This window comes from Oncorhynchus mykiss, chromosome 19, assembly GCF_057628025.1.
Source record: "Oncorhynchus mykiss isolate SJ-2025 chromosome 19, ASM5762802v1, whole genome shotgun sequence".
Classification (NCBI taxonomy): Eukaryota; Metazoa; Chordata; class Actinopteri; order Salmoniformes; family Salmonidae; genus Oncorhynchus; species Oncorhynchus mykiss.
Window position 1 is genome coordinate 68,936,646 of NC_143040.1, and position 71,846 is coordinate 69,008,491.

The following is a 71,846-nucleotide window of genomic DNA, read 5'->3' on the forward strand; positions in this document are numbered from 1 at the left end:
TGCATACACTACAGGCAGAAGGAGATTGTCAGAAGACTTCAATTAGAATCGGAAGATTAGAAGAAGTGGGGCTTTGCTGGACAAATCCTACATTTTCAGGGTATTTCGTTGCACTTCAACTTGATGAAGAGTATGTTGATGAATCCCACGGCCTCTTCTTTGCATCAACACCTGTCTTACTAGCTCTGACTTTGCTGATTAGTTACTTGATTGAGAAAAAAATGGACTTCCTATGACTGTGATGTGTGTTGTGTTACCGAGCCATCTTAATTAACATGGATGCACCAACTATAAAGTCGATCTGCATGAGAGTGTCTGCTAAATGATTCAACTGTAAATGTCTCAAATCTGCTGCAGTTTAAAGACAATGATCGAGATGGGTTGTGAGTCAGTGACATTACTCTATAAATGAACTGGTTCATAGGCTTTAAAACATTACAGGTCACATCCTGGTACTTTACATTAACTTTTCTATATACCGTACCCATGTGGGGATTTATTCATATTTTTCTTTACTTTCTTGCTTCCTGGTTTAAGTGCAGAACAAAATCAGGTGCTGTCATTTGTTCACACAACGGAATAAAATATGATACAGCTCACGTAGGTGAGCCCGACTGACAGAAAACTTCTATCCATCAAGAATCAGATTGAACCTAGTGTTTTTCTATGAGGGTCAGACGGTGACATCAGTCTTCCATCCAGCATACATAGCACATGTTCTATTCCACTAGTGGGAAAAGTACCTAAATGTCATACTTGAGTAAAAATATAGATATGTCAAGGGAAAGTTACTGAAGTAGAAGTGAAAGTCAGACAGTAAAATACTTCTTGAGTAAAAGTTTTTGATTTTAAATATACTTAATTATCAAAAGTAAATGTAATTGCTAAAATTTACTTAAGTATCAAAAGTAAAAGTTGAAATCATTTAAAATGTGTTATATTAAGCAAAGCAGAAGGCACCAGTTTTTTGTTATTTTTTTTTCTTCTCCCAGATAGCCAGGGTCACACTCCAACACTCAGACATTATTCACAAAAGATGCATTTGTGTTTAGTGAGTCCGCCAGAACAGAGGCAGTAGGGATGACCACGTAATCTCTTGATAAGTGTGTGAATATGGCTATTTTCCTGTCCTGCTAAGCATTCAAAATGTATCGAGTACTTTTGGTTGTCAGGGAAAATATATATGGAGTAAAAAGTACATTATTTCCATTAGGATTGTATTAAAGTAAAATCAAAAGTTGTCAAAAATATAAACAGTGAAGTACTACTTAAGTAGTAGTTTAAAGTATTTTTTTTACTTAAAAGTACTTTACACCACAGGTGCTATTCCTTCATTCTTCTACTCATCTTCTTTTTCTTCAATACTACCTCTGTTCACTTTTCAGAACGATTCAGAATATACTACTACACTGTCACCATGTGGCTTACCTGAAGTACTGCAAGCAGAACATACTGCGGAACAGTGACGTGTGCTATACAGGAAATGTATTGTGTTTTGTTTTCAACACTTCACTATCCAGTAATGTGAGCTGAGCACCGATGGTATATTTGCATTTTTATTAATTTGAAGAAAAAATATGAATAATGGGCTCTATTTAATCCGTACCACGGAAGTTCGTCATTACAGCGTGATTCAAATTTAAAGGCAACGATCCCATGTTAGCAGAGACTGCATTCGCGGTAAACACTGCATCTTTTTAGCTCAATCAGAATCTACCTTTATATTTCTGTTGGCCAGCGATACTGATTGAATAGAGCCCTAACTTTACATAGGTCATATTTGTGGGTTAAGTACAAGGACAGGTGTACATACTTCATGAATTTTACATTCCTTGACAAAAATATAATTTAAATATATAAACATGTAAATGTGCAATCTTATAAGAACACATATATAGATATAATATATATATATATATATATATATATATATAGACATATACTTGTGATAATTCCGTACAAGAGTGATGCTAAACAAGAATGACAAAAAACAATAAATTATTAAAACGTGATTGGCTAAATAAAATATTTGTAAACTTGGTTATAAGTAGTACAAGACGATTCAACAATTCTAAAAGTAAAACAGGTTGTTGCTGTTCATTTTAGAAGATGCTTGGCCCACACTGTGGTCTCATCATCTCGTCTCACATCATCTGGTCACACTGTGGTCTCATCATCTCGTCTCACATCATCTGCAGGATGACGGTGACCAGTGCCAGACAGAGAGAGAGGGCTCCCAGGTCTTTCTCGGGATGTGCTCCTCCATTACCGACACCATCTGAGAGGTCAAATCATTTTGAGACACTTTAACATACAGTTCACAGCAATGGAATTATCCTATGTAATTTATCCTGTGTATTTATCCTGTGTAATTTATCCTATGTAATTTATCCTGTGTAATTTATCCTGTGTATTTATCCTGTGTAATTTATCCTATGTAATTTATCCTATGTAATTTATCCTATGTAATTTATCCTATGTAATTTATCCTATGTAAATTATCCTGTGTAATTTATCCTGTGTAATTTATCCTGTGTAATTTATCCTGTGTAATTTATCCTGTGTAATTTATCCTGTGTATTTATCCTGTGTAATTTATCCTGTGTAATTTATCCTGTGTAATTTATCCTGTGTATTTATCCTGTGTAATTTATCCTATGTAATTTATCCTGTGTAATTTATCCTGTGTATTTATCCTGTGTAATTTATCCTGTGTAATTTATCCTGTGTAATTTATCCTGTGTAATTTATCCTGTGTAATTTATCCTGTGTAATTTATCCTATGTAGTTTATCCTGTGTAATTTATCCTGTGTAATTATGCTATGTAATTTATCCTATGTAATTATCGTTTGTAATTATCCTGTAACACATTAATACATTATTCAGTTAATGTTAATGTCCACTGTCACTTTTTAATATGTTCTAACAGAAAAGTATTAGCAGGGGACAAGAACGTACAGTATAGTGGACTTGTTAGAAGATAACTCTATCAGTAGATGCATTGGGAAAGGGGAAATCTTTAGTTGAAACAATAACAACAAGACATCCCTCTGTTCTGACATCCCTCATCCCTCTGTTCTGGGATGGGCCCATGAAGAAATGTAACCGCTCTCAAATTCATAGACAGAGCTATGGACACAAGGACTGACCATCCACGATATCAAACGTATTGTTTTAACCATGTTATGAGGCTTTACAGTGATTGTTTACATTTACAATATTTACAAACATTGGAGAAAAACAAGCTTATATTTGAGGTTCTCATAGAGTGTGACAGTTGAACTGAGCTCATGTGGCATTTCTAATTGATATTCTTCAAGAATCAATGCATATATATCACTAATTTAGGAGTATAAAGATAGATATAGGAACTGCAGATCACCCCTTAAGGGTTCATCAGGAATAATGCCTATATGTAATGTAAAGAGTTGGTGCGCGGGTGGTCCATGTTTCCTTACTCTGAGTTGTGGTGATTGGTAGTGGCTTGGCTGTGACAGCGTTGTGTGCCAACGTGGTGTTGGTGTTGTTGAGGGGCACCACCGCTGTCGGCACCACCGCTGTGGACGTTTCTTTGCCTCCGGTCAGACCCAGCCGCAGCAAGTCCAGATCAGATTGAGGCTGCGCGATTAACCACGCATGAACAACCGCGTCGTTCTCAAATGTCTTCAGATCATCCACGTTAGCGCCCAGAAGTCCTTTCACCTCGCTCACGGTCAGACTCTGAGTTAAATAAAATAAATAAATAAATAAACAGATGAAACAGGTTTCCTGTATTTACATTGTAGCAGCAGGTAGAACGGGTCCAGAGATATCTGATACTTACAGGAATTACAGTGCTCTCAAGACCTTTGAATGTAGTTATGTCCATGTTCACATTCTGAGCTGCAAGGCTCCTTATGTCTTCAATGGGAGCACCACCTGGCAAAAAAAGAGGAATGCACACATTCAGCAAGTACTGAATAGAGTACCTCAGATTGTCATACTCCGTTAGCTTTACCCATTTAGTTTTCCGGTGCAATGAAACCCTTGGAATAGTCCCAACAGAACAAACCCTGCCCACCCGTCCCCCCCCTCCCCCGGGCAAGCTAAATCAAGCGCACCAAAAGTAAGTGGGAAAAAAGCAAAGACTCATATCTGGTGTGTGTGTGTGTGTTTACCTAGGTAGGGGCTGATGAGTTGGTAATATGTTGGATTAGAGATACGCTGGGAGCTAAAAGAACTCTTGCTGATGTCGTATACAGCCCTCTTCTGTTCAGTGGAGCAAGAGGTCACGTCCAGGGAATTGGCATTCCTTAGAAGATAAATGAGAAATGCAAAAAACTGTTATTGTTACCCAGGACTACAGTTTAGCTGGCATATTGTCTCATTGTTACCCAGGACTACAGTTTAGCTGACATATTGTCTCATTGTTACCCAGGACTACAGTTTAGCTGACATATTGTCTCATTGTTACCCAGGACTACAGTTTAGCTGGCATATTGTCTCATTGTTACCCAGGACTACAGTTTAGCTGGCATATTGTCTCATTGTTATTTAGGACTACAGTTTAGCTGACATATTGTCTCATTGTTACCCAGGACTACAGTTTAGCTGACATATTGTCTCATTGTTATTTAGGACTACAGTTTAGCTGACATATTGTCTCATTGTTATTTAGGACTACAGTTTAACTGACATATTGTCTCATTGTTACCCAGGACTACAGTTTAGCTGACATATTGTCTCATTGTTATTTAGGACTACAGTTTAGCTGACATATTGTCTCATTGTTACCCAGGACTACAGTTTAGCTGACATATTGTCTCATTGTTACCCAGGACTACAGTTTAGCTGGCATATTGTCTCATTGTTACCCAGGACTACAGTTTAGCTGACATATTGTCTCATTGTTACCCAGGACTACAGTTTAGCTGACATATTGTCTCATTGTTATTTAGGACTACAGTTTAGCTGGCATATTGTCTCATTGTTATTTAGGACTACAGTTTAGCTGGCATATTGTCTCATTGTTACCCAGGACTACAGTTTAGCTGACATATTATCTCACTGTTACCCAGGACTACAGTTTAGCTGACATATTGTCTCATTGTTATTTAGGACTACAGTTTAGCTGGCATATTGTCTCATTGTTACCCATGAGTTGGTTAACAGAACTGTGAAATAATTCATTAGCAGTTTTTTTGCTGAGCAGGTCAGATATACTCACTTCAGACTGCTTGACGTGATGGTCTTCAGTACGCTCACATCCAGAGAACACAGATTAGCACCAACGGCATTTAACTCAGAGCTCCCCAAGGAGTTACCTGACGTGTTCAAGTATGTTGTGATGATTGCCTTACTCTGAATGCATCAACAGAAAGAGACCTGTATTAGAGAAAAGCGACATACAAAAAAAAGGTACAAAGTACAAACATCTCTTTCCTTTAATATACCTTCTCTGTTTCCCATGGACCATCACCAAAGGCCATCAGTGCCGACAGTGTGTCGATTTTGGTGATGCTCCACTTTGTGATGTCATCAAGAGTGGCCACGCGCGACACAGAGCCCAGCACCTTAAGCTGCTCGTCAACAATTCCAGATGGATAAGCCTGTGGAACACAATGTTTGCATTTATTATGATTATGGTCCTCCACTCATTTGATCTAACGATTCAATAAACCGGACTGGTCTTCTGAGAGTAATGACATTCTCGTACCTATCCCTTCTCATATCTATGCCCTGTTATGAATACAATCATTTTTCATTCCGTTCTGGGAGTCAAAGAAACAAAAGTCAGACGGCCATTTTGATGTCATCATTACCTGGTTTAGTTTGACTAAAATGATCTTCTGGAAGTTGTTGTCATCGACTTGTTTAGTGAAAGCGGCCAGATTGTCTTTCAGAACGCTGATGTCCAGACAGAGGTCAAACTGGGTCATGTCATAGCCAAAGGGGAACGAGGTGTCTGCGATGACCGACTGGGTGATGTTGCCAGTGATGCATCCTTTTGAAAAGCAGCCAATGGTGAGAAACACCAGACCCATATGCAAATATGATACCCATGAAAATCTCATAGCAAATGTATCATTCTCTAAGCTGTTTCTCCAATATGTTTTAGCGCATAGTGAGTTTACCTGCTCCCCGCTTGGATCTGCTGTGTGAGTTGATCTGCTTGAACAGTGTCTTCAGCTTCCTCTTCACTGTTTCCTGCTTCCTCAGCTGGGGCATAAAGGACTTGAGGAACTTCCCTTTCACCTCCTGTGAATACCAAACCAAACATTTTTAGATCATTAATTTTCACCCTTTCTACAAAGATAATTTAAAGGCGTAAACACACCAAAAAAATGGTAAAGCATTAACGTACTGTTGTGAACAGGCTCCAGAAGTTTTGGGTCAGATACAGTGGCAGGGTTTCAAGGTCTTCCAACGTTTGTTGATTCCATGTAGTTGTTTTTCTGAAAACCATATTGTAAATTGTATTGTTATTGCATGTACAACTTTTGTGATTTAGTCAAAAATCAAAACAAACTTTGTTCACAAAAGTTCTCATTCACATACCCATACTGTGTTGTCCCTGAAATGAGGAGCGTTTCCATGGCAGCGACTTGAGCTTCGGTGAAGTCCTTGCAGTTCTTCAGTTTCTCCAGAATGAAGGGGTCAGAGTTTAGGATGTAGGAGCCGTTCACAGTGCACACCATGTTTCCCAGCACCTCCACGTGGTTTTTGCTAAGACTCACTTCACTAATTCCCTAGAAATTACGCAACAAAGTGATGTGTTAACGAAATGAATTAGAGGTGATTCATTTGAATCATATGCTTCTATAAAACGTTGTTGACCTCCCAACTTTTCCAACATTCTGTCATTGTAATTGGCTATAACTTTGGCTAAGGAAACCACAACCTTTCCACAATTCCATAGCACAAAAAGTGAACTAAAGGGGTGATAGTTCGTTCTGGTCTTGGGATGATAGTGTCGTTGTTGGTTTTAAGAGAACCAGACTTTTCTGACTCATGCTACTATGGTAACGTAGAAACACTAAGACGCTAATGAGGAAACATGTTTACCGGTTACTGCATTCCAACATTCCATCGTTGTTTTATTAAAGCTGTGGACTGTTATCGAACTTAGCTGAGGGGTCTGGGTATGGTCCTGTTAGGAGTCACATCCTGCGCCACTGCACTTCTTAAAAAGGTCACAGAAGATACACTATAAAAGTATGTGGACACCTCTCTCGTCAAACATTTCATTGTAAAATCATGGGCATTAATGTGGAGTTGGTCCCCCCTCTCCTGCTAAAACAGCCTCCAATCTTCTGGGAAGGCTTTCTACTAGATGTTGGAACATTGCTGCGGGCACAAGATCATTAGTGAGGTCGGGCTCTGATGTTGGGCGATTGGGCCTTGCTCGCAGTCGGCGTGGTTGAGGTCAGGGCTCTGTGAAGGCCAGTCAAGTTCTTCCACACCGATCTTGACAAACCATTTCTGTATGGACCTCACTTTGTGCACGGGGGCATTGTCATGCTGAAACAGGAAAGGGCCTTTCCCAAACTGTTGCCACAAAGTTGGAAGCACAGAATCATCTAGAATGTCATTGTATGTTGTGGCATTAAGATTTCCCTTCACTGGAACTAAGAGGCCATAAAAAACAGCCCCAGACCATTATACCTCCACCAAACTTTACAGTTTGGCACTATGCATTGGGGCAGGTAGCGTTCTCCTGGCCTACACCAAACCCAGATTTGTCTGTCGGACTGCCAGATGGTGAAGCATGATTCATCACTTCAGAGAACATGTTTCCACTGCTCCAGTCCAATGACGGCAAGCTTTACACCACTGCAGCCAACGCTTGGCATTGTGCATGGTGATCTTAGGCTTGTGTGTGGCTGCTCGGCCATGGAAACCCATTTCATGAAGCTCCTGACGAACAGTTCTTGTGCTGACATTGGTTCCAGAGGCAGTTTGGAACTTGGCAGTGAGTGTTGCAACTATGGACAGCACTCTATGGTCCTGTTCTGTGAGCTTGTGTGGCCTACCACTTTGCAGTTGAGCCGTTGTTGCTCCTAGATGTTTCCACTTCATAATAACAGCACTTACAGTTGACCAGGGCAGCTCTAGCATGGCAGAAATTCGACAAACTGACTTGTTGAAAAAGGTGGCATCCTATTACAGTGCCTCGTTGAAAGGCACTGAGCTCTTCAGTACGGGCCATTCTATTGCCAATGTTTGTCTATGGAGATTGCATGTCCGTGTGCTCGATTGTATACGCCAGTTAGCAACGGTTGTGGCTGAAATAGCTGAATCCACTCATTTCGAAGGGGTGTCCACATACTTTTGTATATATAGTGTATCTATAGACAAAGGACACAACTCTGTAGCCACTCACCAAGCAGCTTTTTGCATTGTCCAGTAGCATTTCCTCCTTGTTCAGCACGCTGGAGAGGACAGAGAAGTCTGCAGAACCTGCCGCGTTGAAGTAGGACCTGCAATTGCTTTTTTCAACCTTTGCATAGCTGGAAGGAAATGAACAATTATTACAGATTAATACAAATTAGCTAAGGAAATATTCCCTCAACCCATTGACCCACACGTCACTCATATGAAGCATCAACAGGATTATAAAATCCAATTATATTTCCTGGTAGTTTTTTTCTGAACTAAAATGCTTTCTGAACTACCAGGAAATACTTTCTTTATAGTATTGTCTGGATTATTGTATAGTATTGTCTGGATTATTGTATAGTATTGTCTGGATTATTGTATAGTATTGTCTGGATTATTGTATAGTATTGTCTGGATTATTGTATAGTATTGTCTGGATTATTGTATAGTATTGTCTGGATTATTGTGTAGTATTGTCTGGATTATTGTATAGTATTGTCTGGATTATTGTATAGTATTGTCTGGATTATTGTATAGTATTGTCTGGATTATTGTATAGTATTGTCTGGATTATTGTATAGTATTGTCTGGATTATTGTATAGTATTGTCTGGATTATTGTATAGTATTGAATGTTAAAATCATTAACCATATTAGATCATGAACAGGATTAGATCATGAACAGGATTAGATCATGAACAGGATTAGATCGTGAACAGGATTAGATAATTAACGATGCACTACTCAGAAATCGCTTCGCCATTTCCTTGTTGCTAAAATTAGAATAGTTTTCCTAATTTCAGTTTGTGAGACAACACAAGCATGTATTGGCCAGTGTGTATCACTTGATAGAGCACGGCACTTGCAAAGCCAGTGTTGTGGGTTCGATTCCCACGGGGGACCAGTATGAAAAAAAAGTATGAAAATGTCTGCACTCACTACCGTAAGTCACTCTGGATAAGAGTGTCTGTGTCACGTTCTGACCTCTATTTCTGTTGTTTTGTATTTATTTAGTATGGTCAGGGCGTGAGTTGGGTGGGCAGTCTATGTTTGTTTTTCTATGTTTTGGGGCATTTCTATGTTTTCGGCCTAGTATGGTTCTCAATCAGAGGCAGGTGTCATTAGTTGTCTCTGATTGAGAATCATACTTAGGTAGCCTGGGTTTCACTGTGTGTTGGTGGGTGATTGTTCCTGTCACTGTGTTTGTTGTCACAGGATAGGACTGTTTTGCGTTTTCACATTTCTTGTTTTTGTTAGTTTGTTCATGTGTAGTGATTTATTAAAACATGAATAACCACCACGCTGCGCTTTGGTCCGCTTCTCTTCCTCCTACAGACGAACGCCCTTACAGTCTGCTAAATGACTCAAATGTAAATACAGTGTAGAGAATTATTTTATCATCTAAACCGCTGTGAAATATATTTTCGGATAACCCAAAATATTGTATTTTCAACTGGTGTAGAAAACTGAAAGTAAAAAGACCAAACAAAAAACGACGTTTAAGAACGGAAGCATAGAAATAGCCCACATAGAATATATCGACAGCATCTTAGACTTGCGTTCAACGAGAATGACAGATATATAACAGACAATCCTATGTGAATTTGTTTGGGTTTCCCAAAAGGTTACATATTGCAGCTTTAACAGGATAGATAATTAACAGGTTTAAATAACAAACATGATTAGAGAATTAACACGATAACATAATGATCACGATTAGACTTACTTGTAATATAGTAGCATGTCTGATGGATAGTCTGTAAAACTCTGGTCAAGGTTGTCTTTCAGTAAATTGTACATGCAGGTCAACTGTGGAACAAAAAGATATAAGAGGTAATCCTGTGTGAGATGTATTAGCTATCATCATCGTCATAACTCTGACATCTTCATGTCTCACAGACCTGTGTTTCTTTCAGCGCCACTTTCTCCCTAAGGATCCTCGGTCTGCAGGCATGAACCAGTCTGTGCACCGTTTTGATTGTCATGGACTGTGCTGATGTACATGTGAACCCTTGCAACACGGATGGAGAGAGCCTGTTTGTAAGAGGAGAGAGACTGTTAAGAGGAGAGAGACTGTTAAGAGGAGAGAGACTGTTAAGAGGAGAGAGACTGTTAAGAGGAGAGAGACTAAGAGGAGAAGAGACTGTAAGAAGAGAAGAGACTGTTAAGAGGAGAGAGACTAAGAGGAAAAGAGACTGTAAGAGGAGAGAGACTAAGAGGAGAAGAGACTGTAAGAGGAGAAGAGACTGTAAGAGGAGAGAGACTAAGAGGAGAAGAGACTGTAAGAAGAGAAGAGACTGTTAAGAGGAGAGAGACTAAGAGGAAAAGAGACTGTAAGAGGAGAGAGACTAAGATGAGAAGAGACTGTAAGAGGAGAAGAGACTGTAAGAGGAGAGAGACTAAGAGGAGAAGAGACTGTAAGAGGAGAGAGAATAAGAGGAAAAGAGACTGTAAGAGGAGAGCGACTGTTAAGAGGAGAGAGACTAAGAGGAGAAGAGACTGTAAGAAGAGAAGAGACTGTTAAGAGGAGAGAGACTAAGAGGAAAAGAGACTGTAAGAGGAGAGAGACTAAGAGGAGAAGAGACTGTAAGAGGAGAAGAGACTGTAAGAGGAGAGAGACTAAGAGGAAAAGAGACTGTAAGAGGAGAAGAGACTGTAAGAGGAGAAGAGACTGTAAGAGGAGAGAGACTAAGAGGAAAAGAGACTGTAAGAGGAGAAGAGACTGTAAGAGGAGAGAGACTAAGAGGAAAAGAGACTGTAAGATGACAGAGACTAAGAGGAAAATAGACTGTAGAGGAGAGAGACTGTAGAGCCCCAGGACAGCAACACAATTAGACCCAACCAAATCATGAGAAAACAAAATGATAATTACTTGACACATTGGAAAGAATTAACAAAAAAACAGAGCAAACTAGAATGCTATTTGACACAGTGGCAGAATACCTGACCACTGTGACTGACCCAAACTTAAGGAAAGCTTTGACTATGTACAGACTCAGTGAGCATAGCCTTGCTATTGAGAAAGGCCGCCGTAGGCAGACATGGCTCTCAAGAGAAGACAGGCTATGTGCACACCGCCCACAAAATGTGGTGGAAACTGAGCTGCACTTCCTAACCTCCTGCCCAATGTATGACTATTTTAGAGACACATTTTTCCCTCAGATTACACTGATCCACAAAGAATTTGAAAACAAACCCAATTTTGATAAACTCCCATATATATTGGGTGAAATACCAGTTTGCCATCACAGCAGCAAGATTTGTGACCTGTTGCCACAAGAAAAGGGCAACCAGTGAAGAACAAACACACAGAGAGACTGAGAGGAGAAGAGACTAAGAGGAGAAGAGACTAAGAGGAGAAGAGACTAAGAGGAGAGAGACTAAGAGGAGAGAGACTAAGAGGAGAAGAGACTAAGAGGAGAAGAGACTAAGAGCAGAAGAGACTAAGATGAGAGAGACTAAGAGGCCAGATACTAAGAGGCCAGAGACTAAGGGGAGAAGAGACTAAGAAGAGAGAGAGAGATAACATGACAGGAAGTAGAAGGACAGAAAGACACAATAGGACAGTTGATCTGGGTTTGTTTATATGTCATGTTAACGCATTCTTAACTTACTCCTCCGAGTCGATGCTTGCGTTGCTCGCTACGTCCCCGAAGAATATAACAGCCTACAACACAAAGACAAGGAAAGAGTCTTGATAATGACAGTTATATCTATACACGCCAAATGCATACATTGTTCACGTGAAACCTGCTAGGAATGAATAAACCCAGTGTGCAGAAAGACGATGAAAATATGTTGTTTTACTATGTCTTTTTTTCACCATCTTTTCATGTCTTGTGCTCATCGGGAAGGCCTGTTCATAAATGATGACAAGACACTGACCTGCTCTTGTCTTGTGCTCATCGGGAAGGCCTGTTCATAAATGATGAAAAGACACTACTAACCTGTTCTTGCTTCCATGTCTTTCTGTTAATAGCCTGTACGTCCACAGGTTCCTGAGAGAAGGTCAGGAGAGCCCTGGGGATCAGTGTGGCCATGGCATCAGGTACGTTCACAACCAACGCGTTGGGGCTTTGGTTGATGGTGATTATCTAATAAGGAATGACAATGGAAAGACAACCATTTTGTTAGAACAAACAACATGTTGTAGAATTTAGGGCAAATATAGTATTTTGACAATGTGCATACTTGTTCATTTTTCAGTGTGACCTACAAACTGTACAAAAAATATATATATATATATATCCAATACAACATTGTCAGATACACCTGATACCTTGTTGACGTAGGTTTCCTGTACAATCTGTGGGGCAGCCAGCATGTTGGTGATAAACACAGAGCTCTGGGATGCTGTCAACAGCTCAGTGGTTGGGATGCTCGCTATCGCCGCTGACGGAACGCCCGCAACGAGTGTGCCCAACGACATCAACGAGGAGGCAGTGTCGATCTGTCAATCAAATAGTATTATTACTCTGTTCAGGCTCATTCAAGTATGATTATCCAAGTTCATTAATATATATATATATATATATATATGTGTTATCTTATCAAACAGACTTTGATCCCAACTATGCAGCAGAACAAGGAATTACAAAATAGCAGGCTGTTACGAAAATAAAGTACTCAAAAGGATTATAGAAGCAACTATGTATGATTCTCTGATTCTAGAGAAGATGGCGCCCTCACCGGGAAGCCTCCGGTAATGATGCTCTGGATGACTGCACTAGCTTGGCCCAGGTTCCAGCCGGTCACGGAGCCGAGTGTGGCCAGGGACGACACGAGTGCCGAGGAAGAGATGGAGGATATCTGGGTGGTCGTCAGGCCACTGCTGCTGTTCCCAATGGCTGCTAGGGTGCTCTCCGTGATAGTGTGGAAATTAGCCACCAGTGCAGCAGATACCTGCCGGGGGGGGGGGGGGGGGGGAGTAGTTTAGTCTTTAAACAAAACAGAATGCAAACACAAAGATAACGATTTGGTTAAGCCATAATTACCCATGTCATCCTCATTTGAATCAACATCCACTGTGACCTGGTTGTCACACTGAGTCTACCACTAAATAGGGTTGATGAATTTATGATTACGACAGGCTATCTATCCTGTTTTGCTTATTATTTTGATATTTCACACATCAGTTTGCAAACAATGTAAAACAAAAAAAAAATAATCATTGAGTTATTAAATCCACATACAAACATGGTCTCTTTTTTGCATTCTGGAGAAAGGCAGCTCCAAAAATACTGGTGTATCAGCCTAGTTCACTGGTAGGTAGCCTAGTTCAGTGGTAGGTAGCCTAGTTCAGTGGTAGGTAGCCTAGTTCACTGGTAGGTAGCCTAGTTCAGTGGTAGGTAGCCTAGTTCAGTGGTAGGTAGCCTAGTTCAGTGGTAGGCAGCCTAGTTCAGTGGTAGGCAGCCTAGTTCAGTGGTAGGTAGCCTAGTTCAGTGGTAGGTAGCCTAGTTCAGGGGGTAGGTAGCCTAGTTCAGGGGGTAGGTAGCCTAGTTCAGTGGTAGGTAGCCTAGTTCAGTGGTAGGTAGCCTAGTTCAGTGGTAGGTAGCCTAGTGGTTAGGCCAGGAACCGAAAGGTTGCAAGATCGAAACCCCTAGTTGACAAAGTAAACATCTGTCACTAATCTACTGTTCCCCGGTAGGCTGTCATTGTAAATAATAACTTTTTTATTAACTGATTTTCCTATTTAAATAAATATTAAAAGTGCCAGTCCAAGAAGGCTCAAGGTCATTGGCCACAGATAGAATGACAACAAATCCCGTTTTGCTTTGATTGACATTTTCATTTCAGTCTTAGCTAGCAGTCATTATCGTAAATCAAGTCGACAATCTACTAGCAAATCCTTTTCAATCCGTATCACATTAAGATAAATAATGAAGATAAATTATAGATATCGGTGCTCATCGGGCCATTGCACATAAAGATTACACAACAAGTTTGAAATCGCTAATTCAACAATGAGTCGTTTGGAAGGAATTAGTGGCTAACAGCAGTGTAAAGCCATCAGTAACAGTAACCTGCTATTCAACTGAGTGGTTGTGTGTTTTTTGCAGAGTTCCCACCATAAATCCAGAGAATGCCAGACTTTGATGACAAAGTTTGATTACAAAACTACCGCGCCACCTTCATGTTTAAGGGAGCACATCACAAGTCAAGGTGAGTCCAAAAATGTATTGTATGCTGCTGCATAAATGATGTAATATGCCAGGGAGATATGTATACTGTAGCTGAGAAAGTTATACTAAGTGTATGTTGTGTAGTAAGCTGTTAGTAGCCCATGTGCCTCACCCTAATAATTAGGTCTATTTACACCAACGCGGTATTGTAAACACTTTGTTCGTGGCCGGTGTGGGCTTGTTTGCCTATAACCTGTTTTAGAGATATGTAATCATTGAATATTGTAAAAGCTTTCATTGTCTGTTTATTTGTAAGAACGGCCCATGTTCTGAATTCTGTCGCTGTACATTTCAAAATGGTTGAACAAATAGTTGTGAAGACAACGTGGCGGCAGGTAGCTTAGTGGTTAGCGTGTCGGGCCAGTAATCGAAAGGTTGCTGGTTTGAATCCCGTTTTGACCCTGAGCCCCTGAGCAAGGCACTTAACCCACTTTACCCCGGGCGCCGAAGACGTGGATGTCGATTTAAGGCAGCACCTCTTATTCTGAGTTCAGTTGAATGCATTCAGTTGCACAACTGACTAGGAATCCCCCTTTCGTTTACATCCGTCGTCTCTCGCTCATTAATTAAGGTCTTAATCGAAATTATGGATTTCCTCTTATCCGCTTGTTGTCCCCTTTGCCATAGTTTGTACATCTCAATTGTCAGTAGAAACCACATTTGTTTAAGCAAATCAGCCATAGTCTTTTTTAAGGCAGCAAATGAGGCTGAATGAACTGTAGCTGTGGTAAGGTGTTGGGACTGCTATTGGGACTCTGCTGTTGGGACAGCTTTATGTAGGCCCTAACAGTTTGTGGTTACCGTTTGTCACCGTTATAGTGCAATTAATGTATTGTTTAGTGTTGTGTTGTGGCTTTTCTGGCATGCATCCCACATTTGTTTTGTTTGCCCCACCAAGATTTACATGCTAAAATTGTCACTTGACATAAGCATATCATGTGAAACTCAGAACTATGTCTGTTCTCCTTGTTCCATTTCTAATCATGTACCTGAGGGTCCTCCGTTTTATTTCTAATCGTGTACCTGAGGGTCCTCCGTTTTATTTCTAATCATGTACCTGAGGGTCCTCCGTTTTATTTCTAATCATGAACCTGAGGGTCCTCCATTTTATTTCTAATCGTGTACCTGAGGGTCCTCCGTTTTATTTCTAATCGTGTACCTGAGGGTCCTCCGTTTTATTTGTAATCATGAACCTGAGGGTCCTCCGTTTTATTTCTAATCATGAACCTGAGGGTCCTCCATTTAATTTCTAATCATGTACCTGGGGGTCTTTAGTTCCATTGCAGAACAGCTGCAGACGGTCCAGGATTTCCATACTGGCTGTCTGGCCCAGGGAGTTATAGGCCGTACTTGGGACCTCACACAGGAAGAAGCCAGGCAGTCTGAAGGAAAACAAGATATCCAGACAAACCATTGTTACAGTGTCATTTCAGTTGGGTTCTAACCATTATCGTCATCATGCTATTACTAGAGAAATGCTGCTACAATAGCTTCTGTTATTGCTGCCACTACAGTACATATATTACTACAATCCCTACTTACTTATACAGTTCTACTAACATCCTTACTATGACCATCGTAGTACTACTACTACTACTACTACCACCACTACTACCACTACTACCACCACTACCACCACTACTACTACTACTACTACTACTACCACTACTACTACTACCACTACCACCACGACTACCACTACTACTACCACTACCACTACTACTACCACCACTACCACCACTACTACTACTACCACTACCACCACTACTACCACTACTACTACTACTACTACTACCACTACCACCACTACCACCACTACTACTACTACTACTACTACTACTACTACTACCACTACCACTACTACTACTACCACTACTACCACAATCACCACTACCACCACTACTACTACTACTACCACTACCACTACCACCACTACCACTACCACTACTACCACTACTACTACCACTACTACTACTACTACCACTACCACTACTACTACTACCACTACCACTACTACCACCACTACTACTACTACTACCACCACTACCACCACTACCACCACTACTAGCACTACTACTACTACCACTACTACTACTACTACTACTACCACTACTACTACTACTACTACTACTACCACTACTACTACTACTACCACTACTACTACTACTACCACCACTACTACTACTACTACTACTACTACTACCACTACTACTACCACTACTACTACTACTACCACTACTACTACTACTACCACTACTACTACTACCACTACTACCACTACTACTACTACTACCACCACTACCACTACAACTACTACCACTACCAACATGACGACCACTACTACTACTACCACTACCACCATTACTACCACTACCACTACTACCACTACTACTACTACTACTACTACCACCACTACCACTACCACTACTACCACTACTACTACTACTACCACCACTACCACTACTACAACTACTACCACCACTACCACTACTACCACTACTACAACTACTACCACTACTACCACTACCACCATTACTACCACTACTACCACTACTACTACCACTACTACTACTACTACTACTACTATCACTACCACCATTACTACCACTACCACCATTACTACCACTACTACTACTACCACTACTACCACTACCACTACTACTACCACTACCACTACTACCACTACTACCACTACCACCATTACTACTACTACCACTACTACCACTACCACTACCACCATTACTACCACTACTACTACTACCACTACTACTACTACTACTACCACTACTACTTCCACTACTACAACAACTGCCACTATAAATGGATACTCACTGCAGAGGGTTGAACGTGGGGTTCAGTGTGTATAGCTGTGTGATGTAGTAGGAAGTGACGTTAGCAGGTATAGCCGTGTTGTTGAAGAGCTTGATATTGGCCTGGTTCTCCAAGAATACATTGATCTTCAAACACAAAATAACATTGTTATTCAGGAAATGTCTTACCACAGGATGGTTATCCTGTTTCGTTAAAATGTGTATTGTTGTATTTCCCCTTAGATTACATCTAGCCTAGGGCTGGGCGATATGGTGATTTATATCGTGTGACGATAGAAAAATGTCTAACGTTTCATTTATGCTCTATCGTTTATTTCGTTGTGTCGCAAATCACACTCTTTCCGGCAATATTTTTAGTCAATTAGACGACGCTTTGCGCACGTGTGGAAGGACATTTGCAACACAAACTAACACGGAGGAGAGTGAACGTGACACAGAGCACGGAGACACAGAGCTCGTACTTAAAAGAGGGGCTACTTTGGTCGCATGGACGTGGTTTGGGTATGAAAAGTCTGACACGGACCAGAAAACTGTCTTCTGCTAAATATGCTGCAGGCCGGTCCAGACAACAGGCTCAAACACCACTAACCTCTTTTACCACCTACGCAAGAATCATGTGAAACAGTACGGAGAGTCTACGGATGAGACCCCCCAAAAAGTACAGTTGAGTGCTCAAAACAAACCCTCCGACTCAGACGTTGCAAGAGGCTTTTGCCCGCGGCACAGCATATGGCAACGAATCACGAAGATGGAAGGAGATAACAGCTGCCTTTACAACTTACATCTGCAAAGACATGGCCACAATTTACACGGTGGAGAAAGGGGATTTCGTGAGTTGGTGCTAACACTCCAGGAATACACATATTAATGCCAAAACAACATGCAAAACAGGCAAGCCCCCCCAAAAATATATATTTTAGGCCTATATTTATGTTGTTTGCAACTACAGCTGAAGTGTTTTAATTTTTTTAAATTTAATTTTATACATTAATATGTTATATTTTGTTACATGCGTAATTGAACATTTGCACAAAAGGCTCTAAGTAAAAGGATAAATAATCAAATATGAGTAAGTACCTTTTATTTGATAAGTTTTTAATTCAAAATGTAATAAGAAATAGGCCTTTACATGTGGTCATTTTATAAAAACTATTTATTCATTGAATTTACAGAAAATGTGCTATATCGTGAAATGTATTGTTATCGGGATATGAAATGACCTACATAGGGATATGAGATTTTGGCCAAATCGCCCAGCCCTAATTTAGCCCCTAAATCACATTAAAATCAAATCCTCATGACAGCCAGCCTAAATCAGAGACATACCTGACTCGCGGTAACAAAGGTGTTGAGGTCCTCCAGAGAGAGGTAGGTCACAAAAACACCGATGTAGTTCACAAACCAGGCGGTAGAGTTCAGCTCTGGGTCGTTTGCGCTGTAGCACCTAGGTCCACCTAAGGTTACAGAGACAAAAATAAGAACAAGCCTACGTCAATGCACATGCTACATGATACCATCACATACTGTCACCATCCCCAATAAATGTTAGTCATTAACCTGAAATGGATAAAACACCTTCTATGACTGAATCATCATCTCAGATGAGGAGGATTTTACAGGAGATAATCATATCTACACAGGAATGGTTAGTCGAGTTTTTATCCAGTGTCAAACTTTCCAGTGACACAAAGTCTTACCTGTGCCCAGGTAGGACTTAATGGTGATGTACACATCACTCTGTGCAAAGTCAGAGCTGTTGTAGCTGAAATCGCTTCCAAGGACTGAGACTCTGAAGCAAAACAACGATGTGATCAGAACAAAGGCTATGCATGCTGTTAGTGTTTGACATATTATATCATCCAACGTGCAAAGAAAGGATTCATGATACTTTCAGTCAATTAAAAATGGCATTAAACAAAGAAGCCCTTACAGTTTCTGGAATGCGAGACAGCTGGCGTTTTGCACTTTAGATGAGCTGACGAGGCTCCTGGTAAGGAACCTCAAGTAGTTCTTCAGTCTGAGGTCAAACCAGGCATTCACCTCTGACCTATTGCCGCTGTTCAGAGCTAAAGACCAGACGCAGGGAAGGGTCAGCTGCTTCACAGCCTCGGGGACATCCTCCTGAAGTGAGAAACAAGATGGGTTGGGGTGAAAAGGCCCAATATACACGTTTCTTTTCAATTCAAATTGGGCTGACCACAACGCAAAAGACAAAACGATGTCAAATCGTCAACAAAACCAAGTACGTTCAAAAATACGAATATAATTCAGGAAGTAGAAATGCCGCATACTGTTTCCAGGAAGACAGGCGTCTTGGCGTAGTTGTTGAAGACAGCACATACGTTGGAACCGTTGCCAACCACGTCAGGTTGACTGAGGAACTGACTCAGCTCAGAGGAGGTTATGGAATTCAGGAGCTGCAACACCAGGAGAATGACGGGTTACTGATCAATCGATCATTAAAAACAAAGGGGACAGCCACTTGAACTAGGCCCAAGTTGTTCTAATTGCAATTTTGTATTATTGAAGAAGAAGAAGATGAAGAAGATGAAGAAGAGGTCCTCTGCCATTACCTCAGGTTGGCGTGTGTCTGGCATGAGCGTGAAAAGCATTGACAGGTCGGGGAATCCAAAGCCAAGGAACGTGCTTCTCAAAAACGAGTAGAAGCTTCCGTTTACATAGCATCGCAGTGGCGTTGGCTCTGTCAGACGAGAAAAACGGCAGTTTAGATAAATGTATTTAATTAACATAGCCCCAGCATTTTAAACAAACACCTGAATTACTACACTCTAGGTCCCTAGAACCGGGATCGAAGAACACAGTTTTAGACCCAAATGCGTACCTTTCAGGAGGAGTAAGGTATTGCTGTAGATTTCCCTCTGTGTGTCTTTAGTCAGTGTAGACCGCAGAGTGTCTAATAATGAGATTCTGAGTTTCCAAAAGAAAAACGACGAGAGATATGTGTAAATATCACACTAAAAAGCTATTTTAAATGTTCTATTACATTTGTTAATTTAGATTATCTTGAACTGATGTAGCACATCAGAACACATAAACAGCTATAGCACATCAGAACACATATAGACAGCTATAGCACATCAGAACACATATAGACAGCTATAGCACATCAGAACACATATAGACAGCTATAGCACATCAGAACACATATAAACAGCTATTTGACTTAGTTATCTCTCCTTACGCTTCTTGGCTGCTGTTGCAGCCCCTATCCTTCATGATGCGGAAGAGTGGTGTCACTTGATTGGATGAGAGGTTCAGCAAGAGGGGGTTCAGCCGAACCCTGAGCCAAACGAGGAATTGTGTGTCGTTGATGGTGTTGGAGGACAGGTTCCCGCTGTCCAGCACCACCTGGAGGAAAGCTGATTTCACCTCTTCTGTGTAGTTCTTCGTGTGTTTCTGGAAGAAGTTTCAAACACGTCAATAAGCCATTCAATATTCAATATTTTCAATGTTATAACACAACTGAAAATACATATGTAAAAAAATAATGAGCTAAGTGTCACCAATTTCAAAGGCAAAGGCTTGCTTTAGACAGTTTTCAAACATAGCATTGTGCAATTGACAGCAACATGCTGAATTGTGGATATTACATATAACTAAAACTCAATAAACAACAAACATTACTTATGTTAGTAATGTCTCTCAAAATTATTTTAGTATTGTAGAACAACCTCAATTCTAATCAGAAACATCAATGCTGTGTACCTGAAAGGTTAGTAGACAGACGCTGTACGTACCTGAATGGCAGGTGAGAGTATGTCAAAGAACAATCCAAAGTTAGCCGGACTGATGGCTGCCATGATCTTGTTGACACCCTGTGCCCCTTCAAGTTGGGAGGGAATCGTCGCGAGCTGAGCCAGCTGGATGGGAGTGAGGAGATCTGCTGCTTTCACCTGGAGATCAGAAATCATTTAAACAAGTGTCTGACATTGCACGTCAGGACCTCAAAGACAATGTTTAGGTTATTACCACTTCAATTAAGGAACAGCTAGTACTTAGCTCAATTAATGCAGAATTGAACATCCTATTTCAGTTCCTAAATTGAAATGATCAGACCCCAGAGAAATGACTGCGAGAGGAAAATAGCTTCAGACTCTGTAAGACTGTAATACAAAAAGATGTTTCACTGACATAATGCCTTGTGACTTACTCCATTGAAATCACTCTTCAGGGTCACAAAGTCCACATATGAAGCATAGACCCGGAATTGTCCAAAGTTGCTTCCGAGCCAATCTCTGTCATCTCTCACAGTCTTCACACAGGAAAATCCTTGGGGGAGGGACCGAAATAATTGAACACTAGTTCAGTTTCCAAACGTTATTATTTTAATCTGTTGACAATCGATCTATTCGTCATTTATAGCTTTAGTTATTCTTTCAATCCAATAGATGTGACGTTACTTTGTTATGTGGCGAAGCAACAAATCATGTCCCATAGAGACGTGCAAAATCTGGACCACGTTCTGTAGTCCAACGTTGTTTAACGTTGCAGATATAATGCCATGAATAGAGCATCCTAAGTATTTAATCTATTATTTGTATTTTTCCTATTGCCATTATTTAGTTGTTATTTTTCTTCACATAAATGTTATATCCTGAGATTCTTTTGTATTCTGAAAATATTTTTTTTACCATAGGGGGCATTGAGTTTTCAATATTGGTCAGGGATATCAGCAGATCATCTGTAATACGTTTAGTTTCTATTCATGTTCACCAATACTGATACCTGTTACGTTTGGGTCCTGTGTAATTATTTTTTGCAAGCGGTTCAATTGCCAATGCAAACAGGAGGGGGAGAGGGGACTTCCCTGTCTTGTTGCCTCTTTTTCTAAAGCAATTTCATCAGATAATGTATTATTATTTATTCTTTTAGCTGGACAGTTGAAAGCTTCCAAAAAGTTTTGAATAGAAAAGCCTTTTTCGAGCATCAACAGCCATTATTAATCTGTCTAGATGTTCTTGCGTATTGTATTAAACTGAAACATGTGCTTCTATTTGTTTGATATGTATCAAGTCTTTCTGAAGGCACCGTAGGTACATTGTTGAAGGTTGTTGACGTCTCTCAACTTTCTAAGTTGCTTGTTTAGATCTGGTCCCAGATGTTGTTCCATTCCACAAATCTTTCCATACTGAAGTTGGGCCTCTTTTAATGGCATCAGCTCTATGACATCAGCCTTTATTGTTCTAGCTCTGTTCTGACCAAGGTCAAGAATGTAGCTACCATAATTGTGTAGCTAGCTAGCTGATGAACACAGATTTTTTTCTGATCTATTGTACACGATATATAGGTATGTTAACTCTAACACAGGTATGTCAACTTTTCAAAATAATATGAAATGTCATCACGTATACAGTAGCAATCAGCTAGGCTTTAATACTGTGTAGCTTTCTTTTTTTTTGTCCGATGTAAAATTAGCAAAATGTGTTCAAAAATATAAACTAGCCATTCTACCTAGCGTCTGTAAAAATGATAACTTTTAGACTACATTTGTATTTATTCGATAATGTTTTATGCAAAGTATGGAGTTATTTTGTATTTGTAAGTCAGTTAAATCTTAGCTCTCAAGTGGGGTATAATCCAGTTTACAGCAGGCCCCCCTTGGGTTTTCAGCTGATGGTACTGATCACAGATGACTAAGTCATGAACTACAATCCCAGCGCTCTGTTAAATTGCGACACTGTCTAAATGCAAATATGCCTCGATATGGTTTTGGAAACCTTTGGAGCTCAACTTTCATATAAGTGAGAGAGAATCTTTCAAATACAAAAGATACACTTACTGTATGCAGTTTAGCAAAGTTGCACCCAGCTGTTTTCACAAGCCAGCTCAGCTACGACACATTCTTTCACCTTGCGCTCGCCTTTCCATCTCACCATTCTGTTCCACATTTCTTGTGTTTCTCAAAATACAGCTGGGTGCAACTTTCCTAAACTTCATTCAGTAAGTGTATCTTTAGTAACTGAAAAATAATGTCTTGCTTATATTGCATTTAGAGAGTTTGGGCAGCGTGGGAGTGTCGGTGAAATCGCCTCAGGCGGCAGACAGCTTTGTGAATAGACGATGTAATGTTTATTAACATTTACGGCCAATTTGAATGGGTGCTAGGTAAACTTGATACTGCCGCCATGTTTGATTCAAATAGACTTTTGTGCAGCCAACATAGTAACATGATATTTTGAGTTACAGGACTCATTATGTTACCTTCAATGGATTGGCCTGTCAAATAATCCTTGGTGAACACGAAGACTTGCTGGGACTGGATCAGCGACAACCTAGTGATCACATTATCACACCCCTTGATGCTGTGTAAATAAAAAAACATGTTTTATTAAAAGACAACCTATTAAATGTACTAATGTGCAGTATGTAGAATAGATATTTAGAATACACAGCATCTGGCAATCACATGCCAAATCACAGCCTCAATAATCATTGCAAACACTGAGAGCTGAAACTCACATTGCACTATAGGAGTCACAGCTGATATTCCTTGGGATGACGGAAAAGGTCCCAGGATGAATGCTTGGGAGGAATAACGGGAGATAGACCTGGAACCAAAGCTTGAATCCCAGAGTATCTAGTGTCTGCAATTTGGGGGCGAGTGCCGTCAGTGTCAGGTTTAAGAGGGTGTCTCGCAGTCCTGGCTCAATAGCTGTCAGGTTTCTCTGTAAAAATAAATACAAAAAAACATTCTGTAAGGAGGTGCTTGGTAGATTAACAGCATCAGAGAAAATTAATTGCTAGAAAAACAACAACAGTAGGTAAATCGAGTGGCTGGAGTCTTGCCTTAGCTATTTTGAGAAGTTCACAATCTATTGCATATATGGCAATAGCTTAGGACCACTCCTGGTTTACCATGATGACAATGTTGTTTAGATGTGTTCAAATAAACCAATCATCTCAATACCAAGAAGTAAAATACAAACCTTTGAAGCAACCTCCACAAATGATTGGAAAAATTGACCAATCTCCGCCACACCTGAAGATCCCAGAACCCCTAGGAAAACCTCTTGCACAAGAGATTCATTTGCCAGGTTTGTGGGGTCCAGTATCAGCTCGGCTTTCTGGTTTGGTGAGAGGGAGTCTAGAATTGCCACCTGGGGAGAAGAAAACAACAGAATACAAAATGCATTAGCCATATCTCCACATGAGCAGCGTCAAATTACAAGATTCCAATGTTGCACTCAAATGTTTTTGTAGAAAACTATTGTTTTACCCCTGAGATGTTGAAGACTTTGAGATCAGAATAGGTTGTGTATTCGGAGAATGGCCCCAGGTTGATTGCAAGCCAGTCAGCATCATTGTGGATTTTCTGCCTGCAAGCTAAAAGAAATGCATGGCCATTTTGATTATTAAAATGAGGAAAAGCCTTCATGGATATCTTGTTCATGGAAGCAACATATCAGCAGATGCAACAGAAGAGCCATGAGCATCACAACCTGCTTGTTGAGCCCTACCTGGTCCATTGATGAGGTGAACAGATCTCCTCAGGTATTTCAGCAGGACTCTTGCGATTCCTTCTCTTCTATCCTGAGTCATTTCAGGGAAAGCTCTGTCCATTCCTCTTACACTGTAAATGGGAAAATATATACTCATGACGCTTGCTATAGATACCCACCCCACGTTTGCAATAGATTTTAGTCTTCAAATCCATGGCAAATTTTAGCAGGAAGTTGGTCCCTACTCACATGACTTGGTAGTTGGTGCAGTTGACGTTTGAGGTAGCAATGGTGAGCATGACTTCATTCAAACTGGGGAGGATGGGAATCAGCTTTACTTCGAACCATGCAATCCAGTCCAGCGTTTCGAACTCTGGGAATTGAAGGCTGATGATGTTGAACGTCTGATTCATCATCACATCTCTCACGGCTGGATGGATGTCAGGAATCTGTTGAAACACATGACCAGAGTTCCTCAACACTGCACAACTCATCACGGCATTCCATCGAGCTTTGCCGGTAATAAATGAAAGTAGAAGATTGATAGGTTGCTCGTTGCTCATTTGTTGTCCTTCACTATCCACAAAGGGAGACACAGGAAGACATGGGGATTGATATTTGTCAAGATGAAATCATGCAGTTTGTTTATCTCAAAAGTGCATTACCTCTTCCTTTGCGGTCAGTTGCGTCAGAAACTCGTCAACATTTTTGAAAGCGTCACCTTCCTCCAGCCGCGTAAACACAAGTTTAATGTCATCTGTGTCATTCAATGCCCCAGAGGTCAATGTCAATTGTGCCACTTGGGTTGGGGTAAGCAGCGACAGTGATTCCTTCTACAAATAGAAAAAGCAAAAGAAAGGTGGCACATGTCAGTGAGTGGCACGGTAATGTTATTGAGGGGATAACCATCCAGACAAACACCTAGGCCACTTACGCTGGAGAAGTCGGGATTAAGGACTTGTAACTCCTGCAGTTCTGCAAAAACAGAAAAGATGCCAAAGTTCCTCTGGAGCCAGTCCATGCTTCCACTGGTGTTTGAGACACAGCCGGGATCTGAAACAAAAGCAGAGTTAAACAAATGGACTTTAAGTTCCCCTAAGCAGATGAGTTCAATGGATTGGCCCAGAGAAGTGTGTATGTTTTTGTGCTTTCCAGAACCATTTATTACCTGATGAGTCATTTCTTGAAAGGAATGGATAGATGTAATGAGTGAAGATCACTCGTTGTTGCTCTCTGTCCATGGAGGCTGATTGGTTGCTTAGAGTCTCAATGCTGAAAGAGAACAGAGCCCATGTTACCTATGTTATCTTGACTTCTTATTCAATTGTAGGCATATCACCAGTTGTATTGACGATGGCATTGGGTATCATGGCTTTACATACACAATTTGGTAGGTCTGACAACTGAAGTTCTTTGAGCTGAGACAGGAGAGGAAATTCCTAGATGGAGATGCCAAGAATGGACGGAGCATCTTCTGGAACAACTTGTCAACAAAGCTGGCGTTGTTCAGCTGTGCATTCATGAAGTTGTTGAGTTTGACATCTCCAATGGCATCAAGGACATTTGGCATAGCTGGACTGCTGGTGTTGGGGTTCTGGAAAGGTATAAACAGATGTGTATTGACAAAATCCACACATATTGCCAACATTTTGTTGTAATTCTGGGATTCAACATACCATGCTGGAGTAATCCAGAAGAGCCTGGTCCAGAATTGCAGCATTGTTTTGGAAGAACAGCTTCCACATTTCTGTTGAGTAAGTCTTTTTGCTGGACAATTGGCATTTCAGGATCGTCACCAAGTTGTCCGCTGACAGAATGGTTGTCTTAAAGAAAAGAATGCAGGGACGTGAACCAAATTAGACAACTGTGACATCAACATGAGTAACATCAATAAAGAAGATGAGGACGAGATAAATGTATCTGTTGCTACTGACAACATTTAGTGGTGAATTGAAAAAGCTTACTGAGGAACAGGCATATTCAGAGATGTTGAAATTGCAAAGGGATTCATTGGAATTCCCAATCGACATTTGTTGCTTCAGTTGTGTGCTGTAGGAAACGGTAATGAAAAATACATTATTAGTTTACAAATGATACCTTGTGTGTCTCAATGTCTTACAACCTGCACTGTGCAAGACAGCACTGAACCCACCTGTTAAATCCAGCACAAAGTTGTTTCTCTGCAAAAGAGAACATCAAAACAATAGTTCTTCAGACACAAATCATAAATTGCCAATCTGATTCAAGAAAATGTCAATTGCACAGCTAGCATCAACTTACCATTGACCAATATTTCTTTGCACTATATGGGGGGAAATAATATTGTTACCAGTGTGAAATTAAATGAGAAAACAAAAGAGATGCTTTGGCTTTCTGAACAATGCCACAATGCAGATACCAGATGCATGACCTTTCCCATATCGTAAACAAAAGGTCTATTTAAAATAAGATCCCACTCAGAGAGTACTTACCACAATTAAAGCTGGAGGCCTTGAGCAACCTTTGAGGGGGATAATTTAAATAAGGTCAGTCAATCAACGGGAAGATTTGGGAGCATATGAGTTAGCAAAATAACACAATGCCTTTTTGGAGATGTTTTAAATGTTCTATAAATGCTGGGCTCAGATGATACAGTGTCTGTTGTTGAAAAATAGCAGTTTATCACATACGTTGGAATGTCTTCATCAGTGCATCCAAGCTTGCCTTTACACCCTGTGAGAGGTGAGGCGGAAGAGATTCCAAACTTTGGTCGAGACCCGTAAATCTGAGAGAAAAAGGAAAGAGACATTAGTGCAGTCTTTTGTCAATCTGTACTTTACGAGGCAGTCCCTTGTACGTTTGTTTGGGGTAAAGTAGTCTCTTACATGGCATTGTAGGATTCACAGGTGATGTTTAGGGGGATATCAACCAATCTGCCAGGATGGAAGCTGGCCAGCAGAACAACCAGATTGACTTGGAACCACAGCTGGAAGTCTTTTGGCTCAAAAACGTCGAATTTGGGAGCAAGAGCCATCAAGGTCAGGTCTAGCATTGTGTCTCTTACGGCTGTGTTTGTGATGATAGTGATGTTTTCCTGGAAAATAAATGGTTCATGGTTTAGGAGGACATCCATTCATCCTGATTGTTTTGTCAGATGACTTTGTCGAGAGCCAGGTCTCACTGTACAAGGTCCATTCCAGCCAGAGAGTGATGTACTGACCTGCTTGGTGACTTCAACAAAAGTCACAAAGAACTCATTGAGCTGCTCTTCCCTTGGAGATTCCAGCAAGCTGATGAAAACGTTCTTCACAAGAGTCTCATTCTCCAGAGCGCCAGTGCTTGGGTCCAGTATCAATTCAGCTTTCTGGTTTGGTGAGAGGGAGTCTAGAACTGCCACCTGGGGAGAAGACAACAGAATACAATGCATTAGCCCTCTAAATAGCCATAATTCCACACATGAGCAGTGTCAAACTAGTCAAATCTGGTCATGCAAAGAACACTGGCAAACAATTGTTTTACCCCTGAGATGTTGAAGTCTTTGAGATCCGAATAGGTTGTGTACTCGGAGTATGAACCCAGGTTGATTGCAAGCCAGTCATTGTCATCGTGGATGTCCTGCCTGCAAGCTAAAAGACATGTATGGCCGTTTTGGTTATTAAAAAGTGGAGTACATTGATGTTATATTCAATAGAGAAGGAAGCAACATGCCAACTGTTCACTCCTTTCAAACAAAGCACGCTTCATCCAGCATAGGCGATGAAGAATCAAACAGAAAGCCAATGAGCACAACAACCTGCTTGGTGAGTCCTACCTGGTCCATTGATGAGGTGCACAGATTTCCTCAGGTATTTCAGCAGGACTCTTGCGATTCCTTCTCTTCTATCCTGAGTCATTTCAGGGAAAGCTCTGTCCATTCCATTTACACTGTAAATGGGAAAAGATACACACATGACGCTTCCACCCCACATTTGCAATAGATTTTAGTCATCGAATCCATGGCTAATTTTAGCAGGAAGTTGGCCCCTACTCACATGACTTGGTAGTTGGTGCAGTTGACGTTTGAGGTAGCAATGGTGAGCATGACTTCATTAAAACTGGGGAGGATGGGAATCAGCTTTACTTCGAACCATGCAATCCAGTCCAGCGTTTCGAACTCTGGGAATTGAAGGCTGATGATGTTGAACGTCTGATTCATCATCACATCTCTCACGGCTGGATGGATGTCAGGAATCTGTTGAAACACATGACCAGAGTTCCTCAACACTGCACAACTCATCACGGCATTCCATCGAGCTTTGCCGGTAATAAATGAAAGTAGAAGATTGATAGGTTGCTCGTTGCTCATTTGTTGTCCTTCACTATCCACAAAGGGAGACACAGGAAGACATGGGGATTGATATTTGTCAAGATGAAATCATGCAGTTTGTTTATCTCAAAAGTGCATTACCTCTTCCTTTGCGGTCAGTTGCGTCAGGAACTCGTCAACATTTTTGAAAGCGTCTCCTTCCTCCAGCCGCGTAAACACAAGTTTAATGTCATCTGTGTCATTCAATGCCCCAGAGGTCAATGTCAATTGTGCCACTTGGGTTGGGGTAAGCAGCGACAGTGATTCCTTCTACAAATAGAAAAAGCAAAAGAAAGGTGGCACATGTCAGTGAGTGGCACGGTAATGTTATTGAGGGGATAACCATCCAGACAAACACCTAGGCCACTTACGCTGGAGAAGTCGGGATTAAGGACTTGTAACTCCTGCAGTTCTGCAAAAACAGAAAAGATGCCAAAGTTCCTCTGGAGCCAGTCCATGCTTCCACTGGTGTTTGAGACACAGCCGGGATCTGAAACAAAAGCAGAGTTAAACAAATGGACTTTAAGTTCCCCTAAGCAGATGAGTTCAATGGATTGGCCCAGAGAAGTGTGTATGTTTTTGTGCTTTCCAGAACCATTTATTACCTGATGAGTCATTTCTTGAAAGGAATGGATAGATGTAATGAGTGAAGATCACTCGTTGTTGCTCTCTGTCCATGGAGGCTGATTGGTTGCTTAGAGTCTCAATGCTGAAAGAGAACAGAGCCCATGTTACCTATGTTATCTTGACTTCTTATTCAATTGTAGGCATATCACCAGTTGTATTGACGATGGCATTGGGTATCATGGCTTTACATACACAATTTGGTAGGTCTGACAACTGAAGTTCTTTGAGCTGAGACAGGAGAGGAAATTCCTAGATGGAGATGCCAAGAATGGACGGAGCATCTTCTGGAACAACTTGTCAACGAAGCTGGCGTTGTTCAGCTGTGCATTCATGAAGTTGTTGAGTTTGACATCTCCAATGGCATCAAGGACATTTGGCATAGCTGGACTGCTGGTGTTGGGGTTCTGGAAAGGTATAAACAGATGTGTATTGACAAAATCCACACATATTGCCAACATTTTGTTGTAATTCTGGGATTCAACATACCATGCTGGAGTAATCCAGAAGAGCCTGGTCCAGAATTGCAGCATTGTTTTGGAAGAACAGCTTCCACATTTCTGTTGAGTAAGTCTTTTTGCTGGACAATTGGCATTTCAGGATCGTCACCAAGTTGTCCGCTGACAGAATGGTTGTCTTAAAGAAAAGAATGCAGGGACGTGAACCAAATTAGACAACTGTGACATCAACATGAGTAACATCAATAAAGAAGATGAGGACGAGATAAATGTATCTGTTGCTACTGACAACATTTAGTGGTGAATTGAAAAAGCTTACTGAGGAACAGGCATATTCAGAGATGTTGAAATTGCAAAGGGATTCATTGGAATTCCCAATCGACATTTGTTGCTTCAGTTGTGTGCTGTAGGAAACGGTAATGAAAAATACATTATTAGTTTACAAATGATACCTTGTGTGTCTCAATGTCTTACAACCTGCACTGTGCAAGACAGCACTGAACCCACCTGTTCAATCCAGCACAAAGTTGTTTCTCTGCAAAAGAGAACATCAAAACAATAGTTCTTCAGACACAAATCATAAATTGCCAATCTGATTCAAGAAAATGTCAATTGCACAGCTAGCATCAACTTACCATTGACCAATATTTCTTTGCACTATATGGGGGGAAATAATATTGTTACCAGTGTGAAATTAAATGAGAAAACAAAAGAGATGCTTTGGCTTTCTGAACAATGCCACAATGCAGATACCAGATGCATGACCTTTCCCATATCGTAAACAAAAGGTCTATTTAAAATAAGATCCCACTCAGAGAGTACTTACCACAATTAAAGCTGGAGGCCTTGAGCAACCTTTGAGGGGGATAATTTAAATAAGGTCAGTCAATCAACGGGAAGATTTCGGAGCATATGAGTTAGCAAAATAACACAATGCCTTTTTGGAGATGTTTTAAATGTTCTATAAATCCTGGGCTCAGATGATACAGTGTCTGTTGTTGAAAAATAGCAGTTTATCACATACGTTGGAATGTCTTCATCAGTGCATCCAAGCTTGCCTTTACACCCTGTGAGAGGTGAGGCGGAAGAGATTCCAAACTTTGGTCGAGACCCGTAAATCTGAGAGAAAAAGGAAAGAGACATTAGTGCAGTCTTTTGTCAATCTGTACTTTACGAGGCAGTCCCTTGTACGTTTGTTTGGGGTAAAGTAGTCTCTTACATGGCATTGTAGGATTCACAGGTGATGTTTAGGGGGATATCAACCAATCTGCCAGGATGGAAGCTGGCCAGCAGAACAACCAGATTGACTTGGAACCACAGCTGGAAGTCTTTTGGCTCAAAAACGTCGAATTTGGGAGCAAGAGCCATCAAGGTCAGGTCTAGCATTGTGTCTCTTACGGCTGTGTTTGTGATGATAGTGATGTTTTCCTGGAAAATAAATGGTTCATGGTTTAGGAGGACATCCATTCATCCTGATTGTTTTGTCAGATGACTTTGTCGAGAGCCAGGTCTCACTGTACAAGGTCCATTCCAGCCAGAGAGTGATGTACTGACCTGCTTGGTGACTTCAACAAAAGTCACAAAGAACTCATTGAGCTGCTCTTCCCTTGGAGATTCCAGCAAGCTGATGAAAACGTTCTTCACAAGAGTCTCATTCTCCAGAGCGCCAGTGCTTGGGTCCAGTATCAATTCAGCTTTCTGGTTTGGTGAGAGGGAGTCTAGAACTGCCACCTGGGGAGAAGAAGACAACAGAATACAATGCATTAGCCCTCTAAATAGCCATAATTCCACACATGAGCAGTGTCAAACTAGTCAATTCTGGTCATGCAAAGAACACTGGCAAACAATTGTTTTACCCCTGAGATGTTGAAGTCTTTGAGATCCGAATAGGTTGTGTACTCGGAGTATGAACCCAGGTTGATTGCAAGCCAGTCATTGTCATCGTGGATGTCCTGCCTGCAAGCTAAAAGACATGTGTGGCCGTTTTGGTTATTGAAAAGTGGAGTACATTGATGTTATATTCAATAGAGAAGGAAGCAACATGCCAACTGTTCACTCCTTTCAAAAAAAGCACGCTTCATTCAGCATAGGCGATGAAGAATCAAACAGAAAGCCAATGAGCACAACAACCTGCTTGGTGAGTCCTACCTGGTCCATTGATGAGGTGCACAGATTTCCTCAGGTATTTCAGCAGGACTCTTGCGATTCCTTCTCTTCTATCCTGAGTCATTTCAGGGAAAGCTCTGTCCATTCCATTTACACTGTAAATGGGAAAAGATACACTCATGACGCTTCCACCCCACATTTGCAATAGATTTTAGTCATCGAATCCATGGCTAATTTTAGCAGGAAGTTGGCCCCTACTCACATGACTTGGTAGTTGGTGCAGTTGACGTTTGAGGTAGCAATGGTGAGCATGACTTCATTCAAACTGGGGAGGATGGGAATCAGCTTTACTTCGAACCATGCAATCCAGTCCAGCGTTTCGAACTCTGGGAATTGAAGGCTGATGATGTTGAACGTCTGATTCATCATCACATCTCTCACGGCTGGATGGATGTCAGGAATCTGTTGAAACACATGACCAGAGTTCCTCAACACTGCACAACTCATCACGGCATTCCATCGAGCTTTGCCGGTAATACATGAAAGTAGAAGATTGATATGTTGCTCGTTGCTCATTTGTTGTCTTTCACTATCCACAAAGGGAGACACAGGAAGACATGGGGATTGCTATTTGTCAAGATGAAATCATGCAGTTTGTTTATCTCAAAAGTGCATTACCTCTTCCTTTGCGGTCAGTTGCGTCAGAAACTCGTCAACATTTTTGAAAGCGTCACCTTCCTCCAGCCGCGTAAACACAAGTTTAATGTCATCTGTGTCATTCAATGCCCCAGAGGTCAATGTCAATTGTGCCACTTGGGTTGGGGTAAGCAGCGACAGTGATTCCTTCTACAAATAGAAAAAGCAAAAGAAAGGTGGCACATGTCAGTGAGTGGCGCGGTAATGTTATTGAGGGGATAACCATCCAGACAAACACCTAGGCCACTTACGCTGGAGAAGTCGGGATTAAGGACTTGTAACTCCTGCAGTTCTGCAAAAACAGAAAAGATGCCAAAGTTCCTCTGGAGCCAGTCCATGCTTCCACTGGTGTTTGAGACACAGCCGGGATCTGAAACAAAAGCAGAGTTAAACAAATGGACTTTAAGTTCCCCTAAGCAGATGAGTTCAATGGATTGGCCCAGAGAAGTGTGTATGTTTTTGCGCTTTCCAGAACCATTTATTACCTGATGAGTAATTTCTTGAAAGGAATGGATAGATGTAATGAGTGAAGATCACTCGTTGTTGCTCTCTGTCCATGGAGGCTGATTGGTTGCTTAGAGTCTCAATGCTGAAAGAGAACAGAGCCCATGTTACCTATGTTATCTTGACTTCTTATTCAATTGTAGGCATATCACCAGTTGTATTGACAATGGCATTGGGTATCATGGCTTTACATACACAATTTGGTAGGTCTGACAACTGAAGTTCTTTGAGCTGAGACAGGAGAGGAAATTCCTAGATGGAGATGCCAAGAATGGACGGAGCATCTTCTGGAACAACTTGTCAACGAAGCTGGCGTTGTTCAGCTGTGCATTCATGAAGTTGTTGAGTTTGACATCTCCAATGGCATCAAGGACATTTGGCATAGCTGGACTGCTGGTGTTGGGGTTCTGGAAAGGTATAAACAGATGTGTATTGACAAAATCCACACATATTGCCAACATTTTGTTGTAATTCTGGGATTCAACATACCATGCTGGAGTAATCCAGAAGAGCCTGGTCCAGAATTGCAGCATTGTTTTGGAAGAACAGCTTCCACATTTCTGTTGAGTAAGTCTTTTTGCTGGACAATTGGCATTTCAGGATCGTCACCAAGTTGTCCGCTGACAGAATGGTTGTCTTAAAGAAAATAATGCAGGGATGTGAACGAAATTAGACAACTGTGACATCAACATGAGTAACATCAATAAAGAAGATGAGGACGAGAGAAATGTATCTGTTGCTACTGACAACATTTAGTGGTGAATTGAAAAAGCTTACTGAGGAACAGGCATATTCAGAGATGTTGAAATTGCAAAGGGATTCATTGGAATTCCCAATCGACATTTGTTGCTTCAGTTGTGTGCTGTAGGAAACGGTAATGAAAAATACATTATTAGTTTACAAATGATACCCTGTGTGTCTCAATGTCTTACAACCTGCACTGTGCAAGACAGCACTGAACCCACCTGTTAAATCCAGCACAAAGTTGTTTCTCTGCAAAAGAGAACATAAAAACAATAGTTATTCAGACACAAATCATAAATTGCCAATCTGATTCAAGAAAATGTCAATTGCACAGCTAGCATCAACTTACCATTGACCAATGTTTCTTTGCACTATATGGGGGGGGGGAAATAATATTGTTACCAGTGTGAAATTAAATGAGAAAACAAAAGAGATGCTTTGGCTTTCTGAACAATGCCACAATGCAGATACCAGATGCATGACCTTTCCCATATCGTAAACAAAAGGTCTATTTAAAATAAGCTCCCACTCAGAGAGTACTTACCACAATTAAAGCTGGAGGCCTTGAGCAACCTTTGAGGGGGATAATTTAAATAAGGTCAGTCAATCAACGGGAAGATTTCGGAGCATATGAGTTAGCAAAATAACACAATGCCTTTTTGGAGATTTTTTAAATGTTCTATAAATGCTGGGTTCAGAAGATACAGTGTCTGTTGTTGAAAAATAGCAGTTTATAACATACGTTGGAATGTCTTCATCAGTGCATCCAAGCTTGCCTTTACACCCTGTGAGAGGTGAGGCGGAAGAGATTCCAAACTTTGGTCGAGACCCGTAAATCTGAGAGAAAAAGGAAAGAGACATTAGTGCAGTCTTTTGTCAATCTGTACTTTACGAGGCAGTCCCTTGTACGTTTGTTTGGGGTAAAGTAGTCTCTTACATGGCATTGTAGGATTCACAGGTGATGTTTAGGGGGATATCAACCAATCTGCCAGGATGGAAGCTGGCCAGCAGAACAACCAGATTGACTTGGAACCACAGCTGGAAGTCTTTTGGCTCAAAAACGTCGAATTTGGGAGCAAGAGCCATCAAGGTCAGGTCTAGCATTGTGTCTCTTACGGCTGTGTTTGTGATGATAGTGATGTTTTCCTGGAAAATAAATGGTTCATGGTTTAGGAGGACATCCATTCATCCTGATTGTTTTGTCAGATGACTTTGTCGAGAGCCAGGTCTCACTGTACAAGGTCCATTCCAGCCAGAGAGTGATGTACTGACCTGCTTGGTGACTTCAACAAAAGTCACAAAGAACTCATTGAGCTGCTCTTCCCTTGGAGATTCCAGCAAGCTGATGAAAACGTTCTTCACAAGAGTCTCATTCTCCAGAGCGCCAGTGCTTGGGTCCAGTATCAATTCAGCTTTCTGGTTTGGTGAGAGGGAGTCTAGAACTGCCACCTGGGGAGAAGAAGACAACAGAATACAATGCATTAGCCCTCTAAATAGCCATAATTCCACACATGAGCAGTGTCAAACTAGTCAATTCTGGTCATGCAAAGAACACTGGCAAACAATTGTTTTACCCCTGAGATGTTGAAGTCTTTGAGATCCGAATAGGTTGTGTACTCGGAGTATGAACCCAGGTTGATTGCAAGCCAGTCATTGTCATCGTGGATGTCCTGCCTGCAAGCTAAAAGACATGTGTGGCCGTTTTGGTTATTGAAAAGTGGAGTACATTGATGTTATATTCAATAGAGAAGGAAGCAACATGCCAACTGTTCACTCCTTTCAAAAAAAGCACGCTTCATTCAGCATAGGCGATGAAGAATCAAACAGAAAGCCAATGAGCACAACAACCTGCTTGGTGAGTCCTACCTGGTCCATTGATGAGGTGCACAGATTTCCTCAGGTATTTCAGCAGGACTCTTGCGATTCCTTCTCTTCTATCCTGAGTCATTTCAGGGAAAGCTCTGTCCATTCCATTTACACTGTAAATGGGAAAAGATACACTCATGACGCTTCCACCCCACATTTGCAATAGATTTTAGTCATCGAATCCATGGCTAATTTTAGCAGGAAGTTGGCCCCTACTCACATGACTTGGTAGTTGGTGCAGTTGACGTTTGAGGTAGCAATGGTGAGCATGACTTCATTCAAACTGGGGAGGATGGGAATCAGCTTTACTTCGAACCATGCAATCCAGTCCAGCGTTTCGAACTCTGGGAATTGAAGGCTGATGATGTTGAACGTCTGATTCATCATCACATCTCTCACGGCTGGATGGATGTCAGGAATCTGTTGAAACACATGACCAGAGTTCCTCAACACTGCACAACTCATCACGGCATTCCATCGAGCTTTGCCGGTAATACATGAAAGTAGAAGATTGATATGTTGCTCGTTGCTCATTTGTTGTCTTTCACTATCCACAAAGGGAGACACAGGAAGACATGGGGATTGCTATTTGTCAAGATGAAATCATGCAGTTTGTTTATCTCAAAAGTGCATTACCTCTTCCTTTGCGGTCAGTTGCGTCAGAAACTCGTCAACATTTTTGAAAGCGTCACCTTCCTCCAGCCGCGTAAACACAAGTTTAATGTCATCTGTGTCATTCAATGCCCCAGAGGTCAATGTCAATTGTGCCACTTGGGTTGGGGTAAGCAGCGACAGTGATTCCTTCTACAAATAGAAAAAGCAAAAGAAAGGTGGCACATGTCAGTGAGTGGCGCGGTAATGTTATTGAGGGGATAACCATCCAGACAAACACCTAGGCCACTTACGCTGGAGAAGTCGGGATTAAGGACTTGTAACTCCTGCAGTTCTGCAAAAACAGAAAAGATGCCAAAGTTCCTCTGGAGCCAGTCCATGCTTCCACTGGTGTTTGAGACACAGCCGGGATCTGAAACAAAAGCAGAGTTAAACAAATGGACTTTAAGTTCCCCTAAGCAGATGAGTTCAATGGATTGGCCCAGAGAAGTGTGTATGTTTTTGCGCTTTCCAGAACCATTTATTACCTGATGAGTCATTTCTTGAAAGGAATGGATAGATGTAATGAGTGAAGATCACTCGTTGTTGCTCTCTGTCCATGGAGGCTGATTGGTTGCTTAGAGTCTCAATGCTGAAAGAGAACAGAGCCCATGTTACCTATGTTATCTTGACTTCTTATTCAATTGTAGGCATATCACCAGTTGTATTGACAATGGCATTGGGTATCATGGCTTTACATACACAATTTGGTAGGTCTGACAACTGAAGTTCTTTGAGCTGAGACAGGAGAGGAAATTCCTAGATGGAGATGCCAAGAATGGACGGAGCATCTTCTGGAACAACTTGTCAACGAAGCTGGCGTTGTTCAGCTGTGCATTCATGAAGTTGTTGAGTTTGACATCTCCAATGGCATCAAGGACATTTGGCATAGCTGGACTGCTGGTGTTGGGGTTCTGGAAAGGTATAAACAGATGTGTATTGACAAAATCCACACATATTGCCAACATTTTGTTGTAATTCTGGGATTCAACATACCATGCTGGAGTAATCCAGAAGAGCCTGGTCCAGAATTGCAGCATTGTTTTGGAAGAACAGCTTCCACATTTCTGTTGAGTAAGTCTTTTTGCTGGACAATTGGCATTTCAGGATCGTCACCAAGTTGTCCGCTGACAGAATGGTTGTCTTAAAGAAAATAATGCAGGGATGTGAACGAAATTAGACAACTGTGACATCAACATGAGTAACATCAATAAAGAAGATGAGGACGAGAGAAATGTATCTGTTGCTACTGACAACATTTAGTGGTGAATTGAAAAAGCTTACTGAGGAACAGGCATATTCAGAGATGTTGAAATTGCAAAGGGATTCATTGGAATTCCCAATCGACATTTGTTGCTTCAGTTGTGTGCTGTAGGAAACGGTAATGAAAAATACATTATTAGTTTACAAATGATACCCTGTGTGTCTCAATGTCTTACAACCTGCACTGTGCAAGACAGCACTGAACCCACCTGTTAAATCCAGCACAAAGTTGTTTCTCTGCAAAAGAGAACATAAAAACAATAGTTATTCAGACACAAATCATAAATTGCCAATCTGATTCAAGAAAATGTCAATTGCACAGCTAGCATCAACTTACCATTGACCAATGTTTCTTTGCACTATATGGGGGGGGGAAATAATATTGTTACCAGTGTGAAATTAAATGAGAAAACAAAAGAGATGCTTTGGCTTTCTGAACAATGCCACAATGCAGATACCAGATGCATGACCTTTCCCATATCGTAAACAAAAGGTCTATTTAAAATAAGCTCCCACTCAGAGAGTACTTACCACAATTAAAGCTGGAGGCCTTGAGCAACCTTTGAGGGGGATAATTTAAATAAGTTCAGTCAATCAACGGGAAGATTTCGGAGCATATGAGTTAGCAAAATAACACAATGCCTTTTTGGAGATTTTTTAAATGTTCTATAAATGCTGGGTTCAGAAGATACAGTGTCTGTTGTTGAAAAATAGCAGTTTATAACATACGTTGGAATGTCTTCATCAGTGCATCCAAGCTTGCCTTTACACCCTGTGAGAGGTGAGGCGGAAGAGATTCCAAACTTTGGTCGAGACCCGTAAATCTGAGAGAAAAAGGAAAGAGACATTAGTGCAGTCTTTTGTCAATCTGTACTTTACGAGGCAGTCCCTTGTACGTTTGTTTGGGGTAAAGTAGTCTCTTACATGGCATTGTAGGATTCACAGGTGATGTTTAGGGGGATATCAACCAATCTGCCAGGATGGAAGCTGGCCAGCAGAACAACCAGATTGACTTGGAACCACAGCTGGAAGTCTTTTGGCTCAAAAACGTCGAATTTGGGAGCAAGAGCCATCAAGGTCAGGTCTAGCATTGTGTCTCTTACGGCTGTGTTTGTGATGATAGTGATGTTTTCCTGGAAAATAAATGGTTCATGGTTTAGGAGGACATCCATTCATCCTGATTGTTTTGTCAGATGACTTTGTCGAGAGCCAGGTCTCACTGTACAAGGTCCATTCCAGCCAGAGAGTGATGTACTGACCTGCTTGGTGACTTCAACAAAAGTCACAAAGAACTCATTGAGCTGCTCTTCCCTTGGAGATTCCAGCAAGCTGATGAAAACGTTCTTCACAAGAGTCTCATTCTCCAGAGCGCCAGTGCTTGGGTCCAGTATCAATTCAGCTTTCTGGTTTGGTGAGAGGGAGTCTAGAACTGCCACCTGGGGAGAAGAAGACAACAGAATACAATGCATTAGCCCTCTAAATAGCCATAATTCCACACATGAGCAGTGTCAAACTAGTCAATTCTGGTCATGCAAAGAACACTGGCAAACAATTGTTTTACCCCTGAGATGTTGAAGTCTTTGAGATCCGAATAGGTTGTGTACTCGGAGTATGAACCCAGGTTGATTGCAAGCCAGTCATTGTCATCGTGGATGTCCTGCCTGCAAGCTAAAAGACATGTGTGGCCGTTTTGGTTATTGAAAAGTGGAGTACATTGATGTTATATTCAATAGAGAAGGAAGCAACATGCCAACTGTTCACTCCTTTCAAAAAAAGCACGCTTCATTCAGCATAGGCGATGAAGAATCAAACAGAAAGCCAATGAGCACAACAACCTGCTTGGTGAGTCCTACCTGGTCCATTGATGAGGTGCACAGATTTCCTCAGGTATTTCAGCAGGACTCTTGCGATTCCTTCTCTTCTATCCTGAGTCATTTCAGGGAAAGCTCTGTCCATTCCATTTACACTGTAAATGGGAAAAGATACACTCATGACGCTTCCACCCCACATTTGCAATAGATTTTAGTCATCGAATCCATGGCTAATTTTAGCAGGAAGTTGGCCCCTACTCACATGACTTGGTAGTTGGTGCAGTTGACGTTTGAGGTAGCAATGGTGAGCATGACTTCATTCAAACTGGGGAGGATGGGAATCAGCTTTACTTCGAACCATGCAATCCAGTCCAGCGTTTCGAACTCTGGGAATTGAAGGCTGATGATGTTGAACGTCTGATTCATCATCACATCTCTCACGGCTGGATGGATGTCAGGAATCTGTTGAAACACATGACCAGAGTTCCTCAACACTGCACAACTCATCACGGCATTCCATCGAGCTTTGCCGGTAATACATGAAAGTAGAAGATTGATATGTTGCTCGTTGCTCATTTGTTGTCTTTCACTATCCACAAAGGGAGACACAGGAAGACATGGGGATTGCTATTTGTCAAGATGAAATCATGCAGTTTGTTTATCTCAAAAGTGCATTACCTCTTCCTTTGCGGTCAGTTGCGTCAGAAACTCGTCAACATTTTTGAAAGCGTCACCTTCCTCCAGCCGCGTAAACACAAGTTTAATGTCATCTGTGTCATTCAATGCCCCAGAGGTCAATGTCAATTGTGCCACTTGGGTTGGGGTAAGCAGCGACAGTGATTCCTTCTACAAATAGAAAAAGCAAAAGAAAGGTGGCACATGTCAGTGAGTGGCGCGGTAATGTTATTGAGGGGATAACCATCCAGACAAACACCTAGGCCACTTACGCTGGAGAAGTCGGGATTAAGGACTTGTAACTCCTGCAGTTCTGCAAAAACAGAAAAGATGCCAAAGTTCCTCTGGAGCCAGTCCATGCTTCCACTGGTGTTTGAGACACAGCCGGGATCTGAAACAAAAGCAGAGTTAAACAAATGGACTTTAAGTTCCCCTAAGCAGATGAGTTCAATGGATTGGCCCAGAGAAGTGTGTATGTTTTTGCGCTTTCCAGAACCATTTATTACCTGATGAGTCATTTCTTGAAAGGAATGGATAGATGTAATGAGTGAAGATCACTCGTTGTTGCTCTCTGTCCATGGAGGCTGATTGGTTGCTTAGAGTCTCAATGCTGAAAGAGAACAGAGCCCATGTTACCTATGTTATCTTGACTTCTTATTCAATTGTAGGCATATCACCAGTTGTATTGACAATGGCATTGGGTATCATGGCTTTACATACACAATTTGGTAGGTCTGACAACTGAAGTTCTTTGAGCTGAGACAGGAGAGGAAATTCCTAGATGGAGATGCCAAGAATGGACGGAGCATCTTCTGGAACAACTTGTCAACGAAGCTGGCGTTGTTCAGCTGTGCATTCATGAAGTTGTTGAGTTTGACATCTCCAATGGCATCAAGGACATTTGGCATAGCTGGACTGCTGGTGTTGGGGTTCTGGAAAGGTATAAACAGATGTGTATTGACAAAATCCACACATATTGCCAACATTTTGTTGTAATTCTGGGATTCAACATACCATGCTGGAGTAATCCAGAAGAGCCTGGTCCAGAATTGCAGCATTGTTTTGGAAGAACAGCTTCCACATTTCTGTTGAGTAAGTCTTTTTGCTGGACAATTGGCATTTCAGGATCGTCACCAAGTTGTCCGCTGACAGAATGGTTGTCTTAAAGAAAATAATGCAGGGATGTGAACGAAATTAGACAACTGTGACATCAACATGAGTAACATCAATAAAGAAGATGAGGACGAGAGAAATGTATCTGTTGCTACTGACAACATTTAGTGGTGAATTGAAAAAGCTTACTGAGGAACAGGCATATTCAGAGATGTTGAAATTGCAAAGGGATTCATTGGAATTCCCAATCGACATTTGTTGCTTCAGTTGTGTGCTGTAGGAAACGGTAATGAAAAATACATTATTAGTTTACAAATGATACCCTGTGTGTCTCAATGTCTTACAACCTGCACTGTGCAAGACAGCACTGAACCCACCTGTTAAATCCAGCACAAAGTTGTTTCTCTGCAAAAGAGAACATAAAAACAATAGTTATTCAGACACAAATCATAAATTGCCAATCTGATTCAAGAAAATGTCAATTGCACAGCTAGCATCAACTTACCATTGACCAATGTTTCTTTGCACTATATGGGGGGGAAATAATATTGTTACCAGTGTGAAATTAAATGAGAAAACAAAAGAGATGCTTTGGCTTTCTGAACAATGCCACAATGCAGATACCAGATGCATGACCTTTCCCATATCGTAAACAAAAGGTCTATTTAAAATAAGCTCCCACTCAGAGAGTACTTACCACAATTAAAGCTGGAGGCCTTGAGCAACCTTTGAGGGGGATAATTTAAATAAGTTCAGTCAATCAACGGGAAGATTTCGGAGCATATGAGTTAGCAAAATAACACAATGCCTTTTTGGAGATTTTTTAAATGTTCTATAAATGCTGGGTTCAGAAGATACAGTGTCTGTTGTTGAAAAATAGCAGTTTATAACATACGTTGGAATGTCTTCATCAGTGCATCCAAGCTTGCCTTTACACCCTGTGAGAGGTGAGGCGGAAGAGATTCCAAACTTTGGTCGAGACCCGTAAATCTGAGAGAAAAAGGAAAGAGACATTAGTGCAGTCTTTTGTCAATCTGTACTTTACGAGGCAGTCCCTTGTACGTTTGTTTGGGGTAAAGTAGTCTCTTACATGGCATTGTAGGATTCACAGGTGATGTTTAGGGGGATATCAACCAATCTGCCAGGATGGAAGCTGGCCAGCAGAACAACCAGATTGACTTGGAACCACAGCTGGAAGTCTTTTGGCTCAAAAACGTCGAATTTGGGAGCAAGAGCCATCAAGGTCAGGTCTAGCATTGTGTCTCTTACGTCTGTGTTTGTGATGATAGTGATGTTTTCCTGGAAAATAAATGGTTCATGGTTTAGGAGGACATCCATTCATCCTGATTGTTTTGTCAGATGACTTTGTCGAGAGCCAGGTCTCACTGTACAAGGTCCATTCCAGCCAGAGAGTGATGTACTGACCTGCTTGGTGACTTCAACAAAAGTCACAAAGAACTCATTGAGCTGCTCTTCCCTTGGAGATTCCAGCAAGCTGATGAAAACGTTCTTCACAAGAGTCTCATTCTCCAGAGCGCCAGTGCTTGGGTCCAGTATCAATTCAGCTTTCTGGTTTGGTGAGAGGGAGTCTAGAACTGCCACCTGGGGAGAAGAAGACAACAGAATACAATGCATTAGCCCTCTAAATAGCCATAATTCCACACATGAGCAGTGTCAAACTAGTCAATTCTGGTCATGCAAAGAACACTGGCAAACAATTGTTTTACCCCTGAGATGTTGAAGTCTTTGAGATCCGAATAGGTTGTGTACTCGGAGTATGAACCCAGGTTGATTGCAAGCCAGTCATTGTCATCGTGGATGTCCTGCCTGCAAGCTAAAAGACATGTGTGGCCGTTTTGGTTATTGAAAAGTGGAGTACATTGATGTTATATTCAATAGAGAAGGAAGCAACATGCCAACTGTTCACTCCTTTCAAAAAAAGCACGCTTCATTCAGCATAGGCGATGAAGAATCAAACAGAAAGCCAATGAGCACAACAACCTGCTTGGTGAGTCCTACCTGGTCCATTGATGAGGTGCACAGATTTCCTCAGGTATTTCAGCAGGACTCTTGCGATTCCTTCTCTTCTATCCTGAGTCATTTCAGGGAAAGCTCTGTCCATTCCATTTACACTGTAAATGGGAAAAGATACACTCATGACGCTTCCACCCCACATTTGCAATAGATTTTAGTCATCGAATCCATGGCTAATTTTAGCAGGAAGTTGGCCCCTACTCACATGACTTGGTAGTTGGTGCAGTTGACGTTTGAGGTAGCAATGGTGAGCATGACTTCATTCAAACTGGGGAGGATGGGAATCAGCTTTACTTCGAACCATGCAATCCAGTCCAGCATTTCGAACTCTGGGAATTGAAGGCTGATGATGTTGAACGTCTGATTCATCATCACATCTCTCACGGCTGGATGGATGTCAGGAATCTGTTGAAACACATGACCAGAGTTCCTCAACACTGCACAACTCATCACGGCATTCCATCGAGCTTTGCCGGTAATACATGAAAGTAGAAGATTGATATGTTGCTCGTTGCTCATTTGTTGTCTTTCACTATCCACAAAGGGAGACACAGGAAGACATGGGGATTGCTATTTGTCAAGATGAAATCATGCAGTTTGTTTATCTCAAAAGTGCATTACCTCTTCCTTTGCGGTCAGTTGCGTCAGAAACTCGTCAACATTTTTGAAAGCGTCACCTTCCTCCAGCCGCGTAAACACAAGTTTAATGTCATCTGTGTCATTCAATGCCCCAGAGGTCAATGTCAATTGTGCCACTTGGGTTGGGGTAAGCAGCGACAGTGATTCCTTCTACAAATAGAAAAAGCAAAAGAAAGGTGGCACATGTCAGTGAGTGGCGCGGTAATGTTATTGAGGGGATAACCATCCAGACAAACACCTAGGCCACTTACGCTGGAGAAGTCGGGATTAAGGACTTGTAACTCCTGCAGTTCTGCAAAAACAGAAAAGATGCCAAAGTTCCTCTGGAGCCAGTCCATGCTTCCACTGGTGTTTGAGACACAGCCGGGATCTGAAACAAAAGCAGAGTTAAACAAATGGACTTTAAGTTCCCCTAAGCAGATGAGTTCAATGGATTGGCCCAGAGAAGTGTGTATGTTTTTGCGCTTTCCAGAACCATTTATTACCTGATGAGTAATTTCTTGAAAGGAATGGATAGATGTAATGAGTGAAGATCACTCGTTGTTGCTCTCTGTCCATGGAGGCTGATTGGTTGCTTAGAGTCTCAATGCTGAAAGAGAACAGAGCCCATGTTACCTATGTTATCTTGACTTCTTATTCAATTGTAGGCATATCACCAGTTGTATTGACAATGGCATTGGGTATCATGGCTTTACATACACAATTTGGTAGGTCTGACAACTGAAGTTCTTTGAGCTGAGACAGGAGAGGAAATTCCTAGATGGAGATGCCAAGAATGGACGGAGCATCTTCTGGAACAACTTGTCAACGAAGCTGGCGTTGTTCAGCTGTGCATTCATGAAGTTGTTGAGTTTGACATCTCCAATGGCATCAAGGACATTTGGCATAGCTGGACTGCTGGTGTTGGGGTTCTGGAAAGGTATAAACAGATGTGTATTGACAAAATCCACACATATTGCCAACATTTTGTTGTAATTCTGGGATTCAACATACCATGCTGGAGTAATCCAGAAGAGCCTGGTCCAGAATTGCAGCATTGTTTTGGAAGAACAGCTTCCACATTTCTGTTGAGTAAGTCTTTTTGCTGGACAATTGGCATTTCAGGATCGTCACCAAGTTGTCCGCTGACAGAATGGTTGTCTTAAAGAAAATAATGCAGGGATGTGAACGAAATTAGACAACTGTGACATCAACATGAGTAACATCAATAAAGAAGATGAGGACGAGAGAAATGTATCTGTTGCTACTGACAACATTTAGTGGTGAATTGAAAAAGCTTACTGAGGAACAGGCATATTCAGAGATGTTGAAATTGCAAAGGGATTCATTGGAATTCCCAATCGACATTTGTTGCTTCAGTTGTGTGCTGTAGGAAACGGTAATGAAAAATACATTATTAGTTTACAAATGATACCCTGTGTGTCTCAATGTCTTACAACCTGCACTGTGCAAGACAGCACTGAACCCACCTGTTAAATCCAGCACAAAGTTGTTTCTCTGCAAAAGAGAACATAAAAACAATAGTTATTCAGACACAAATCATAAATTGCCAATCTGATTCAAGAAAATGTCAATTGCACAGCTAGCATCAACTTACCATTGACCAATGTTTCTTTGCACTATATGGGGGGGGGGAAATAATATTGTTACCAGTGTGAAATTAAATGAGAAAACAAAAGAGATGCTTTGGCTTTCTGAACAATGCCACAATGCAGATACCAGATGCATGACCTTTCCCATATCGTAAACAAAAGGTCTATTTAAAATAAGCTCCCACTCAGAGAGTACTTACCACAATTAAAGCTGGAGGCCTTGAGCAACCTTTGAGGGGGATAATTTAAATAAGGTCAGTCAATCAACGGGAAGATTTCGGAGCATATGAGTTAGCAAAATAACACAATGCCTTTTTGGAGATTTTTTAAATGTTCTATAAATGCTGGGTTCAGAAGATACAGTGTCTGTTGTTGAAAAATAGCAGTTTATAACATACGTTGGAATGTCTTCATCAGTGCATCCAAGCTTGCCTTTACACCCTGTGAGAGGTGAGGCGGAAGAGATTCCAAACTTTGGTCGAGACCCGTAAATCTGAGAGAAAAAGGAAAGAGACATTAGTGCAGTCTTTTGTCAATCTGTACTTTACGAGGCAGTCCCTTGTACGTTTGTTTGGGGTAAAGTAGTCTCTTACATGGCATTGTAGGATTCACAGGTGATGTTTAGGGGGATATCAACCAATCTGCCAGGATGGAAGCTGGCCAGCAGAACAACCAGATTGACTTGGAACCACAGCTGGAAGTCTTTTGGCTCAAAAACGTCGAATTTGGGAGCAAGAGCCATCAAGGTCAGGTCTAGCATTGTGTCTCTTACGGCTGTGTTTGTGATGATAGTGATGTTTTCCTGGAAAATAAATGGTTCATGGTTTAGGAGGACATCCATTCATCCTGATTGTTTTGTCAGATGACTTTGTCGAGAGCCAGGTCTCACTGTACAAGGTCCATTCCAGCCAGAGAGTGATGTACTGACCTGCTTGGTGACTTCAACAAAAGTCACAAAGAACTCATTGAGCTGCTCTTCCCTTGGAGATTCCAGCAAGCTGATGAAAACGTTCTTCACAAGAGTCTCATTCTCCAGAGCGCCAGTGCTTGGGTCCAGTATCAATTCAGCTTTCTGGTTTGGTGAGAGGGAGTCTAGAACTGCCACCTGGGGAGAAGAAGACAACAGAATACAATGCATTAGCCCTCTAAATAGCCATAATTCCACACATGAGCAGTGTCAAACTAGTCAATTCTGGTCATGCAAAGAACACTGGCAAACAATTGTTTTACCCCTGAGATGTTGAAGTCTTTGAGATCCGAATAGGTTGTGTACTCGGAGTATGAACCCAGGTTGATTGCAAGCCAGTCATTGTCATCGTGGATGTCCTGCCTGCAAGCTAAAAGACATGTATGGCCGTTTTGGTTATTGAAAAGTGGAGTACATTGATGTTATATTCAATAGAGAAGGAAGCAACATGCCAACTGTTCACTCCTTTCAAAAAAAGCACGCTTCATTCAGCATAGGCGATGAAGAATCAAACAGAAAGCCAATGAGCACAACAACCTGCTTGGTGAGTCCTACCTGGTCCATTGATGAGGTGCACAGATTTCCTCAGGTATTTCAGCAGGACTCTTGCGATTCCTTCTCTTCTATCCTGAGTCATTTCAGGGAAAGCTCTGTCCATTCCATTTACACTGTAAATGGGAAAAGATACACTCATGACGCTTCCACCCCACATTTGCAATAGATTTTAGTCATCGAATCCATGGCTAATTTTAGCAGGAAGTTGGCCCCTACTCACATGACTTGGTAGTTGGTGCAGTTGACGTTTGAGGTAGCAATGGTGAGCATGACTTCATTCAAACTGGGGAGGATGGGAATCAGCTTTACTTCGAACCATGCAATCCAGTCCAGCGTTTCGAACTCTGGGAATTGAAGGCTGATGATGTTGAACGTCTGATTCATCATCACATCTCTCACGGCTGGATGGATGTCAGGAATCTGTTGAAACACATGACCAGAGTTCCTCAACACTGCACAACTCATCACGGCATTCCATCGAGCTTTGCCGGTAATACATGAAAGTAGAAGATTGATATGTTGCTCGTTGCTCATTTGTTGTCTTTCACTATCCACAAAGGGAGACACAGGAAGACATGGGGATTGCTATTTGTCAAGATGAAATCATGCAGTTTGTTTATCTCAAAAGTGCATTACCTCTTCCTTTGCGGTCAGTTGCGTCAGAAACTCGTCAACATTTTTGAAAGCGTCACCTTCCTCCAGCCGCGTAAACACAAGTTTAATGTCATCTGTGTCATTCAATGCCCCAGAGGTCAATGTCAATTGTGCCACTTGGGTTGGGGTAAGCAGCGACAGTGATTCCTTCTACAAATAGAAAAAGCAAAAGAAAGGTGGCACATGTCAGTGAGTGGCGCGGTAATGTTATTGAGGGGATAACCATCCAGACAAACACCTAGGCCACTTACGCTGGAGAAGTCGGGATTAAGGACTTGTAACTCCTGCAGTTCTGCAAAAACAGAAAAGATGCCAAAGTTCCTCTGGAGCCAGTCCATGCTTCCACTGGTGTTTGAGACACAGCCGGGATCTGAAACAAAAGCAGAGTTAAACAAATGGACTTTAAGTTCCCCTAAGCAGATGAGTTCAATGGATTGGCCCAGAGAAGTGTGTATGTTTTTGCGCTTTCCAGAACCATTTATTACCTGATGAGTAATTTCTTGAAAGGAATGGATAGATGTAATGAGTGAAGATCACTCGTTGTTGCTCTCTGTCCATGGAGGCTGATTGGTTGCTTAGAGTCTCAATGCTGAAAGAGAACAGAGCCCATGTTACCTATGTTATCTTGACTTCTTATTCAATTGTAGGCATATCACCAGTTGTATTGACAATGGCATTGGGTATCATGGCTTTACATACACAATTTGGTAGGTCTGACAACTGAAGTTCTTTGAGCTGAGACAGGAGAGGAAATTCCTAGATGGAGATGCCAAGAATGGACGGAGCATCTTCTGGAACAACTTGTCAACGAAGCTGGCGTTGTTCAGCTGTGCATTCATGAAGTTGTTGAGTTTGACATCTCCAATGGCATCAAGGACATTTGGCATAGCTGGACTGCTGGTGTTGGGGTTCTGGAAAGGTATAAACAGATGTGTATTGACAAAATCCACACATATTGCCAACATTTTGTTGTAATTCTGGGATTCAACATACCATGCTGGAGTAATCCAGAAGAGCCTGGTCCAGAATTGCAGCATTGTTTTGGAAGAACAGCTTCCACATTTCTGTTGAGTAAGTCTTTTTGCTGGACAATTGGCATTTCAGGATCGTCACCAAGTTGTCCGCTGACAGAATGGTTGTCTTAAAGAAAATAATGCAGGGATGTGAACGAAATTAGACAACTGTGACATCAACATGAGTAACATCAATAAAGAAGATGAGGACGAGAGAAATGTATCTGTTGCTACTGACAACATTTAGTGGTGAATTGAAAAAGCTTACTGAGGAACAGGCATATTCAGAGATGTTGAAATTGCAAAGGGATTCATTGGAATTCCCAATCGACATTTGTTGCTTCAGTTGTGTGCTGTAGGAAACGGTAATGAAAAATACATTATTAGTTTACAAATGATACCCTGTGTGTCTCAATGTCTTACAACCTGCACTGTGCAAGACAGCACTGAACCCACCTGTTAAATCCAGCACAAAGTTGTTTCTCTGCAAAAGAGAACATAAAAACAATAGTTATTCAGACACAAATCATAAATTGCCAATCTGATTCAAGAAAATGTCAATTGCACAGCTAGCATCAACTTACCATTGACCAATGTTTCTTTGCACTATATGGGGGGGGGGAAATAATATTGTTACCAGTGTGAAATTAAATGAGAAAACAAAAGAGATGCTTTGGCTTTCTGAACAATGCCACAATGCAGATACCAGATGCATGACCTTTCCCATATCGTAAACAAAAGGTCTATTTAAAATAAGCTCCCACTCAGAGAGTACTTACCACAATTAAAGCTGGAGGCCTTGAGCAACCTTTGAGGGGGATAATTTAAATAAGGTCAGTCAATCAACGGGAAGATTTCGGAGCATATGAGTTAGCAAAATAACACAATGCCTTTTTGGAGATTTTTTAAATGTTCTATAAATGCTGGGTTCAGAAGATACAGTGTCTGTTGTTGAAAAATAGCAGTTTATAACATACGTTGGAATGTCTTCATCAGTGCATCCAAGCTTGCCTTTACACCCTGTGAGAGGTGAGGCGGAAGAGATTCCAAACTTTGGTCGAGACCCGTAAATCTGAGAGAAAAAGGAAAGAGACATTAGTGCAGTCTTTTGTCAATCTGTACTTTACGAGGCAGTCCCTTGTACGTTTGTTTGGGGTAAAGTAGTCTCTTACATGGCATTGTAGGATTCACAGGTGATGTTTAGGGGGATATCAACCAATCTGCCAGGATGGAAGCTGGCCAGCAGAACAACCAGATTGACTTGGAACCACAGCTGGAAGTCTTTTGGCTCAAAAACGTCGAATTTGGGAGCAAGAGCCATCAAGGTCAGGTCTAGCATTGTGTCTCTTACGGCTGTGTTTGTGATGATAGTGATGTTTTCCTGGAAAATAAATGGTTCATGGTTTAGGAGGACATCCATTCATCCTGATTGTTTTGTCAGATGACTTTGTCGAGAGCCAGGTCTCACTGTACAAGGTCCATTCCAGCCAGAGAGTGATGTACTGACCTGCTTGGTGACTTCAACAAAAGTCACAAAGAACTCATTGAGCTGCTCTTCCCTTGGAGATTCCAGCAAGCTGATGAAAACGTTCTTCACAAGAGTCTCATTCTCCAGAGCGCCAGTGCTTGGGTCCAGTATCAATTCAGCTTTCTGGTTTGGTGAGAGGGAGTCTAGAACTGCCACCTGGGGAGAAGAAGACAACAGAATACAATGCATTAGCCCTCTAAATAGCCATAATTCCACACATGAGCAGTGTCAAACTAGTCAATTCTGGTCATGCAAAGAACACTGGCAAACAATTGTTTTACCCCTGAGATGTTGAAGTCTTTGAGATCCGAATAGGTTGTGTACTCGGAGTATGAACCCAGGTTGATTGCAAGCCAGTCATTGTCATCGTGGATGTCCTGCCTGCAAGCTAAAAGACATGTATGGCCGTTTTGGTTATTGAAAAGTGGAGTACATTGATGTTATATTCAATAGAGAAGGAAGCAACATGCCAACTGTTCACTCCTTTCAAAAAAAGCACGCTTCATTCAGCATAGGCGATGAAGAATCAAACAGAAAGCCAATGAGCACAACAACCTGCTTGGTGAGTCCTACCTGGTCCATTGATGAGGTGCACAGATTTCCTCAGGTATTTCAGCAGGACTCTTGCGATTCCTTCTCTTCTATCCTGAGTAATTTCAGGGAAAGCTCTGTCCATTCCATTTACACTGTAAATGGGAAAGATACACTCATGACGCTTCCACCCCACATTTGCAATAGATTTTAGTCATCGAATCCATGGCTAATTTTAGCAGGAAGTTGGCCCCTACTCACATGACTTGGTAGTTGGTGCAGTTGACGTTTGAGGTAGCAATGGTGAGCATGACTTCATTCAAACTGGGGAGGATGGGAATCAGCTTTACTTCGAACCATGCAATCCAGTCCAGCGTTTCGAACTCTGGGAATTGAAGGCTGATGATGTTGAACGTCTGATTCATCATCACATCTCTCACGGCTGGATGGATGTCAGGAATCTGTTGAAACACATGACCAGAGTTCCTCAACACTGCACAACTCATCACGGCATTCCATCGAGCTTTGCCGGTAATACATGAAAGTAGAAGATTGATATGTTGCTCGTTGCTCATTTGTTGTCTTTCACTATCCACAAAGGGAGACACAGGAAGACATGGGGATTGCTATTTGTCAAGATGAAATCATGCAGTTTGTTTATCTCAAAAGTGCATTACCTCTTCCTTTGCGGTCAGTTGCGTCAGAAACTCGTCAACATTTTTGAAAGCGTCACCTTCCTCCAGCCGCGTAAACACAAGTTTAATGTCATCTGTGTCATTCAATGCCCCAGAGGTCAATGTCAATTGTGCCACTTGGGTTGGGGTAAGCAGCGACAGTGATTCCTTCTACAAATAGAAAAAGCAAAAGAAAGGTGGCACATGTCAGTGAGTGGCGCGGTAATGTTATTGAGGGGATAACCATCCAGACAAACACCTAGGCCACTTACGCTGGAGAAGTCGGGATTAAGGACTTGTAACTCCTGCAGTTCTGCAAAAACAGAAAAGATGCCAAAGTTCCTCTGGAGCCAGTCCATGCTTCCACTGGTGTTTGAGACACAGCCGGGATCTGAAACAAAAGCAGAGTTAAACAAATGGACTTTAAGTTCCCCTAAGCAGATGAGTTCAATGGATTGGCCCAGAGAAGTGTGTATGTTTTTGCGCTTTCCAGAACCATTTATTACCTGATGAGTCATTTCTTGAAAGGAATGGATAGATGTAATGAGTGAAGATCACTCGTTGTTGCTCTCTGTCCATGGAGGCTGATTGGTTGCTTAGAGTCTCAATGCTGAAAGAGAACAGAGCCCATGTTACCTATGTTATCTTGACTTCTTATTCAATTGTAGGCATATCACCAGTTGTATTGACAATGGCATTGGGTATCATGGCTTTACATACACAATTTGGTAGGTCTGACAACTGAAGTTCTTTGAGCTGAGACAGGAGAGGAAATTCCTAGATGGAGATGCCAAGAATGGACGGAGCATCTTCTGGAACAACTTGTCAACGAAGCTGGCGTTGTTCAGCTGTGCATTCATGAAGTTGTTGAGTTTGACATCTCCAATGGCATCAAGGACATTTGGCATAGCTGGACTGCTGGTGTTGGGGTTCTGGAAAGGTATAAACAGATGTGTATTGACAAAATCCACACATATTGCCAACATTTTGTTGTAATTCTGGGATTCAACATACCATGCTGGAGTAATCCAGAAGAGCCTGGTCCAGAATTGCAGCATTGTTTTGGAAGAACAGCTTCCACATTTCTGTTGAGTAAGTCTTTTTGCTGGACAATTGGCATTTCAGGATCGTCACCAAGTTGTCCGCTGACAGAAGGGTTGTCTTAAAGAAAATAATGCAGGGATGTGAACGAAATTAGACAACTGTGACATCAACATGAGTAACATCAATAAAGAAGATGAGGACGAGAGAAATGTATCTGTTGCTACTGACAACATTTAGTGGTGAATTGAAAAAGCTTACTGAGGAACAGGCATATTCAGAGATGTTGAAATTGCAAAGGGATTCATTGGAATTCCCAATCGACATTTGTTGCTTCAGTTGTGTGCTGTAGGAAACGGTAATGAAAAATACATTATTAGTTTACAAATGATACCCTGTGTGTCTCAATGTCTTACAACCTGCACTGTGCAAGACAGCACTGAACCCACCTGTTAAATCCAGCACAAAGTTGTTTCTCTGCAAAAGAGAACATAAAAACAATAGTTATTCAGACACAAATCATAAATTGCCAATCTGATTCAAGAAAATGTCAATTGCACAGCTAGCATCAACTTACCATTGACCAATGTTTCTTTGCACTATATGGGGGGGGAAATAATATTGTTACCAGTGTGAAATTAAATGAGAAAACAAAAGAGATGCTTTGGCTTTCTGAACAATGCCACAATGCAGATACCAGATGCATGACCTTTCCCATATCGTAAACAAAAGGTCTATTTAAAATAAGCTCCCACTCAGAGAGTACTTACCACAATTAAAGCTGGAGGCCTTGAGCAACCTTTGAGGGGGATAATTTAAATAAGGTCAGTCAATCAACGGGAAGATTTCGGAGCATATGAGTTAGCAAAATAACACAATGCCTTTTTGGAGATTTTTTAAATGTTCTATAAATGCTGGGTTCAGAAGATACAGTGTCTGTTGTTGAAAAATAGCAGTTTATAACATACGTTGGAATGTCTTCATCAGTGCATCCAAGCTTGCCTTTACACCCTGTGAGAGGTGAGGCGGAAGAGATTCCAAACTTTGGTCGAGACCCGTAAATCTGAGAGAAAAAGGAAAGAGACATTAGTACAGTCTTTTGTCAATCTGTACTTTACGAGGCAGTCCCTTGTACGTTTGTTTGGGGTAAAGTAGTCTCTTACATGGCATTGTAGGATTCACAGGTGATGTTTAGGGGGATATCAACCAATCTGCCAGGATGGAAGCTGGCCAGCAGAACAACCAGATTGACTTGGAACCACAGCTGGAAGTCTTTTGGCTCAAAAACGTCGAATTTGGGAGCAAGAGCCATCAAGGTCAGGTCTAGCATTGTGTCTCTTACGGCTGTGTTTGTGATGATAGTGATGTTTTCCTGGAAAATAAATGGTTCATGGTTTAGGAGGACATCCATTCATCCTGATTGTTTTGTCAGATGACTTTGTCGAGAGCCAGGTCTCACTGTACAAGGTCCATTCCAGCCAGAGAGTGATGTACTGACCTGCTTGGTGACTTCAACAAAAGTCACAAAGAACTCATTGAGCTGCTCTTCCCTTGGAGATTCCAGCAAGCTGATGAAAACGTTCTTCACAAGAGTCTCATTCTCCAGAGCGCCAGTGCTTGGGTCCAGTATCAATTCAGCTTTCTGGTTTGGTGAGAGGGAGTCTAGAACTGCCACCTGGGGAGAAGAAGACAACAGAATACAATGCATTAGCCCTCTAAATAGCCATAATTCCACACATGAGCAGTGTCAAACTAGTCAATTCTGGTCATGCAAAGAACACTGGCAAACAATTGTTTTACCCCTGAGATGTTGAAGTCTTTGAGATCCGAATAGGTTGTGTACTCGGAGTATGAACCCAGGTTGATTGCAAGCCAGTCATTGTCATCGTGGATGTCCTGCCTGCAAGCTAAAAGACATGTATGGCCGTTTTGGTTATTGAAAAGTGGAGTACATTGATGTTATATTCAATAGAGAAGGAAGCAACATGCCAACTGTTCACTCCTTTCAAAAAAAGCACACTTCATTCAGCATAGGCGATGAAGAATCAAACAGAAAGCCAATGAGCACAACAACCTGCTTGGTGAGTCCTACCTGGTCCATTGATGAGGTGCACAGATTTCCTCAGGTATTTCAGCAGGACTCTTGCGATTCCTTCTCTTCTATCCTGAGTCATTTCAGGGAAAGCTCTGTCCATTCCATTTACACTGTAAATGGGAAAAGATACACTCATGACGCTTCCACCCCACATTTGCAATAGATTTTAGTCATCGAATCCATGGCTAATTTTAGCAGGAAGTTGGCCCCTACTCACATGACTTGGTAGTTGGTGCAGTTGACGTTTGAGGTAGCAATGGTGAGCATGACTTCATTCAAACTGGGGAGGATGGGAATCAGCTTTACTTCGAACCATGCAATCCAGTCCAGCGTTTCGAACTCTGGGAATTGAAGGCTGATGATGTTGAACGTCTGATTCATCATCACATCTCTCACGGCTGGATGGATGTCAGGAATCTGTTGAAACACATGACCAGAGTTCCTCAACACTGCACAACTCATCACGGCATTCCATCGAGCTTTGCCGGTAATACATGAAAGTAGAAGATTGATATGTTGCTCGTTGCTCATTTGTTGTCTTTCACTATCCACAAAGGGAGACACAGGAAGACATGGGGATTGCTATTTGTCAAGATGAAATCATGCAGTTTGTTTATCTCAAAAGTGCATTACCTCTTCCTTTGCGGTCAGTTGCGTCAGAAACTCGTCAACATTTTTGAAAGCGTCACCTTCCTCCAGCCGCGTAAACACAAGTTTAATGTCATCTGTGTCATTCAATGCCCCAGAGGTCAATGTCAATTGTGCCACTTGGGTTGGGGTAAGCAGCGACAGTGATTCCTTCTACAAATAGAAAAAGCAAAAGAAAGGTGGCACATGTCAGTGAGTGGCGCGGTAATGTTATTGAGGGGATAACCATCCAGACAAACACCTAGGCCACTTACGCTGGAGAAGTCGGGATTAAGGACTTGTAACTCCTGCAGTTCTGCAAAAACAGAAAAGATGCCAAAGTTCCTCTGGAGCCAGTCCATGCTTCCACTGGTGTTTGAGACACAGCCGGGATCTGAAACAAAAGCAGAGTTAAACAAATGGACTTTAAGTTCCCCTAAGCAGATGAGTTCAATGGATTGGCCCAGAGAAGTGTGTATGTTTTTGCGCTTTCCAGAACCATTTATTACCTGATGAGTAATTTCTTGAAAGGAATGGATAGATGTAATGAGTGAAGATCACTCGTTGTTGCTCTCTGTCCATGGAGGCTGATTGGTTGCTTAGAGTCTCAATGCTGAAAGAGAACAGAGCCCATGTTACCTATGTTATCTTGACTTCTTATTCAATTGTAGGCATATCACCAGTTGTATTGACAATGGCATTGGGTATCATGGCTTTACATACACAATTTGGTAGGTCTGACAACTGAAGTTCTTTGAGCTGAGACAGGAGAGGAAATTCCTAGATGGAGATGCCAAGAATGGACGGAGCATCTTCTGGAACAACTTGTCAACGAAGCTGGCGTTGTTCAGCTGTGCATTCATGAAGTTGTTGAGTTTGACATCTCCAATGGCATCAAGGACATTTGGCATAGCTGGACTGCTGGTGTTGGGGTTCTGGAAAGGTATAAACAGATGTGTATTGACAAAATCCACACATATTGCCAACATTTTGTTGTAATTCTGGGATTCAACATACCATGCTGGAGTAATCCAGAAGAGCCTGGTCCAGAATTGCAGCATTGTTTTGGAAGAACAGCTTCCACATTTCTGTTGAGTAAGTCTTTTTGCTGGACAATTGGCATTTCAGGATCGTCACCAAGTTGTCCGCTGACAGAATGGTTGTCTTAAAGAAAATAATGCAGGGATGTGAACGAAATTAGACAACTGTGACATCAACATGAGTAACATCAATAAAGAAGATGAGGACGAGAGAAATGTATCTGTTGCTACTGACAACATTTAGTGGTGAATTGAAAAAGCTTACTGAGGAACAGGCATATTCAGAGATGTTGAAATTGCAAAGGGATTCATTGGAATTCCCAATCGACATTTGTTGCTTCAGTTGTGTGCTGTAGGAAACGGTAATGAAAAATACATTATTAGTTTACAAATGATACCCTGTGTGTCTCAATGTCTTACAACCTGCACTGTGCAAGACAGCACTGAACCCACCTGTTAAATCCAGCACAAAGTTGTTTCTCTGCAAAAGAGAACATAAAAACAATAGTTCTTCAGACACAAATCATAAATTGCCAATCTGATTCAAGAAAATGTCAATTGCACAGCTAGCATCAACTTACCATTGACCAATGTTTCTTTGCACTATATGGGGGGGAAATAATATTGTTACCAGTGTGAAATTAAATGAGAAAACAAAAGAGATGCTTTGGCTTTCTGAACAATGCCACAATGCAGATACCAGATGCATGACCTTTCCCATATCGTAAACAAAAGGTCTATTTAAAATAAGCTCCCACTCAGAGAGTACTTACCACAATTAAAGCTGGAGGCCTTGAGCAACCTTTGAGGGGGATAATTGAAATAAGGTCAGTCAATCAACGGGAAGATTTCGGAGCATATGAGTTAGCAAAATAACACAATGCCTTTTTGGAGATTTTTTAAATGTTCTATAAATGCTGGGTTCAGAAGATACAGTGTCTGTTGTTGAAAAATAGCAGTTTATAACATACGTTGGAATGTCTTCATCAGTGCATCCAAGCTTGCCTTTACACCCTGTGAGAGGTGAGGCGGAAGAGATTCCAAACTTTGGTCGAGACCCGTAAATCTGAGAGAAAAAGGAAAGAGACATTAGTACAGTCTTTTGTCAATCTGTACTTTACGAGGCAGTCCCTTGTACGTTTGTTTGGGGTAAAGTAGTCTCTTACATGGCATTGTAGGATTCACAGGTGATGTTTAGGGGGATATCAACCAATCTGCCAGGATGGAAGCTGGCCAGCAGAACAACCAGATTGACTTGGAACCACAGCTGGAAGTCTTTTGGCTCAAAAACGTCGAATTTGGGAGCAAGAGCCATCAAGGTCAGGTCTAGCATTGTGTCTCTTACGGCTGTGTTTGTGATGATAGTGATGTTTTCCTGGAAAATAAATGGTTCATGGTTTAGGAGGACATCCATTCATCCTGATTGTTTTGTCAGATGACTTTGTCGAGAGCCAGGTCTCACTGTACAAGGTCCATTCCAGCCAGAGAGTGATGTACTGACCTGCTTGGTGACTTCAACAAAAGTCACAAAGAACTCATTGAGCTGCTCTTCCCTTGGAGATTCCAGCAAGCTGATGAAAACGTTCTTCACAAGAGTCTCATTCTCCAGAGCGCCAGTGCTTGGGTCCAGTATCAATTCAGCTTTCTGGTTTGGTGAGAGGGAGTCTAGAACTGCCACCTGGGGAGAAGAAGACAACAGAATACAATGCATTAGCCCTCTAAATAGCCATAATTCCACACATGAGCAGTGTCAAACTAGTCAATTCTGGTCATGCAAAGAACACTGGCAAACAATTGTTTTACCCCTGAGATGTTGAAGTCTTTGAGATCCGAATAGGTTGTGTACTCGGAGTATGAACCCAGGTTGATTGCAAGCCAGTCATTGTCATCGTGGATGTCCTGCCTGCAAGCTAAAAGACATGTATGGCCGTTTTGGTTATTGAAAAGTGGAGTACATTGATGTTATATTCAATAGAGAAGGAAGCAACATGCCAACTGTTCACTCCTTTCAAAAAAAGCACGCTTCATTCAGCATAGGCGATGAAGAATCAAACAGAAAGCCAATGAGCACAACAACCTGCTTGGTGAGTCCTACCTGGTCCATTGATGAGGTGCACAGATTTCCTCAGGTATTTCAGCAGGACTCTTGCGATTCCTTCTCTTCTATCCTGAGTCATTTCAGGGAAAGCTCTGTCCATTCCATTTACACTGTAAATGGGAAAGATACACTCATGACGCTTCCACCCCACATTTGCAATAGATTTTAGTCATCGAATCCATGGCTAATTTTAGCAGGAAGTTGGCCCCTACTCACATGACTTGGTAGTTGGTGCAGTTGACGTTTGAGGTAGCAATGGTGAGCATGACTTCATTCAAACTGGGGAGGATGGGAATCAGCTTTACTTCGAACCATGCAATCCAGTCCAGCGTTTCGAACTCTGGGAATTGAAGGCTGATGATGTTGAACGTCTGATTCATCATCACATCTCTCACGGCTGGATGGATGTCAGGAATCTGTTGAAACACATGACCAGAGTTCCTCAACACTGCACAACTCATCACGGCATTCCATCGAGCTTTGCCGGTAATACATGAAAGTAGAAGATTGATATGTTGCTCGTTGCTCATTTGTTGTCTTTCACTATCCACAAAGGGAGACACAGGAAGACATGGGGATTGCTATTTGTCAAGATGAAATCATGCAGTTTGTTTATCTCAAAAGTGCATTACCTCTTCCTTTGCGGTCAGTTGCGTCAGAAACTCGTCAACATTTTTGAAAGCGTCACCTTCCTCCAGCCGCGTAAACACAAGTTTAATGTCATCTGTGTCATTCAATGCCCCAGAGGTCAATGTCAATTGTGCCACTTGGGTTGGGGTAAGCAGCGACAGTGATTCCTTCTACAAATAGAAAAAGCAAAAGAAAGGTGGCACATGTCAGTGAGTGGCGCGGTAATGTTATTGAGGGGATAACCATCCAGACAAACACCTAGGCCACTTACGCTGGAGAAGTCGGGATTAAGGACTTGTAACTCCTGCAGTTCTGCAAAAACAGAAAAGATGCCAAAGTTCCTCTGGAGCCAGTCCATGCTTCCACTGGTGTTTGAGACACAGCCGGGATCTGAAACAAAAGCAGAGTTAAACAAATGGACTTTAAGTTCCCCTAAGCAGATGAGTTCAATGGATTGGTCCAGAGAAGTGTGTATGTTTTTGCGCTTTCCAGAACCATTTATTACCTGATGAGTCATTTCTTGAAAGGAATGGATAGATGTAATGAGTGAAGATCACTCGTTGTTGCTCTCTGTCCATGGAGGCTGATTGGTTGCTTAGAGTCTCAATGCTGAAAGAGAACAGAGCCCATGTTACCTATGTTATCTTGACTTCTTATTCAATTGTAGGCATATCACCAGTTGTATTGACAATGGCATTGGGTATCATGGCTTTACATACACAATTTGGTAGGTCTGACAACTGAAGTTCTTTGAGCTGAGACAGGAGAGGAAATTCCTAGATGGAGATGCCAAGAATGGACGGAGCATCTTCTGGAACAACTTGTCAACGAAGCTGGCGTTGTTCAGCTGTGCATTCATGAAGTTGTTGAGTTTGACATCTCCAATGGCATCAAGGACATTTGGCATAGCTGGACTGCTGGTGTTGGGGTTCTGGAAAGGTATAAACAGATGTGTATTGACAAAATCCACACACATTGCCAACATTTTGTTGTAATTCTGGGATTCAACATACCATGCTGGAGTAATCCAGAAGAGCCTGGTCCAGAATTGCAGCATTGTTTTGGAAGAACAGCTTCCACATTTCTGTTGAGTAAGTCTTTTTGCTGGACAATTGGCATTTCAGGATCGTCACCAAGTTGTCCGCTGACAGAATGGTTGTCTTAAAGAAAATAATGCAGGGATGTGAACGAAATTAGACAACTGTGACATCAACATGAGTAACATCAATAAAGAAGATGAGGACGAGAGAAATGTATCTGTTGCTACTGACAACATTTAGTGGTGAATTGAAAAAGCTTACTGAGGAACAGGCATATTCAGAGATGTTGAAATTGCAAAGGGATTCATTGGAATTCCCAATCGACATTTGTTGCTTCAGTTGTGTGCTGTAGGAAACGGTAATGAAAAATACATTATTAGTTTACAAATGATACCCTGTGTGTCTCAATGTCTTACAACCTGCACTGTGCAAGACAGCACTGAACCCACCTGTTAAATCCAGCACAAAGTTGTTTCTCTGCAAAAGAGAACATAAAAACAATAGTTATTCAGACACAAATCATAAATTGCCAATCTGATTCAAGAAAATGTCAATTGCACAGCTAGCATCAACTTACCATTGACCAATGTTTCTTTGCACTATATGGGGGGGGAAATAATATTGTTACCAGTGTGAAATTAAATGAGAAAACAAAAGAGATGCTTTGGCTTTCTGAACAATGCCACAATGCAGATACCAGATGCATGACCTTTCCCATATCGTAAACAAAAGGTCTATTTAAAATAAGCTCCCACTCAGAGAGTACTTACCACAATTAAAGCTGGAGGCCTTGAGCAACCTTTGAGGGGGATAATTGAAATAAGGTCAGTCAATCAACGGGAAGATTTCGGAGCATATGAGTTAGCAAAATAACACAATGCCTTTTTGGAGATTTTTTAAATGTTCTATAAATGCTGGGTTCAGAAGATACAGTGTCTGTTGTTGAAAAATAGCAGTTTATAACATACGTTGGAATGTCTTCATCAGTGCATCCAAGCTTGCCTTTACACCCTGTGAGAGGTGAGGCGGAAGAGATTCCAAACTTTGGTCGAGACCCGTAAATCTGAGAGAAAAAGGAAAGAGACATTAGTACAGTCTTTTGTCAATCTGTACTTTACGAGGCAGTCCCTTGTACGTTTGTTTGGGGTAAAGTAGTCTCTTACATGGCATTGTAGGATTCACAGGTGATGTTTAGGGGGATATCAACCAATCTGCCAGGATGGAAGCTGGCCAGCAGAACAACCAGATTGACTTGGAACCACAGCTGGAAGTCTTTTGGCTCAAAAACGTCGAATTTGGGAGCAAGAGCCATCAAGGTCAGGTCTAGCATTGTGTCTCTTACGGCTGTGTTTGTGATGATAGTGATGTTTTCCTGGAAAATAAATGGTTCATGGTTTAGGAGGACATCCATTCATCCTGATTGTTTTGTCAGATGACTTTGTCGAGAGCCAGGTCTCACTGTACAAGGTCCATTCCAGCCAGAGAGTGATGTACTGACCTGCTTGGTGACTTCAACAAAAGTCACAAAGAACTCATTGAGCTGCTCTTCCCTTGGAGATTCCAGCAAGCTGATGAAAACGTTCTTCACAAGAGTCTCATTCTCCAGAGCGCCAGTGCTTGGGTCCAGTATCAATTCAGCTTTCTGGTTTGGTGAGAGGGAGTCTAGAACTGCCACCTGGGGAGAAGAAGACAACAGAATACAATGCATTAGCCCTCTAAATAGCCATAATTCCACACATGAGCAGTGTCAAACTAGTCAATTCTGGTCATGCAAAGAACACTGGCAAACAATTGTTTTACCCCTGAGATGTTGAAGTCTTTGAGATCCGAATAGGTTGTGTACTCGGAGTATGAACCCAGGTTGATTGCAAGCCAGTCATTGTCATCGTGGATGTCCTGCCTGCAAGCTAAAAGACATGTATGGCCGTTTTGGTTATTGAAAAGTGGAGTACATTGATGTTATATTCAATAGAGAAGGAAGCAACATGCCAACTGTTCACTCCTTTCAAAAAAAGCACACTTCATTCAGCATAGGCGATGAAGAATCAAACAGAAAGCCAATGAGCACAACAACCTGCTTGGTGAGTCCTACCTGGTCCATTGATGAGGTGCACAGATTTCCTCAGGTATTTCAGCAGGACTCTTGCGATTCCTTCTCTTCTATCCTGAGTCATTTCAGGGAAAGCTCTGTCCATTCCATTTACACTGTAAATGGGAAAAGATACACTCATGACGCTTCCACCCCACATTTGCAATAGATTTTAGTCATCGAATCCATGGCTAATTTTAGCAGGAAGTTGGCCCCTACTCACATGACTTGGTAGTTGGTGCAGTTGACGTTTGAGGTAGCAATGGTGAGCATGACTTCATTCAAACTGGGGAGGATGGGAATCAGCTTTACTTCGAACCATGCAATCCAGTCCAGCGTTTCGAACTCTGGGAATTGAAGGCTGATGATGTTGAACGTCTGATTCATCATCACATCTCTCACGGCTGGATGGATGTCAGGAATCTGTTGAAACACATGACCAGAGTTCCTCAACACTGCACAACTCATCACGGCATTCCATCGAGCTTTGCCGGTAATACATGAAAGTAGAAGATTGATATGTTGCTCGTTGCTCATTTGTTGTCTTTCACTATCCACAAAGGGAGACACAGGAAGACATGGGGATTGCTATTTGTCAAGATGAAATCATGCAGTTTGTTTATCTCAAAAGTGCATTACCTCTTCCTTTGCGGTCAGTTGCGTCAGAAACTCGTCAACATTTTTGAAAGCGTCACCTTCCTCCAGCCGCGTAAACACAAGTTTAATGTCATCTGTGTCATTCAATGCCCCAGAGGTCAATGTCAATTGTGCCACTTGGGTTGGGGTAAGCAGCGACAGTGATTCCTTCTACAAATAGAAAAAGCAAAAGAAAGGTGGCACATGTCAGTGAGTGGCGCGGTAATGTTATTGAGGGGATAACCATCCAGACAAACACCTAGGCCACTTACGCTGGAGAAGTCGGGATTAAGGACTTGTAACTCCTGCAGTTCTGCAAAAACAGAAAAGATGCCAAAGTTCCTCTGGAGCCAGTCCATGCTTCCACTGGTGTTTGAGACACAGCCGGGATCTGAAACAAAAGCAGAGTTAAACAAATGGACTTTAAGTTCCCCTAAGCAGATGAGTTCAATGGATTGGCCCAGAGAAGTGTGTATGTTTTTGCGCTTTCCAGAACCATTTATTACCTGATGAGTCATTTCTTGAAAGGAATGGATAGATGTAATGAGTGAAGATCACTCGTTGTTGCTCTCTGTCCATGGAGGCTGATTGGTTGCTTAGAGTCTCAATGCTGAAAGAGAACAGAGCCCATGTTACCTATGTTATCTTGACTTCTTATTCAATTGTAGGCATATCACCAGTTGTATTGACAATGGCATTGGGTATCATGGCTTTACATACACAATTTGGTAGGTCTGACAACTGAAGTTCTTTGAGCTGAGACAGGAGAGGAAATTCCTAGATGGAGATGCCAAGAATGGACGGAGCATCTTCTGGAACAACTTGTCAACGAAGCTGGCGTTGTTCAGCTGTGCATTCATGAAGTTGTTGAGTTTGACATCTCCAATGGCATCAAGGACATTTGGCATAGCTGGACTGCTGGTGTTGGGGTTCTGGAAAGGTATAAACAGATGTGTATTGACAAAATCCACACATATTGCCAACATTTTGTTGTAATTCTGGGATTCAACATACCATGCTGGAGTAATCCAGAAGAGCCTGGTCCAGAATTGCAGCATTGTTTTGGAAGAACAGCTTCCACATTTCTGTTGAGTAAGTCTTTTTGCTGGACAATTGGCATTTCAGGATCGTCACCAAGTTGTCCGCTGACAGAAGGGTTGTCTTAAAGAAAATAATGCAGGGATGTGAACGAAATTAGACAACTGTGACATCAACATGAGTAACATCAATAAAGAAGATGAGGACGAGAGAAATGTATCTGTTGCTACTGACAACATTTAGTGGTGAATTGAAAAAGCTTACTGAGGAACAGGCATATTCAGAGATGTTGAAATTGCAAAGGGATTCATTGGAATTCCCAATCGACATTTGTTGCTTCAGTTGTGTGCTGTAGGAAACGGTAATGAAAAATACATTATTAGTTTACAAATGATACCCTGTGTGTCTCAATGTCTTACAACCTGCACTGTGCAAGACAGCACTGAACCCACCTGTTAAATCCAGCACAAAGTTGTTTCTCTGCAAAAGAGAACATAAAAACAATAGTTCTTCAGACACAAATCATAAATTGCCAATCTGATTCAAGAAAATGTCAATTGCACAGCTAGCATCAACTTACCATTGACCAATGTTTCTTTGCACTATATGGGGGGGAAATAATATTGTTACCAGTGTGAAATTAAATGAGAAAACAAAAGAGATGCTTTGGCTTTCTGAACAATGCCACAATGCAGATACCAGATGCATGACCTTTCCCATATCGTAAACAAAAGGTCTATTTAAAATAAGCTCCCACTCAGAGAGTACTTACCACAATTAAAGCTGGAGGCCTTGAGCAACCTTTGAGGGGGATAATTGAAATAAGGTCAGTCAATCAACGGGAAGATTTCGGAGCATATGAGTTAGCAAAATAACACAATGCCTTTTTGGAGATTTTTTAAATGTTCTATAAATGCTGGGTTCAGAAGATACAGTGTCTGTTGTTGAAAAATAGCAGTTTATAACATACGTTGGAATGTCTTCATCAGTGCATCCAAGCTTGCCTTTACACCCTGTGAGAGGTGAGGCGGAAGAGATTCCAAACTTTGGTCGAGACCCGTAAATCTGAGAGAAAAAGGAAAGAGACATTAGTACAGTCTTTTGTCAATCTGTACTTTACGAGGCAGTCCCTTGTACGTTTGTTTGGGGTAAAGTAGTCTCTTACATGGCATTGTAGGATTCACAGGTGATGTTTAGGGGGATATCAACCAATCTGCCAGGATGGAAGCTGGCCAGCAGAACAACCAGATTGACTTGGAACCACAGCTGGAAGTCTTTTGGCTCAAAAACGTCGAATTTGGGAGCAAGAGCCATCAAGGTCAGGTCTAGCATTGTGTCTCTTACGGCTGTGTTTGTGATGATAGTGATGTTTTCCTGGAAAATAAATGGTTCATGGTTTAGGAGGACATCCATTCATCCTGATTGTTTTGTCAGATGACTTTGTCGAGAGCCAGGTCTCACTGTACAAGGTCCATTCCAGCCAGAGAGTGATGTACTGACCTGCTTGGTGACTTCAACAAAAGTCACAAAGAACTCATTGAGCTGCTCTTCCCTTGGAGATTCCAGCAAGCTGATGAAAACGTTCTTCACAAGAGTCTCATTCTCCAGAGCGCCAGTGCTTGGGTCCAGTATCAATTCAGCTTTCTGGTTTGGTGAGAGGGAGTCTAGAACTGCCACCTGGGGAGAAGAAGACAACAGAATACAATGCATTAGCCCTCTAAATAGCCATAATTCCACACATGAGCAGTGTCAAACTAGTCAATTCTGGTCATGCAAAGAACACTGGCAAACAATTGTTTTACCCCTGAGATGTTGAAGTCTTTGAGATCCGAATAGGTTGTGTACTCGGAGTATGAACCCAGGTTGATTGCAAGCCAGTCATTGTCATCGTGGATGTCCTGCCTGCAAGCTAAAAGACATGTATGGCCGTTTTGGTTATTGAAAAGTGGAGTACATTGATGTTATATTCAATAGAGAAGGAAGCAACATGCCAACTGTTCACTCCTTTCAAAAAAAGCACACTTCATTCAGCATAGGCGATGAAGAATCAAACAGAAAGCCAATGAGCACAACAACCTGCTTGGTGAGTCCTACCTGGTCCATTGATGAGGTGCACAGATTTCCTCAGGTATTTCAGCAGGACTCTTGCGATTCCTTCTCTTCTATCCTGAGTCATTTCAGGGAAAGCTCTGTCCATTCCATTTACACTGTAAATGGGAAAAGATACACTCATGACGCTTCCACCCCACATTTGCAATAGATTTTAGTCATCGAATCCATGGCTAATTTTAGCAGGAAGTTGGCCCCTACTCACATGACTTGGTAGTTGGTGCAGTTGACGTTTGAGGTAGCAATGGTGAGCATGACTTCATTCAAACTGGGGAGGATGGGAATCAGCTTTACTTCGAACCATGCAATCCAGTCCAGCGTTTCGAACTCTGGGAATTGAAGGCTGATGATGTTGAACGTCTGATTCATCATCACATCTCTCACGGCTGGATGGATGTCAGGAATCTGTTGAAACACATGACCAGAGTTCCTCAACACTGCACAACTCATCACGGCATTCCATCGAGCTTTGCCGGTAATACATGAAAGTAGAAGATTGATATGTTGCTCGTTGCTCATTTGTTGTCTTTCACTATCCACAAAGGGAGACACAGGAAGACATGGGGATTGCTATTTGTCAAGATGAAATCATGCAGTTTGTTTATCTCAAAAGTGCATTACCTCTTCCTTTGCGGTCAGTTGCGTCAGAAACTCGTCAACATTTTTGAAAGCGTCACCTTCCTCCAGCCGCGTAAACACAAGTTTAATGTCATCTGTGTCATTCAATGCCCCAGAGGTCAATGTCAATTGTGCCACTTGGGTTGGGGTAAGCAGCGACAGTGATTCCTTCTACAAATAGAAAAAGCAAAAGAAAGGTGGCACATGTCAGTGAGTGGCGCGGTAATGTTATTGAGGGGATAACCATCCAGACAAACACCTAGGCCACTTACGCTGGAGAAGTCGGGATTAAGGACTTGTAACTCCTGCAGTTCTGCAAAAACAGAAAAGATGCCAAAGTTCCTCTGGAGCCAGTCCATGCTTCCACTGGTGTTTGAGACACAGCCGGGATCTGAAACAAAAGCAGAGTTAAACAAATGGACTTTAAGTTCCCCTAAGCAGATGAGTTCAATGGATTGGCCCAGAGAAGTGTGTATGTTTTTGCGCTTTCCAGAACCATTTATTACCTGATGAGTCATTTCTTGAAAGGAATGGATAGATGTAATGAGTGAAGATCACTCGTTGTTGCTCTCTGTCCATGGAGGCTGATTGGTTGCTTAGAGTCTCAATGCTGAAAGAGAACAGAGCCCATGTTACCTATGTTATCTTGACTTCTTATTCAATTGTAGGCATATCACCAGTTGTATTGACAATGGCATTGGGTATCATGGCTTTACATACACAATTTGGTAGGTCTGACAACTGAAGTTCTTTGAGCTGAGACAGGAGAGGAAATTCCTAGATGGAGATGCCAAGAATGGACGGAGCATCTTCTGGAACAACTTGTCAACGAAGCTGGCGTTGTTCAGCTGTGCATTCATGAAGTTGTTGAGTTTGACATCTCCAATGGCATCAAGGACATTTGGCATAGCTGGACTGCTGGTGTTGGGGTTCTGGAAAGGTATAAACAGATGTGTATTGACAAAATCCACACACATTGCCAACATTTTGTTGTAATTCTGGGATTCAACATACCATGCTGGAGTAATCCAGAAGAGCCTGGTCCAGAATTGCAGCATTGTTTTGGAAGAACAGCTTCCACATTTCTGTTGAGTAAGTCTTTTTGCTGGACAATTGGCATTTCAGGATCGTCACCAAGTTGTCCGCTGACAGAATGGTTGTCTTAAAGAAAATAATGCAGGGATGTGAACGAAATTAGACAACTGTGACATCAACATGAGTAACATCAATAAAGAAGATGAGGACGAGAGAAATGTATCTGTTGCTACTGACAACATTTAGTGGTGAATTGAAAAAGCTTACTGAGGAACAGGCATATTCAGAGATGTTGAAATTGCAAAGGGATTCATTGGAATTCCCAATCGACATTTGTTGCTTCAGTTGTGTGCTGTAGGAAACGGTAATGAAAAATACATTATTAGTTTACAAATGATACCCTGTGTGTCTCAATGTCTTACAACCTGCACTGTGCAAGACAGCACTGAACCCACCTGTTAAATCCAGCACAAAGTTGTTTCTCTGCAAAAGAGAACATAAAAACAATAGTTATTCAGACACAAATCATAAATTGCCAATCTGATTCAAGAAAATGTCAATTGCACAGCTAGCATCAACTTACCATTGACCAATGTTTCTTTGCACTATATGGGGGGGGAAATAATATTGTTACCAGTGTGAAATTAAATGAGAAAACAAAAGAGATGCTTTGGCTTTCTGAACAATGCCACAATGCAGATACCAGATGCATGACCTTTCCCATATCGTAAACAAAAGGTCTATTTAAAATAAGCTCCCACTCAGAGAGTACTTACCACAATTAAAGCTGGAGGCCTTGAGCAACCTTTGAGGGGGATAATTGAAATAAGGTCAGTCAATCAACGGGAAGATTTCGGAGCATATGAGTTAGCAAAATAACACAATGCCTTTTTGGAGATTTTTTAAATGTTCTATAAATGCTGGGTTCAGAAGATACAGTGTCTGTTGTTGAAAAATAGCAGTTTATAACATACGTTGGAATGTCTTCATCAGTGCATCCAAGCTTGCCTTTACACCCTGTGAGAGGTGAGGCGGAAGAGATTCCAAACTTTGGTCGAGACCCGTAAATCTGAGAGAAAAAGGAAAGAGACATTAGTACAGTCTTTTGTCAATCTGTACTTTACGAGGCAGTCCCTTGTACGTTTGTTTGGGGTAAAGTAGTCTCTTACATGGCATTGTAGGATTCACAGGTGATGTTTAGGGGGATATCAACCAATCTGCCAGGATGGAAGCTGGCCAGCAGAACAACCAGATTGACTTGGAACCACAGCTGGAAGTCTTTTGGCTCAAAAACGTCGAATTTGGGAGCAAGAGCCATCAAGGTCAGGTCTAGCATTGTGTCTCTTACGGCTGTGTTTGTGATGATAGTGATGTTTTCCTGGAAAATAAATGGTTCATGGTTTAGGAGGACATCCATTCATCCTGATTGTTTTGTCAGATGACTTTGTCGAGAGCCAGGTCTCACTGTACAAGGTCCATTCCAGCCAGAGAGTGATGTACTGACCTGCTTGGTGACTTCAACAAAAGTCACAAAGAACTCATTGAGCTGCTCTTCCCTTGGAGATTCCAGCAAGCTGATGAAAACGTTCTTCACAAGAGTCTCATTCTCCAGAGCGCCAGTGCTTGGGTCCAGTATCAATTCAGCTTTCTGGTTTGGTGAGAGGGAGTCTAGAACTGCCACCTGGGGAGAAGAAGACAACAGAATACAATGCATTAGCCCTCTAAATAGCCATAATTCCACACATGAGCAGTGTCAAACTAGTCAATTCTGGTCATGCAAAGAACACTGGCAAACAATTGTTTTACCCCTGAGATGTTGAAGTCTTTGAGATCCGAATAGGTTGTGTACTCGGAGTATGAACCCAGGTTGATTGCAAGCCAGTCATTGTCATCGTGGATGTCCTGCCTGCAAGCTAAAAGACATGTATGGCCGTTTTGGTTATTGAAAAGTGGAGTACATTGATGTTATATTCAATAGAGAAGGAAGCAACATGCCAACTGTTCACTCCTTTCAAAAAAAGCACACTTCATTCAGCATAGGCGATGAAGAATCAAACAGAAAGCCAATGAGCACAACAACCTGCTTGGTGAGTCCTACCTGGTCCATTGATGAGGTGCACAGATTTCCTCAGGTATTTCAGCAGGACTCTTGCGATTCCTTCTCTTCTATCCTGAGTCATTTCAGGGAAAGCTCTGTCCATTCCATTTACACTGTAAATGGGAAAAGATACACTCATGACGCTTCCACCCCACATTTGCAATAGATTTTAGTCATCGAATCCATGGCTAATTTTAGCAGGAAGTTGGCCCCTACTCACATGACTTGGTAGTTGGTGCAGTTGACGTTTGAGGTAGCAATGGTGAGCATGACTTCATTCAAACTGGGGAGGATGGGAATCAGCTTTACTTCGAACCATGCAATCCAGTCCAGCGTTTCGAACTCTGGGAATTGAAGGCTGATGATGTTGAACGTCTGATTCATCATCACATCTCTCACGGCTGGATGGATGTCAGGAATCTGTTGAAACACATGACCAGAGTTCCTCAACACTGCACAACTCATCACGGCATTCCATCGAGCTTTGCCGGTAATACATGAAAGTAGAAGATTGATATGTTGCTCGTTGCTCATTTGTTGTCTTTCACTATCCACAAAGGGAGACACAGGAAGACATGGGGATTGCTATTTGTCAAGATGAAATCATGCAGTTTGTTTATCTCAAAAGTGCATTACCTCTTCCTTTGCGGTCAGTTGCGTCAGAAACTCGTCAACATTTTTGAAAGCGTCACCTTCCTCCAGCCGCGTAAACACAAGTTTAATGTCATCTGTGTCATTCAATGCCCCAGAGGTCAATGTCAATTGTGCCACTTGGGTTGGGGTAAGCAGCGACAGTGATTCCTTCTACAAATAGAAAAAGCAAAAGAAAGGTGGCACATGTCAGTGAGTGGCGCGGTAATGTTATTGAGGGGATAACCATCCAGACAAACACCTAGGCCACTTACGCTGGAGAAGTCGGGATTAAGGACTTGTAACTCCTGCAGTTCTGCAAAAACAGAAAAGATGCCAAAGTTCCTCTGGAGCCAGTCCATGCTTCCACTGGTGTTTGAGACACAGCCGGGATCTGAAACAAAAGCAGAGTTAAACAAATGGACTTTAAGTTCCCCTAAGCAGATGAGTTCAATGGATTGGCCCAGAGAAGTGTGTATGTTTTTGCGCTTTCCAGAACCATTTATTACCTGATGAGTCATTTCTTGAAAGGAATGGATAGATGTAATGAGTGAAGATCACTCGTTGTTGCTCTCTGTCCATGGAGGCTGATTGGTTGCTTAGAGTCTCAATGCTGAAAGAGAACAGAGCCCATGTTACCTATGTTATCTTGACTTCTTATTCAATTGTAGGCATATCACCAGTTGTATTGACAATGGCATTGGGTATCATGGCTTTACATACACAATTTGGTAGGTCTGACAACTGAAGTTCTTTGAGCTGAGACAGGAGAGGAAATTCCTAGATGGAGATGCCAAGAATGGACGGAGCATCTTCTGGAACAACTTGTCAACGAAGCTGGCGTTGTTCAGCTGTGCATTCATGAAGTTGTTGAGTTTGACATCTCCAATGGCATCAAGGACATTTGGCATAGCTGGACTGCTGGTGTTGGGGTTCTGGAAAGGTATAAACAGATGTGTATTGACAAAATCCACACATATTGCCAACATTTTGTTGTAATTCTGGGATTCAACATACCATGCTGGAGTAATCCAGAAGAGCCTGGTCCAGAATTGCAGCATTGTTTTGGAAGAACAGCTTCCACATTTCTGTTGAGTAAGTCTTTTTGCTGGACAATTGGCATTTCAGGATCGTCACCAAGTTGTCCGCTGACAGAATGGTTGTCTTAA

General features: G+C 41.7%; 2 protein-coding genes across 2 annotated transcripts; both read right to left on the minus strand.

Annotated features, from left to right (window-relative positions):
* Positions 1-1,543: 1,543 nt before the first annotated feature.
* Positions 1,544-36,364, minus strand: LOC110516765 (uncharacterized). Its single transcript, XM_090211613.1, has 78 exons — positions 36,154-36,364; positions 35,862-35,968; positions 35,560-35,736; positions 35,225-35,433; positions 35,030-35,124; positions 34,832-34,860; positions 34,637-34,658; positions 34,509-34,536; positions 34,321-34,405; positions 34,033-34,179; positions 33,739-33,950; positions 33,525-33,628; positions 33,291-33,409; positions 33,022-33,189; positions 32,606-32,805; positions 32,386-32,498; positions 32,094-32,200; positions 31,792-31,968; positions 31,457-31,665; positions 31,262-31,356; positions 31,064-31,092; positions 30,873-30,894; positions 30,745-30,772; positions 30,557-30,641; positions 30,269-30,415; positions 29,975-30,186; positions 29,761-29,864; positions 29,527-29,645; positions 29,258-29,425; positions 28,842-29,041; positions 28,622-28,734; positions 28,330-28,436; positions 28,031-28,207; positions 27,696-27,904; positions 27,501-27,595; positions 27,303-27,331; positions 27,112-27,133; positions 26,984-27,011; positions 26,796-26,880; positions 26,508-26,654; positions 26,214-26,425; positions 26,000-26,103; positions 25,766-25,884; positions 25,497-25,664; positions 25,081-25,280; positions 24,850-24,962; positions 24,609-24,715; positions 24,319-24,489; positions 23,852-24,057; positions 23,594-23,694; positions 21,543-21,661; positions 21,130-21,285; positions 20,574-20,788; positions 20,214-20,299; positions 19,945-20,072; positions 19,663-19,788; positions 19,302-19,492; positions 19,069-19,160; positions 18,698-18,825; positions 17,373-17,497; positions 15,802-15,922; positions 13,048-13,260; positions 12,638-12,808; positions 12,306-12,452; positions 11,973-12,025; positions 10,260-10,392; positions 10,085-10,167; positions 8,364-8,490; positions 6,539-6,729; positions 6,345-6,435; positions 6,115-6,238; positions 5,803-5,984; positions 5,434-5,589; positions 5,208-5,341; positions 4,159-4,292; positions 3,825-3,919; positions 3,460-3,721; positions 1,544-2,278 (listed from the first exon to the last, which is right to left on the minus strand). Exons 1-78 carry the CDS (start codon positions 36,308-36,310, stop codon positions 2,184-2,186), a joined length of 10,065 nt encoding a protein of 3,354 aa, XP_090067739.1. The 5' UTR covers positions 36,311-36,364; the 3' UTR covers positions 1,544-2,183.
* A 21,398-nt stretch (positions 36,365-57,762) lies between these two features.
* Positions 57,763-71,763, minus strand: LOC110498400 (uncharacterized). Its single transcript, XM_090209735.1, is given in 54 exon segments — positions 57,763-58,334; positions 58,460-58,566; positions 58,752-58,864; positions 58,971-59,170; positions 59,387-59,554; positions 59,656-59,774; positions 59,890-59,993; positions 60,104-60,315; positions 60,398-60,544; positions 60,686-60,770; positions 60,874-60,901; positions 61,002-61,023; positions 61,195-61,223; positions 61,393-61,487; positions 61,588-61,796; positions 61,923-62,099; positions 62,225-62,331; positions 62,517-62,629; positions 62,737-62,936; positions 63,153-63,320; positions 63,422-63,540; positions 63,656-63,759; positions 63,870-64,081; positions 64,164-64,310; positions 64,452-64,536; positions 64,640-64,667; positions 64,768-64,789; positions 64,960-64,988; positions 65,158-65,252; positions 65,353-65,561; positions 65,688-65,864; positions 65,990-66,096; positions 66,282-66,394; positions 66,502-66,701; positions 66,918-67,085; positions 67,187-67,305; positions 67,421-67,524; positions 67,635-67,846; positions 67,929-68,075; positions 68,217-68,301; positions 68,405-68,432; positions 68,533-68,554; positions 68,726-68,754; positions 68,924-69,018; positions 69,119-69,327; positions 69,454-69,630; positions 69,756-69,862; positions 70,048-70,160; positions 70,268-70,467; positions 70,684-70,851; positions 70,953-71,071; positions 71,187-71,290; positions 71,401-71,612; positions 71,695-71,763. Coding segments are annotated over 54 exon segments (7,053 nt in total). The 3' UTR covers positions 57,763-57,818.
* Between the last annotated feature and the right edge of the window lie 83 nt (positions 71,764-71,846).

What these genes read in the sequence shown, in the direction of transcription:
- LOC110516765 (XM_090211613.1), bottom strand. Translation starts at nt 36,310, where the DNA reads ATGTGGGGTGGAAGCGTCATGAGTGTATCTTTTCCCATTTACAGTGTA. An exon ending in CCTTTGTTACCGCGAGTCAG is followed by an intron (nt 17,498 to 18,697) that starts GTATGTCTCTGA and finishes TTGTGTTTGAAG; the next exon opens with ATCAATGTATTCTTGGAGAA. An exon ending in AGGAAACCTACGTCAACAAG is followed by an intron (nt 12,453 to 12,637) that starts GTATCAGGTGTA and finishes ATTCCTTATTAG; the next exon opens with ATAATCACCATCAACCAAAG.